This window comes from Solanum dulcamara, chromosome 3, assembly GCF_947179165.1.
Source record: "Solanum dulcamara chromosome 3, daSolDulc1.2, whole genome shotgun sequence".
In the NCBI taxonomy this organism is placed as follows: Eukaryota; Viridiplantae; Streptophyta; class Magnoliopsida; order Solanales; family Solanaceae; genus Solanum; species Solanum dulcamara.
The window spans coordinates 6595489-6662965 of NC_077239.1; the positions used below are offsets into that span (position 1 = coordinate 6595489).

Sequence of the window (67477 nt, forward strand, 5' to 3'; positions counted from 1 at the left end):
TATGTGAACCACTTTTTTAACGAAGATATATCCACTATAAATGACAAAGTTAAAGGGTATATCAGACCATTTTCCCTATATTATGTTACTTATACTTAGGGGTGTTCATGGTTCGGTTTAGATCGGTTATTGATTAAAATCAAAACTAAACTAATTTAATTGGTTCTCAAATTTTTAAAATCAAACTAGACCAAACCAAGAAAATAACCATCGATCTGGTTCAATTTTTTTTTTGATATTTTCGGTTTGAAAATAATAAATTTGTTGAAGGCATCCGCATTTTGATAGACACAAACACCTAGTACATGAACAATCCACAGGGTATATCAGACCACAAACACCTATTACACGAAAAAAGTGATTTAGTTAAGCAATACTAAAGTCATTATACACCAAAGATCAAAAGATCAAATCTTTATAATAAAAAATTAACCACAAGCTCAACCATTGAGGAACTACCCGGGGAGGGGTACAAGAAACTTATATACCAAAATTGAAGTGTTGGGCTTGAGAAAATTATAAAGTTAAAGATTTAAGTTAATTAAAAGTTAATAAAATATTTATATTTATTAATGAATAATATATAAATAACTACGAAATATATATATATATATATATATAATTTCTCGGTTCAGTTTGATTATTTTTGCGGTTCATTTTTAGTAAAATCAAAATCATACCAAATAGTATCGGTTTTCAAAATTAAAAACCAAATCTATCCAAACCAAACCAAATATCAATTTTTTAATCGATTTGATTTGGATTCCAGTTCGATTTGATTTTTTAACCATAACCATGAACAACACCCTACTTATACCTTATGTGATATAGTAGTTTGAATAGGTGTAAAATTTAAGAAAGAGATGAAAGATATTTATGTGGTTTAAATCATGCCATAATATTTGTGCACTTATATAAAAAATTCTCTTAAAATATAAAATGAAAAATGTATTATATCTCGCATATGTTTGTCCATTCAATTGTTCATAAGTTGTGCACAAATGTTATAACTGGACATTATCTTTATTTTTATCTATTTTGTCAAATTCTTTGCCATTTTTGTCAAATAGGCGAATTTTTCTTGTATTGTTCAATTATTTACAAGTTTCGTTGGACGACCACACTTTGATATTATCTTCATTCTACTTAGCTTGTTAAATTATTCACAAATTTTGTCTGATAAAAATTCTTACACGTGTTTGTTCTATTATTCACAAGTTATATCAAATAACGAGCTAAGCTTGACACTATTTAATTTCTTCTACATTTCTTAAGTTATATGAAATAACTAGCTAAACTAAACATTATTTAATTTCATTCCACATTATTTCCGATTAAATCGTTCACAAGTCTTGCTTGATGGAAAAATCTTGCTTATGTTTCACTATTAATCCATGTAAGCTTAACCACTTGTCACAAATCTAATGAAGTATGGGTTAAATATTGTTAAAGTGTTGCATGTCTATGCTTACACAAAAATGAAAATCAGAAACTCAATGGCTTCATTAGCTTTTGTTGATTCTGTTTGACCTTGTGGATCCAATATACGAAACTTTGTACTATAATTCATCTTATAAATAAATTACTGGATAAAAAAATGAATAAATTAATCGAGGAGGAAGAAGTGGGGGAAAATGCAATTAAAGGGCTGCATTAGCAACGTTCAGGGAAGGATCGCACTGCACATTGTGTGATATTGATAATCTACTCTAATAATATAAGTATCAGTGATGGTTCAAACCCATGACCAATCACAAGCAGACAACTCAAGATGATTCTTTGACTAAATCTTTCTTACTGTAGGAATTATTAATTAATAATTACAAAAGAAGATGATGCCACTCCATGAAGTCCTATTTAATTTATAATCAAATTATATTGTGATAAATACTGGTACTAGGTCTAAATAGAATGAAGTGAAAATGACCTGACATGATTTTAAATCAAATTAACAGTAATAATTATGGTCTTAATTAATGAAACTACACAAAAACTTAATGAGTAAGATAATTTTGTGTCAAACCAAATTCCTTTTCTTTATTTTTTTGGACTTTGACCTTTTCATTCCCCACATAAATTGATTTATTCTTGTTTTGCCGCGTAGTTGGGCCATCCCAATAAAAAGTTAAAATAATTTTTATAAAAATATAAAGAGAAAGTCAGCAAGAGTTGATTTAGGCCAATTTCCACTTTAAATTGTCTTCTCCTCATTTTGTTTTCTTTTTATATAGTCAACAGAAGTAGGAAATTAAATGACTAATTGGATATAGCTAGGTAGTTAGGCACATTTAAAGTACTTTTAAAGAAAAATGATTACAGATATGTCTGTTTACTAATATATCCTTATCCCTCTTTAATATAAGTCCTCTATTTAAGGACAAGACTAAGCTAACCTTATTAATATTTAAACAATCATAATATCAACCAATAATTACTTATTTGAATTTTTTAAACTTATAATTTCTAAGCTATATAATCTTTATAGGTTACTTGCAAGAACCTACAGTATTTTTAGGCCTAATTTATTTATTCTTAATGCAGGTCTGAATTTGAATGGTTCAGACCGTAGATTATTAAGTGTATTTATTAATATTAAAATTTAATCACTTATTTAATATAAATTTCGGAGAATGATAGAGTAGTATAGGAAGAGGGAGAGAGATTTACACATAATATTCATTGACCCTAGAAAAAGACATACGACAAAGTGCCAAAGGAGATTCTATGGGAAGCTAGAGGTGTACCAATGACATGCTAAACTGATCAAGGACTTGTATGATGACCAAGATCAAGGTAAGGATAATGGGGGGAGACTCGGAGCATTTTTTCAATTGTGATGGGTTGTACCATGGATCAACTCTTAACCTACCTTTATTTATTTTGGTGATGGATTAATTAACAAGACAACTCAAAGATGAGGTGTCATGATGCATGTTATTTGTTGAGAAGGACAAAGACAAAATACTTGGAGTGTAAGTACAATGATGTAAAATATGAGGTTGGTGCGGAAGTAAGGTTTGATAGCCAATCCATCCACTATCTTGGGTCTACTATCCAAGTGGGAAGATTGGCGATGATGTCACACATCATATTGGTGTAGGTGGATAATTGAAGGTTCACTTTTGGTGTCTTGTGTGATAAGATGGTGACACCAATCAAGGGCGGATCTATTAAGCTCCGTGGGGGTACCATGCCACCCACAAGCTTTGATGAAAACTCTATGTATATGTGTATATATATATATATATGTATATATATATATATATATATAACATATAAATTAAAGACGTGACACCTAGAGAACAAAAGTACTTTGGGGTGCCAGTGGTAAAAGGGCTGGAATTTGAGCTATGTGTCGCTGGCACCTTTTTTTTTTTAAAAAAAATTGCAGCAGCCACTGGATTTATTAGAATACATGAGGTCACCTTCTAAGACTCTTTATGATACCATTAATTAAATTGGCTACAATATTTACAAAATTTGTGGACAAAACCCCACTCAAAATGTAACGACCTATCCCCGTTGTTAGGAATAGGCCAATAGGGAAGGATTTTGGGTAAGAAAATTTCGGGTAGTAAATTCAAAAAAATTTAGCCTAGGCCAAACTTGGACGAATTATGAGTCAGGTAAAGTCTAGGGTGATCATGTGAATGATGGAAGATCAAATCCCTAATTTGATTAGATAAGCAGATAGCCAAGACAACAAGGAGTATTTACAGCTTTGCGAAATCGCATTCGGGCGAGTAAAACTTCCGAAATTGAAGTTGGCGTAAAGGGTATAGTTTAATACGTCTTGGAAAGAGGGTATGTTGTAAAAACGGATACTTGAAGAGTGTTTATGAGCTCTTTGTCTCCGCCTGTCCTGCCAGAGTGGGATTACCGCCACCAGAGTGGGATGGGTTCGGCCAGAGTGGAACAGTCGTGACTTAAGTCAAAAAAAATCCCAGAAACAGTCTTTTTCTACAAAGTCAGTTTCTAAGACTTCAAGAGGCGACCTAGGGCGAATTCCATCAATTTTCCATAGATTTCTATGCTTAAGGTAAGTATTATACTCCCTAAATTCATCATTTGATTCCTAGAACCTAGAAACTATGGTTGGTAATCATTGGGGGAGGGTTTGAACTAAAAACTAATAGTGGAAAATAGCCCTAGGATGGGGTTAGGATCATGGGTTTGGCCTAGGATGAGAATTGTGTTATTTTTAATGATAGTTAGGCCGTTGTGTTGATCCTTTATATGTATTTACTGTTTTCTAGACCAAGAATGAGAGGAACGAACCCGGAAAGGGAAAGCTTTTGAATTGTAAGCTTGTTGAAGCGTGAATTTGAGGTAAGTGATGGTCTTGTTTCTCGTATGTGTTTCATATACTTGTTAAATTACTTCATGATATGCATATGTGTATATGAATAGGGAGACATGCTAGATTATGTTTGGAATGATCACTTGTTGGCCTGTTTTTGTGATGAACCTATTCATGGTGATATAGTGATTGTGGTATGTTTGGATTAGGTTTCATATTTCGACACATAAATTGAATCGGGTGTCACATTCCAACACATATTTGGATTGAGTGTCACATTCCGACACATATTTGGATCGGGTGTCACATTCCGACACAAAGTTGATTGTTGTAGGTCCTTTGCAAGGACCCTTTTGTGATAGCATATTGAAGATATTGAGTTGTGATTTTGCTGAATATGGTTGAACATGTGAAGGTTGACTTATTCTATATGTATGTGCTTATTGTGTTGAGTTTACTTTTCTAAGATCTGCTTACTGGCTAACCGCATGATCCTACCAGTATACCATTATTTTTGTGTACTGATACTACTCTTTCTTTGCCTTTTGTTGAGTAGATTGCATATTCAGCCGGCTGCAGAGAGACCTTGCCTAGAGGAGTAGAAATCTTGTTCGAGTTCAAGGGTGAATTGTTTTTTTCAAGCTCTCGTGGACTCTCTTATTTTCTAGTCCTTTCTCCAGAACTTAGATTCAAACATTGGTTTAGTTCATGACTATTTTTCTTCTTCTTTTGGGGTTGTATCCCCTTGATTTAGACTTTTTTAGTTTAGAGTTTTGGTACGGACGACTTTCAGTTCCTAGAAGGTGTTTACTTTCGCATATTTTGGGTTAATAACTAGTTATTTTTTGAGTTTATGGGAACTCAGCATCTATTCTTGTTTTACACCTATTTTGCATCCTTAAGTTTGGGATTTCTTTGTGATTAGTATCCTTGGGATGTTTAGAATGGTTCTACCACGGGAAAGTTAGTATGGGTTCCTGTCACGACTGATCGGGATCGTGACAAAGTTGATATCACAGCCTAGCTTCGATGATCTCGTTGTATCAAAACGAGTCTAGTAGAGTCTTGTAGAATGGTAGGGAGATATTTGTAATTTTCTTCGAGAGGCTATAAAATTTAAGAAAAGTTTCATTGTCTTCTTTTCTTCGTGCTATAACTTGATTCCAATTGATATCTGGTGATCCAAATCGGTATCTAACCTCTTTCACCCTCTTATCCATACATGGTCAACACTCGCTATAATGGTGTAAGGCCCGTAGCTTCAGTAGAGCTAGAGAAAGAGCCAGTTGTTCGAGGGTGTGGCAGAGGAAGAAGCAGACCAGGGAGATGAGGTAGAGGCAGAGGGAGAGCAACACTTGCAAGAGTATAGGTTCCTATTGAGAAGGTGCTAGTAGATGAGACCCCTCATGCTCCCCAGAATGAGTTAGAGAGAGAGGTAAAAGTTGGAGAGTAAGAAGAGCATGCTGAGCAAGAGGAGGACACCCATACTGGGACTGCTGGTATTCCCCCTCTAGACCCCATACTAGCCCATCAGATCATGTCATTCTTGAATGGGTTACCCGGCATTGGAGCCATTTTTACCATGCCCACAACACCAGCTCCTGTTGCTACTGATGAGATGGTAGGCACTAATGCCTTCTTCAGAACACTCATGGATCTAGTAATGACCGGTACGGAGCATGACATACTCACCAAATTTCTCAAACTCAAACCTCTGGTCTTTTATGGAATTGAAAATGTAGACGCGTATAAGTTTATTCTTTATTGTTATGAGAGGTTGCACAAGCTAGGCATAACATAGAGTAGAGTTTGTGACTTTTCAACTGCAGGGTGAGACCAAGTAGTAGTGGAAGGCTTATGTGGAGTAATGTTCACCTGTGTTGCTCTTACTCACTTGGTTTTAGTTCCATGCTCTATTCCTAGAAAAATATGTGCCTCGTACTTTGAGGAATAGAAAGAAAGATGAGTTTATGGCCGTTGAGTATGAAGGGTTATCAATGGCTATTTATGAGGCTAAGTTTCATATATTATCTAGGTACGCTACTCAGTTGGTCATTATAGAGGAGAAGAGGATCAGGTTATTCGTGAAGGGGTTGAAACCCGAGTTATAGGTACTTTTTGTCCATATGACTTCATTTGGCAGGAGTTTCAACGAAGTCACAGACTTTGTTAAGAAGTTTGAAGGTGTGAGAAAATATGGGGAAGCCAAAGCTTTGGCTAAAAGGCCCAAAAGTACAAATAACTTCTAGGGATCCTATTATCCCTATTCCAGAGGGTCAGACAGGACAATGATTGTATCCCGGCCAATTCAGTCAGTATTGCCTGTTTCTACTAGCAGTTTTTCAGGTACTCCACAACAGCATCCGACCCATGAGGGTCAAAGAGCATCATTCCCAGGTAGTCGCTCATCTTTTGATTGCGGCTGTTTTAATTGTGGAGAGCCCCATATATAGAGAGAATGTCCTAACCCCCATGGGACAGTTTCGGCACCCCAGTAGGCCAGAGTAGTGGTCCTAATGGCTAGAGGGAGTAATGGTAGAGGGCGTCCATAAATTAGGTGAGGAGAAAATTCAAGAGGCCGTGGAGGCCAAGGTAATGGTGGTGCAGGTCGAGGAGCAGCCCAGCCAGGCAAGGAGGTAGCCTATCAGATAACTGGGCTCAGCTTTATGCTTTCCTGGGAAAGATCGAGGCAGAAGCGTCTGGCATAGTTATCACAGGTACTATTCTTATCTGGGATTAGATAACTACTGTTTTATTTGATTCAGGTTCTACTTATTCCTATGTGTTTGTAAAATATGACTTGAATTTTGATGCACTATGTGGTATATTGAATGCCCTTGTTTATGTTTCTACCTCTGTTGGAGAGTCAGTCACATTCATCCATATGTATCGTCCTTATTCTATTGTGTTATGGGATACCAGACTTGGGATGACTTAGTGCTATTAGACATGACAGATTTTGATGTGATCTTAGGCATGACTTGGTTGTCCTCCTTCTTTGCTGTATTTAATTACAATGCAAAAACTGTAGCTCTAGAGATCCTGGGGAGATAAAAGTTAGAGTGGGGTACAAGCCTAAGCCAGCTAGGGTCATATCCTTTCTGCAGGTTAAAAAAATGGTGGGGCAGGAATATTTGTCCTACTTGGCCCATATTCGAAATGTGGAGGTAGAGTCTCCTTTTATTGAGCCTATTCCAATAGTGTGTGAATTTCCATAAGTATTTCTTTCCGATTTGCCTAGTATTCCTCCTGACTGAGATATAGATTTCTGCATTGACTTAGAGTTGGGTACTCGTCCAGTTTTCATTCCTCCCTATCGTATGGCTGCGGCAGAGTTGAGGGAGCTTAAGGATTAAATTTAAGAGCTTCTTGATAAGGGATTTATTCGTTCTAGTGCTTTTTCTTGGGGTGCCCCAGTGTTGTTTGCTAAGAAAAAAGATGGTAGTATAAGAATGTTCATTTACTATTGACAACTGAACAAGGTTTTCATCAGAAATAAATACTCTTTGCCTCGTATTGATGATTTTTTGATCAGTTGCAAGGTGCTTCAGTCTTTTTCAAGATTGATCTCAGGTCTAGTTATCATCAGTTAAAAATTAGGCCTGATAATGTGCCCAACACAGCCTTTAGAATCAGGTACGGGCACTATGAATTTTTGGTGATGTCCTTTGGGTTGACCAATGCACCTGCAATCTCATGAGTTTAATGAATGGGGTGTTCAAGCCATTCCTGGATTCATTTGTAATAGTGTTTATAGACGATATATTGGTATATTCAAAGAGTGAACAAGAACATGTAGATTATCTTCAAATTGTTTTAGATGTTTTGGGAAGACAAAAGTTATATGAAAAATTGTCTAAGTGTGAATTTTGGCTGCCTTAAGTTGCCTTTTTAGGCCATGTTATTTCAAAAGAAGGTGTAATGGTGGACCCACAAAAGATTGAAGCAGTTAAGAACTGGGCTAGGCCTAGTTTCATGACCGTGGTTAGAAGCTTTGTGCGACTGGCGAGTTATTATCGCCGGTTCATGAAAAACTTTGCTTCTATTGCTACTCACTTGACCAGACTGACTAAAAAGGAGGTGCCATTCGAGTGGACTGACAAGTGTAAATAGAGATTCTAAAAGCTCAAGACTCTTCTGACCACAACACCAATTTTGACCTTGCTGATCGAAAGTAAAGACTTCATTGTTTATTGTGATGCTTCACATTCTGGTTTGAGAGTTGTGTTGATGCAGGATAAAAATATTGTAGCATATGCTTCGCGACTCATGACTTAGAGTTGGAAGCGGTAGTGTTTGCACTAAGAATCTAGAGACATTATCTGTATGGCATCAAGTGTGAGATGTTTACTGACCACCGCAGCTTACAATATGTGTTCACCCAAAAGGAATTGAATTTGAGACAAAGAAGGTGGATGGAGTTGCTTAAAGACTATGATATCACCATCTAGTACCATCTAGGTAAGGCTAATATGGTAGCAGACGCATTGAGCCGGAAACCAGTGAGCTTGGACGGTCTAGCCTATTTGGAAGCCCTTAAGCAGCCCCTTGCTAGATAAATTTAGGCCTTGAGGCCAGGTTCATGAGCCTAGGCATCTCACAGAAAGGTGGGATAATGACCCGAGTTGATCTAAGGCACACTTTATAAAAGAGATCAAGACCAAGCAGTTTGAACATGTTAAATGAAATTAGAGAAAAAGTATTGATGGGAAAGGCTCAAGACTCAACATTTGATGCATGTAAGGTGCTTCACTTTAGGAAAAGAATTTGTGTTCCCCGGATAGGTAGACTAATTCAGAAGACTCTGTCTGAATCTCATAGTTTACGATACTCTATTCATCCGAGAGTGACTAAGATGTATCAAAACTTGAAATAGTTATATTAGTGGCCTAGTATGAAGCAAGACATAGTTGAATATGTAGCCAAGTATCAGAACTGCCAGCAGGTGAAATATGAGCATCAATGACCTGCAGGCTTGTTTTAAAGAATGCCCATACCAAAATAGAAGTAGGAGAGAATAACCATGGACTTCGTGGTGGGACTTCCCAAGACTTTGGAAAAGTATGACTCCATTTAGGTGGTGGTTGACAAGTTAAAAAAGTCAGCACACTTTACCCCTTTTAGAGTGGACTACAATGCATAACAGCTGGCTAAGATTTTATATGAAGGTTATACTAAGGCTGCACGGGGTGCCCCTTTCTATCATTTAAGACTGTGGTATGTAGTTCACTTTCAAATTTTGGGGTAAGTTGCATGAAGAGTTGGATACTCAACTCACTTTCGTCACAGCTTTCCATCCACAGATAGATGGGTAGTCAGAAAGGACTATTCAAGTGCTGGAAGATATGTTGAGGGCATACGTGATAGACTTTGAGGGACAATGGGACACGTTTTTGCCTTTGTATGAGTTCTCCTACAACAATAGCTACCAATGCAGTATTGATATGGCACCATTCAAATCCCTGTATAGGAGGGGATGCAGGTCTCCCATAAGGTGGTTTGAAGCTGGGGAAGTAGAGCCATTAGGGGTAGACTTAGTGAGGGATGCTCAGGATAAGGTAAGAAGCATCCAAGCTAAGCTCCTAGTGGCTCAAAAACGTCATAAAGATTATGTTGACCGAAAAGTAAGGGATATGACATTCGAGGCTGGTGAGCAAGTACTTCTAAAAGTGTCAACCATTAAAGGGGTAATGAGGTTTGGCAAGAAGGGCAAATTCAGTCCTCACTATATTGATCCTTTTGAAATTCTTGACTGTGTAGGGCCAGTGACGTATAAATTGGCCTTACCACCTAGATTATCCAGGGTACATTTGGTGTTTCATGTGTTCATGCTGAAAAATTACCATGGGGATAGGGACTACATCATTAAATGGGACTCGGTGATGTTAGACAAGAAACTCTAGTATGAGAAGGAACCAATTGCAATCCTTGATCGTGAGGTTCAGAAGTTGAGGACTAAGGAGATTAATATGGTTAAAGTGTAATGGAAATATCGTTCAGTAGAGGAATCTACTTGGGAGACTAAAAAAAACATTGGTGACAAGTATTCTCAACTGTTCGCCGAAACAGGTACTACTTTATCTCTACTTTAGCCCTGCTTTCCCTAGTAGTCACTCAGAGACGAGTGATGGGTAAATTGATATCTATTGTAAAGACCTATTCCCATCGTTAGAAATAGGCCAATGGGTAAGGAATTTGGGGTAGAAAACTTCGGGTAGTAACTTTGGAAAAATTTAGCCTAGGCCAGACTTTGACGAATTCTGAGTCTGATAAAGTTTAGGGTGATCATGTGAATTATGGAAGATCAAATCCCTAATTTTATTAGATAGGCTGATATCCAAGACAATAAGGAGTATTTACGGCTTTACAGAATCGCATTCGGACGAGTAAAACTCCTGAAATCAAAGTTGGCGTAAAGGGTATAGTTTAATACGTCTTGAGAAGAGGGTATGTTGTAAAGTGTGAGGTGATCATGTGAATAAATAAAAGATCAAATCCTTAATTTGATTGGATAGGCTGATATCTAAGACAATATAAAGTATTTACGACTACGCAGAATCGCATTTGGGTGAGTAAAACTCCCAAAATCGAAGTTGGCATGAATAGTATAATTTAATACGTCTTGTGAAGAGGGTATGTTGTAAAAGGGGAGACTTGGAGACTCTTTACGATCTCTCTGTGTCCACCTATCCCGCCAGAGTGGGATTACAGCCGCCAGAGAAGGATGGGTTCCGCTGGAGCGGGACAGTCGCGACTTAAGTCGGAAAAAACCCCCAAAATGGTCTTTTTCTGCAAAATCAGTTTCTAAGACTTCAGGAGGTGACCTATGATGAATTCCATCAATTTTCCATAGATTTCCACACTTAAGGTAAGGATTATATTCCCTAAATTCATCATTTGATTCTTAGAACCTAGAAACTATGGTTGGTAATCATTGGGGGAGGATTTGAACTGAAAATTAATTGTGAAAAATAGCCCTAGGGTGAGATCAAGATCATGGGTTTGGCTTAGAATGAAAATTGTGTTAGTTTTCATGATATTTAGGCTATTGTGTTGATCTTTTATATGTATTTACTGTTTTCTAGCACAAGAATGAGAGGAACGAACTCGAAAAGGGAAAGCTCTTGCATTGTAAGGTTGTTGAAGAGTGAATTTGAGCAAGGTGGTGGTCTTGTTTCCCGTATGTATTTCATATACTTGTTAAATTGCTTCATGATATGCATATGTGTATATGCATAGGGAGACATGCTAGATTATGTTTGAAATGATAACTTGCTGGCCTATTTTTGTGATGAACCTGTTCTTGATGATATAATGCTGTAAATACTGAATATATTTGTGATTGTGGTATGTTTGGATCAAGTGTCACATTTTGACATATAAACTAGATTGGGTGTCATGTTCCCACACATATTTGAATCGAATGTCACGTTTCGACATATATTTGGATCGGGTGTCACATTCCAACACAAAGTTGATTATTGTAGGTCTCTTGCGGTGATCCTTGTGTGAAGTTATAGCATGTTAAAGATATTGAGTTGTGATCTTGTTGAATATGATTGAACATGAGACTGGTTGACTAATTCTATATGTATGCGTTGTGATGAGTTTACTTGTCTATGATCCGCTTACTGGTTAACCGTGTAATCCTACTAGTACACCATTATTTTTGTGTACTGATACTACTCTTGCTTGCCTTTTGTTGAGTACAGGGCATATTCAGCTGGCCGCACGAAGAGACCTCGCCTAGATGAGTAGAAATCTTATTCGAGTTCAAAGGTGAGTTGTTTCTTTCAAGCTGTCGTGAACTCTTATTTTCTAGTCCTTTCTCCAAGACTTAAATTCAATCCTTAGTTTGCTTCATAACTATGTTTCTTCTTCTTTTGGGGTTGTATCCCCCTATTTTAGACTTTTTTAGTTTAAAGTTTTGGTACAGACGACTTTTAGTTCCTAGGATGTGTTTACTTCTGTATATTTTGGGTTAATAACTAGTTATTTTCTGAGTTTATAGGAACTCAACATCTATTCTTGTTTTACACCTGTTTTGCATCCTTAAGTTTGGGATTTCTTTGAGATTAGTATTGTTGGGCTATTTAGAATGGTTATTCCACCGAAGAGTTAGTGTGGGTGCCAGTAACGGCGGTTCGGGATCGTGACACAAAATTTGTGCAATACGGTATTATTCACCATTTTCTTTGCATTGAATATGATTTGCCTTATGACTTCTTTTGTAAAAATTAGTCAAGCTCCTTTTTTTGGAACTACAGGGATGATTTTTTAATTTTTTTTTAATTTTGAATTGATGTTGACTTATTATTAAATATTAATCAATAATTATTTTCAACTAATTAATTTAACTCTTTCACTTTTCTTTTATTTGACTAAACATAAATAAGAGTTTTGTCTTCTTTTTCTTTCTCTTTCTCTTCAAACCCTAGCTCCTCCTTCAAATTTTTCTCCAAGAAAAAAATTTCATTGCCCACTACTCAATACCTCAATTTGTCCCCGTCGCCCTTCACCCCTCAGGCAATCCGGCAACGGCTCAGCCTCACACCGCTTAGTGTTGATTTTCACCCATAACCTTCTATAGATTGTAAGTTTGTAAGTCTTCGGGTGTTAGTTATTTACACCATTTGCGTGTTAAAGTCTCTTTTGCGGACATTGATGTGCTACTTGAAGAGCTTAATGATCGTTTTGATGTAGTGAGTAGTGATTTGCTTCCTGGGATGGGTAGCTTGAATCCAGTCATTTCTTTCTCTAATTTTGACAAAGGTAGAATCATGAATTTAGCAAAGTGTTATCCAAGTGATTTTGATAATGGACAAATTCGAGATTTGAGTTACCAACTCGATACTTTCATTACTCATATGCGAAGTGGTAATCCCAACTTCTTCAACTTGCAAGAAATTCGAGATTTGGCAAAGGCATTGGTTGAGACAGATCTTGTGGAAACTTACTCACTTGTTTATTTACTTGTGAAGATGACTTTTATTTTACCGTTGCTACAACAATTGTGAAGAGAGCAATCTCATCCATGAAGCACATAAAAAATGAAGTGCGAAATAACGTTGGTGATCAATATTTAAATGGTTGGTTAGTGTGTTATATAAATCGTGATGTATTTGTAAATGTAATTAATGATGTTATTATTGACCGTTTTCAGAATATGAAAACTCGCCGAGGTTAATTGTAAATGAATGATGGATATTTATGATATTAACAATATTATTGAAAGTTTTAACTTTGTTCACTTCATGATCTTAGTCGAATGTGGAGTGTGAATTTGTAGTCTATGAAATACATAAATTTTCATCTTATTACTATTCATATTTTGTTGATTGATTTTTTACATAGATTAAAAAGATGAATAATTCTATCAGAACCTAGAGTTGATTTAATCGATAAGTCTACTTGGCACCCAGAGACTCTAAATTCTGGATCTGCCATTGACACTAATACTTAAAAGTAAGTTTTACAGAGTGGCGACTACACCAACAATATTGTATGAGGTAAAGTGTTGCTCAGTCAAAACTCTCACGTTCAAAAAATAAAAATTATAAAAAAAGTAGATGTTGAGATGTATGTATGGGCATACTAAAAAATATAATATTAAAATTTAAAATATATTAAACAGGATATGAGTCTCTCCAGTGGAGTATAAGATGTGAGAAAAGAGGGTGGGATGATTCAGACTAGTGAAGATAAGAGAAAAGGATGCATTAGTTAGGAGGTGTGAGAGGTTGGCTAAAGATGGCTTTAAGAGAGGTAAAGGTGGACTGAAAAAGTATTGAGGAGAGTTTATTAGACAAGATATGATGCAGTTTCAACTTACCGAGGACACGATCTTAGATAAGAGGATATGAAGGAGACGAATTAAGATATAATGTTAGTTAATAGTTAAGCGTTGTCTTATACTTCTTTACATACTGTTAGTCGTAGTATTACTCTTATATTTTCTTGTCCTTCAATTTTTGTAACTATCTATTGTTTCTTATACTTTGATTAGCGTAGTATTATGTTGTAGTTACTTCTCCTTTTCTAGATTGTTTTGTCATGTTCTTTATAATTTTTTATGGCTTCTCCACTTCGTCATCCCCTTTTCAATCTGCTTTGAACTAAGTTTTCTTGAGCTGAAGGTCTATTGAAAATAACATCTATATCTCTTAAGGTAGGGATAAGGTCTGCGCATACTCTACCATTCGCAGTCCTCACTCAAGTGAGATTATACTAGTATGTTGTTTTTTATTTGGTCTGATTAGATTTTAATCATTAAGATTTTGAAAAAGTGTTAATATCATTAAGAAGCATTTTTGTGTGGATAATTTTCACCATTACTCTGTCACAATCACCAATCATCACCACTAATCATTGTTGTCATCACTATCACCACTAATCATTGTTGTCATCACTATCACTACTAGCAACTACCACAGCTGCTTATGACAATTATTTGTCGCTACCAGCTCCCCCATTATAATTATATCTACTGTTGCCATTACCATCTCTGTCATATTCACCACCACTATCAACCACTACCTCTACTATGATCAATCTTCCCTATTATCAATCATATCCACCATCACAACTTGTATCGCATCAACTATCACCAATACATCATTAACCAACATTCTTTATCCATTATCATCAACAGAATCAACCACTAATATCAACCAACTTCACTGTCACAATCCCACCATCACTATCAACCACTATCATCACACTAATCATTACAATGCTAATGACAACTATCATCATCATTGTTATTAGTCACTAACACTAATTATTATCGTCATAGCCACTACAAATCATTTTCACCATCACTAGTGAACATAAATATTTTATTTTTAATTAAATATTAATATATTTTATTATATATTTTAAATATTTCATTATTTTTTAATTTAAATTATATAATTTTTATGTTTATAAATAAATAAATTATCCGCATTCAAATATTGAAAAACAAATAGTCTTAATTATTCAATATCCAGACCTAGAGACAATATCTTAATTATTCAAACATAAATATAGTTTTGATGGGTATTTGGACGTGTGATTGGATCATGATTCAAATCTCAAATTCTCCGAAAAGCACGACTTGAAATTTCAAATTTTTTAAAATGTCAAACTTGACCCATAAATTTATATTTTGTAAAATAAATAAATTCATCGTTTTAAATTTTGTAAGAATAATAAATGCTCAACGTGAAAAAATATTGTACCATATAAAAGCATTATATTATAAAATAACTAGTTACTAATATTGACTAGTAATTTTTATAAAATTATGTGTATTTGAAGTTTGTAATCGCAAATATTTATTTCTAAAAAAAAAACATAGAGATATGTGATAATCAGTGTGGCACTTAGAATATTTTGATATTTAATTTATGAACTATAATTTGATCATTTGGTAAAATTATATATGAATTGAAGAAATTTTAATAATCTTAATAATTTATAAATTTTATGAACAAGTATAACTAACTTTATATTAATCAATTTCATTTTAAAATTTTATATTGCATATCCAAACAAACCATCTTAATCAAAATAAATGAAATCTTAGTAATGTTGAGAGTACTACTACATAGATCTTCTCTATTTATGTGGAAAAGGAAAGTTGTGGGGTCCCTTGGGCAAGAGAGTGGGGCCCATGGATAGTGGGGGGAAAGATTAGTGAGAGAAAACAGACAGTGGGATTCACAAAAGAGGAATGATGAGTAAATTGAAAAAACTCTTGCAGAAAAAAAAATACACAAACTTTAAAACAAAAAAAATTACAAAAACAAAAAAAAAAAGATAGAGATTTATATTTGTTTTAACTTCAATTTATTTGTCTAATTTTATATTAACACAATATTTTTTAAAATTTTATGATCTTAAATTTAAAATATATTAAATATATCAAAATATCTTTTAATTTAACTCCTTATTTGAATGATTGAAATTAAATATATTGTCATAAAAGAAAAGAACATTACTCCGTCATTCCGTATTAATTATCCACTTCCATCTTTATACCCCATTAAAATTTTGTAAATGAGAAGGGTTATTTTATTAATTTATATATTAATTATTTTTTTTGGAAGTATGCAAACTTATTTACACGTTTTTGGAATTATATGAACTTAATTACACGTTTAAGAAAGAATTAATTGCAAGGGATTTGTTACTCCATTTGTTTTAATTTTTTTTCACATATTTTTACTTAATACGAAAATTAAAAAAGAAAAATAATTTTAAATCTTATAATTCTAAATTAAATATATGTCAAATATATCAAACACCCATTAATTATGTGCGCTTAAACATAAATTAAAGAGTTATAAAAGGGGAAAGAGTCCTTCTTTTTAAATAAACTAAAAAGTAAAATAGGCTAAACTAATTGAAACAACGAGAGTAATTAATTTTTATTTTTTATTTTGTAAATTAATAAGTTATTTGGAAATAATTATTTTTATTATATTTTGAATAATTAACATGGGACAGAGAGAATATTTATTAAACAGGCAAAAAAGGAATGTAGTAAATTGGGGAATTTTCGCATACAACCACTCAAAAATATCTTAATTATGCTTCATATCTATAGTTTGCCAATTACAATTTGTAGCTATATTTATAGCAACGTTTGTATAATTCGCTCAGCCTTTGTATACATTTGTATAATTCTTTATACAATTCGCAGTTTTTGTATAATTTTTGTATATTTCACTATACAATTAATGCACAATGTTTGTATAATTTGCTATACAATTTTTAGTGTTTGTATAATTTACTATACAATTTGTAGTGTTTGTATAATTTACTATACAATTCGATTCATGCATATCGTTTGTATAAATCGCGCGAATTATACAAAACTCAACTGTATAATCACACGAATTTTACAAAATAAATTGTATAATTGCATGAATTATACAAAACTCAAATTGTAATTACAGCTAGATATTTGCCGCGAGCCATAATTAATTCAAACTATAGCTATGTTGGCTAATTAACTAGTATGTATTTGCTTATCCGCGTAATTTTGGCACTTTTCAGATTCGAGATTCAAATTAGTCTATCTTTAATAGTAAATCTTTTATATATCTTTTAAATATTTTGAATTGTCAATTATTATAATTTATAGTATTTTTTTTTACGTAATTTACAAACATATAAATTTTATTTTAGAAAATTTAAAGATTTCAGGTGCAAATTTCCAATCAAACTTAAAACTTAAAAAAAAAAAAAAAAAAAAGCAAAATTGCCATGGAATACTATTTATGAAGGAAAAAAGGCCATCCTCTTTTGCAGCAACAACACATGGCTTCTTCTCAAAAGAGAGACACATGAAAGTGAAAAAAAGCAACACAGTGTGTGTTGGCTTGGCTGTTTGCTCTTCTCTATAATTTTTCTTTTCATCCTTAAAACCCCATACTTCCTAAAATATTTAATAGAGTACTCAAATATATACATACTCTCTTCCTTTTCTTGCTTTCTGCATGCTCTTAAAAAGGCTTCAAATCACAACACTAACAGAATCAGCAAAAGGGTACTGCAAATTTCTGCAAAAAGATCCTTTCTTTTGGATTCCAACAACAATTGGGGCCACTGTTTGTTCCCTCAAGAGAAAAAAATAGTAGCTATAAAAATCCCTCCTTTTTCTTTCTTCCCATTTGCCTTCTTCTCTTCTGTCATGTGTGCTCACCAAAAGAAAGCTGTAAAAGCTTAAAAAGAAACATCTTTTCGTTGGATCTTTATCAATTGGGTCTCTGTTTGTTTCTTGAAAAAAACAGTACTTATAAAGGTTCCTCCTTTTCAAGAAATCTTGTGATTTTTGCCGTCTTCATTTTCACTGTCAAATGGGTGCTCGTTGCTCAAAATTCTCTTTTTGTTGGTGGCATTCTCACCTCAAACCATCTCTTCTTGATTCATCTGATCTCGGTATTTATTTTCTTGCTTGTCATATTTCTATTGACTTTGTGTTTTATTGTGTAATTCTTTGAATGATTTGATGAGATTTTTTTACTTTGTTTTGTGCTGGCAGAGAATGGAGGTAAAAATGAGAAAAATGCCTTTCCAGTTTTTACTGAGCTCAGTCTTGATGAGCTAAAGATGGCTACCAATGGATTTTCTTCTGAAAACATTGTATCAGAGCATGGAGAGAAAGCTCCAAATGTAGTTTATAAAGGGTTACTTGAGAATGGTCGTTGGGTTGCTGTTAAACGCTTCAATAGGTCTGCTTGGCCTGATTCTCGTCAATTCTTGGTTAGTTTGATTTAACTCTGTTGCCCCATTGTCCCAATTTGCAACTTTTTCTTGTGTATCAAGTGGTTTTGTTTATATTATGGACAATTTTTGTTTGTGTGTTGTAAAGGATGAGGCTAGAGCTGTGGGGAATCTGAGGAGCGAGCGATTGGCAAATCTAATAGGATGTTGCTGTGAAGGGGAGGAAAAATTGCTGGTGGCTGAGTTCATGCCTAATGAGACCCTTGCAAAGCATTTGTTTCACTGTGAGTCCCCTCCAATTGCCAGAATTTTGTATTTCAGAAATGTAGATTTGTTGGAACTTTATGTTGCAACTGATGGGATTTATTGTGATCTAGATCATAGTTAAGTCCATGATTTAGAAGTCTGAGAGAAGTGATATAGGCATAACTTATTTGTTGTTGGAAGGCAGATTGACTGTTGTTTTGTGTCAATTGTGTTTGCTTTTACCAACTCCAAATGGAATTTATTTATGAGAATGTTGTCGATGCTGATATTTGAAACACTTTGAAATGGAATAGGGGAGAATCAACCTATGAAATGGGCGATGAGGTTGAGAGTCGCATTTTACCTAGCACAAGCTTTGGATTACTGCAGTAGCAAAGGTCGGGCATTATATCATGATCTTAATGCTTATAGAATCTTATTTGATCAGGTAAATATTGATTCTACTCCAGTTTTTGTTATTCCTAGGTTGCATTAGGTGTAGTGCTTCTTACATTGGTTAGTGTTTTCACAGGATGGTAATCCTAGACTCTCTTGCTTTGGCCTGATGAAGAACAGTAGAGATGGGAAGAGTTATAGTACAAACTTGGCTTTCACTCCCCCAGAGTACTTGAAAACAGGTCAAATATGATTATTTCTCAATCCAAAGTGTTGTGAGATGGAATTTTGTTGTTTACCGCAAAGCTTTAGTATCAAGAAAGATCTGCTTATATAAATTAACAAATTAGTTCAGGCATTAAGTATTATGCTATGGTCTTTTCCTTAATTCAGCTAAAGTGAAAGTTGAAACATGTTTATGATTGGCAGGAAGAGTGACCCCTGAAAGTGTAGTTTACAGCTTTGGAACAATGTTGCTAGATCTTTTAAGTGGAAAACATATTCCTCCAAGCCATGTAAGTTGTAAAAGATTCTTGGACCTAAGGATGTGCACTATATGAAATCATGTATAAATTGAACTTTGTTTATCGACTCTATAATTTGAGTTCCTAAACTTGAAGAGCCTTTGTTTGTTTTACCTTCTTGTAGGCACTTGATCTAATTAGGGGGAAGAATTTTTTGATGCTTATGGATTCTTGTTTGGAGGGTCATTTTTCTAATGATGATGGAACGGAGCTTGTTCGGCTTGCCACTCGCTGTTTACAGTACGAGGCACGTGAGAGGCCAAATGCAAAATCTCTCGTCACTTCACTTACGTCTCTTCAGAAAGAAACAGAGGTATGTCTGTGCCCCTTGACTTGCTTACAGATCATGGAAACATTTAAAGAACTGCTACTTACCTTCTTTCACTAATGAGATAAAAAATGGATTAGTAACCTCACCGATGATTGCCTCCTTTTTGCATTTTGTTATTTGGTTGTCTAGGATCACACTTTAGTAAGGTTTTATGTTACAATAGTGTGGATATATCTCCCATGGCTTTTGCCGTCTTGTATTTTCTATGTAGTTAACAATTGAAACGGAAACCTTGGTGGAATTATTTGACTTATAAGAAGGAAAATATTGTATTTTAATTGTTATATATTCCTCAGATGAACGACCTAAGTTTCTCCTTAATTTTGTTTTATATAATGCTTGGAGCCCATGTTTGCCGTTGATATAATCCAGGTGCCGTCACATGTTTTGTTGGGCATTCCACACGGAACTGCAACCCCACCTCAGCCATTATTATTGACACCAATGGGTGAAGCATGCTTGAGAAAAGATCTTACTGCCCTTCATGAAATATTGGAAAAGAGTGGGTACAAGGATGATGAAGGAATCGCCAATGAGGTTTTCCTTTTCTTTACATAATTTCACTATTCATTAGCAGTATCGATAATAGTTGTTGCTCAAAAATATATTAAAGAAGATGTCTTCTTGCTTGGATATTCTTCTCACAACCTAATACAATTAACCCCTCTTTAGCACCTTGGATGAATGACATGTTTCTACTCCCCTTCCTTTTTAGTATCTTTAAAAAAAGAATGTCTTTTTTTCTTTTTCGGAAATTCTTTAATTTCAACTTTTCATTTGACATGTTTAAGACTACAAGATTAAAGTACATTTTGGTACATTCTACACATCTTTAGTTTAAGACCGCAAGATTCAAAAGTCTTCTTTATTTTCTTAAACTCTGTGCCAAGTCAAAATCAGTCAAACAAATTGAAACAGAGGAATATTTCCGTAACTAGTTTCTTATCATGGTAATCTTGATGAGGAACCACTTTTAATAGGTTAATTTTAGATACAGAAAATTTACCTTCTCCCTCTTCCTGCCCAAAAGATCTAAGACAATAATGCCTCATTGAGGGAGGTAAGTAGGAGGTTAATGATCTAACTTTAATATCATGCTTCCCCCTCTAATTATTACCAAAAGAGAGTCCACTATGTTTTGCCTTTTAAATTTACTCATTCTGTTTCTTTTCCATCAATTAGCAATGGGGCCTACTGAGTGTCATTATTAAATCCATGTATTATTCTTTCAGATATGATAGTAAAAGTTTTAGATCTTCTGTCTGTTGATCGTCAAACAAAAGGATTACAATAAGCCAATATAAGATTTCTTAACGTTTTGTGATAATTTTACAAGTTCAGTATTTTACTGTGTGTTTGTTATATGTGTTTCCATCTCCATATCTCAAATAGCCCCACAAATAAATCATGTCTCATTTTTATTGGTACAACTTGATCTTGATTTTGTGATTTTGTGATTCCATTGCAGCTTTCATTCCAAATGTGGACAAATCAGATGCAGGAAACCTTGAATTCTAAGAAGCACGGTGATGCTGCTTTCCGAGCCAAGGATTTCATTACTGCCATTGACTGCTATACGCAGGTTTGACCATTTAAAATATGTTTGTTTACCTAAATGGATAAAATACGGATGCTTTTATCATAGTCGTAAAACAATTACAGGAAGACCTCATCAAATTCCTCTTGATGTTCTATAAAAGCTCAAAATTAAATGTCTCTTTTAAGTATTCAGCTATTTAAACAAGACAGGGAAGGCTTACATGCTATTCTGTTTAATATAGTTCATTGATGGAGGGACCATGGTATCACCAACCGTATATGCCAGGCGTTGCTTGTGTTATCTGATGAGCGACTTGCCACAAGAAGCTCTAGGGGATGCAATGCAAGCTCAGGTGGTTTTCCCCGATTGGCCAACTGCCTTTTACCTCCAGGCCACTGGCCTCTTTATCCTTGGGATTGAGAATGATGCCCAAGAAGCTCTTAAAGAAGCTACAAAGTTGGAAGCAAAAAGGAGCAAAAACTGAAACTGTATAGATTTGCATTTCTTTGATTTTTATTGTCTTGAGTTTCTTGTATTTATCTACAAAAGCAACACCTAAAGGGTTTATGAACACAATTGGTTGTTGAATGTTAATATTCAAGTTTTGTTCTTTCCATTTTGGAAGTAGTTTTTCACATTTAGTGAAAGATTATCTCTTATCCTCAGTTGCATACTTTCTATTATTTATTGTTTATTTAGAAAGTAATGGGATTCAGCTTTCATCATTATATATCAATGTGACTTTGGCAAAAATTCAGATCAAAGGCAGAGAACCAGAAGAACAAATTATCACTGAGTAGGAGTTTCTGTTTGATTCCTGTTTTCTGTTAACTACTATTCTTCTGATGTTGTACAGTATAAAGAAATTTTTGGGCATAACCATTAGTGGCGTGCCTTCACAATGAAGGTCATCGTGAAATATGAAAATCTAAATTGGATACACCCTTTTTTTTTTTAACTGAGGAGCTTTGAATCCAAATACAAATAATCTTTGACGACACAAATAACCATATAATACATGCTTCAAGATATGTAAAAAGATACAAAAATACAGAAAACTCAACATGGTGAATCAATAATACCTTTTCTAGAAGGAATGCTAAGGAATGAGGTAGACAGTGAAATGAGTAATTGTTTCTACACCATCAGTTGTATGTTGATCCACATGGGGAAGAGTCTCAATAGTAATATATTCTTTAGCATTCTCATACTTGCCAGTCCCTCCAATGATGGCAGTGTGAGAAACTGGTGTGGCTGTCCTGTGAATCCAAAAGAAACTAATGGAATGGTCCACTTTATGATCATGTTCTCCATGAAAAAGTGCTGTCAGGGCTAAAGTATGGCTGGTGTCATCCGAAGAGCTTGTCAAGTAAAATCCCTGCCAAGAACAGCCGACCCCAGTTCATGCCCCTCGGTTATTTCATTGTTAACTACAGTAATGGAGCCAAACATGAGCTGCTGAAGGGATAGGCCAGAAGGAAGCTGCCCTGCTGTTACAAAAGGTTGGTTGTTCCCACCATTTACAATGTTGTTATTGCCACTGTTTTGGAGGACTGTGTTAGCTTGTTATTGACCATTAAGGCCTACAAGGTATGGATAGTTGTTGTTGACGAGTTGTTAATAGTGTTCACAGGGACTCCACCATTGATTGGAAAGATTTGATTATTGAGCTTGGAGAAAGGCAAATTGTTGACATCAGAATTGGCTATAATCCCCGTAACCACTCTACCTGAAGAAGGAGAACGTGGGGTGGTCTGGGACAGGATTCGTCTTTGTGGCACCAGAGTTAGCTGCTGCTGCAATTCCACCTGATGTTGCAATGTCCCCTCCTGGTGTAGCTACTGGCACTGCATCAATGACAGGGCTGCCCCAGTATTTGTTATGTCAGCAGGAGGAGCTACTAAGGCAGCAGGGGCGACAACAGGGGCCGAATCTGGTTCAGGTTCAGTTGCTAAATCTGCAGGAGGAGCTACTGCTGCAGCAGGAATGGAAGGATCAGCAACAGGCACCACGTCCGAATCAGGAGCAGCGACAGTAGCTGGTAATTGGCCACTTGGCAATGTGGCCATCGGGGTCACCACTGGAGCCACATCAGGCTCATCCGTTTCTAATGTGTCGGGCAATGAGATCACCTCATCAAGGATTCTTGCTGAGCAGGCAGAGCTAAATTTGAGAGCTAGCAGCAAAATGCAGAAGGTGGCTTGCACTGCCTTAAAGGTGTGTTGGGGAAGTTGTCATTTTTTTTGCCTTGTGAGAAGAAACAAATCAAGAATTGAGGTAGATGTGAGGAAAGCGTGGAGGCTTGAATACTATATATTAGTTTTGTTGCTTCTTAATAAGAAGTAGAGTTGATGAGATGGCTTTGGTAAGGTGTAGTAGATAGTAGGCTCATTTTTGGGTAAACACCAAATCTAGTACATTATACATAGTATCATCCCTAGTCCCCATCTATCTTTCTATTCTGCCCTAGTATTTTCTACCATATATTATACATGGAAAATTGACCATTTCCCATTGATCACACAAACCACCAAGATTTCTCAACTTCCAAAATGTTAGAATGTCCACAAACCAGTTTTGACTATGAATCTTTTGTTTTTGGTTTTGTTTAATCGAAAACTTCCAAAGTGCAGATGGTTGCATGCTTCTAGATTCGGTGAATAATGAACCGAACCCTCTACCCTTCACATATCCACAGCAAATGGAGTATAGAAATCACATGAGATATAGTGCAAAAAAATAATTAAAAGGTGGACGTATCCATACAAGAAACTCAGACAGAACATCATCGACCTAGTAGTTTGGCTCAGAACATTGAAATTCCACAATGAAAGTGGGAGATGATGATCAATATGGGACTTTGATGTGGATTTACCTTGAACAAAGATCAAGTATGATTCGATTTGGGTATATATAGCTTATTATAGACATACAACTCACACACCAAGTCCTTACCAATTTTGAAAATTCCCACCACAAACACGTGTATACTACAATATCGAAAACAATAATATAGAACAAGAACAAAAACATAGCAACATACTTAACCATGGATATCTGCATCAAGTGAGATGCAGATGCTCCAACATTCTGGCGGAAAACTGTGAAATTGATTCATTGCAACACCAAAATCTGACATTCTGGCCAAAAGCTGAAATTTTACCTATTGTATCACAAAAAATCATCAATAGCCATTACACATTGGTTCAGATCATCTTTACTGTCAAGGAGTAAAATTTAAATATACTTCTAAATATAGTAAAATTGTTCAAAGAGGCAACATCTTTGAGCAATAAGAAAAGGAGTATCAATTTCTTCCTTGCTGGTCTCCCTGATAGATTATTCGAACACCACGAAGTGGACAAAGGGAAAATGTTACATGGGTCGAGTGTTCCCAAGAAGCGTCCCCACTAGGTTAGTCACCTGCAGAAAATATTTAAATGGTGTGCTTAGTTATTGTTGGATCTTGAAGAAAAAAGAAGTACAACAACCTCAACTAAATAGCTTGAAGTTTCAGGAGCATAGATACCGACCAGTATTAAGTTTTAATTCAACTACCACACTTTGGTAACTACCTAATTTTGTCTGGCAGTAATGAGATGGGAAGAAATATAATGAATATCAAGATTATCACCACCTCAACATTACCCCTACCTTTGTGGGGTAGAGAGGTTGTTTCCGATAGACCCTCGGCTCAAGAAGATCATCACTACCCAATTTTCACTAAAATCTTGAGCGAACATTTTGGTAGGACAGGGAGGGGACACTGAAAACAGCAGATATATACAAGGGACTAAGTTCACTTTCAAGTAGGCCAACAACAAAGTTATAAGCTTGAAATTTCCCATTTGGACATAAATATTATTTCAGTATTCACAAATACTAGTTTGTGAGTATTTGCAAATACCAAAAATTCAGCATTAGAACTTCAATGAAATATTGGAACACTGATTTGAACATACATTCCAAGTGAAATTATGGTTTCCATTCCCAAATCTTCAACTTCCACATATTCTATTTTTCAAGTGTTCATGTTCAAAACAAAATCAATTTCAACAAACTTTTTTAAAATTTTAACTCAAATATTGTCCAAACGCCGTATCTTAGTATAATAAACCTGATATGTGATTTGAATGTTGTTTGTATTAGAGCACATCGGAAACCGCCTCTCTATCTCCATGATGTAGTGGTAAGGTCTGCGTACATCCTACCCTCCCCATACCACACTTGTGGGATTTCACTGCGTATGTTGTTGTTGTTGTTGTATTAGAGCACATGTTAGTTTGATCTTTTTCTTAGCAATTTGTTAGGTTTGATTCCTGTCCAGTGGAGTTGTTCATTCATGGTTCAGCTCTGAGTAGGTCTCCTCTGTCACAGGAGTTGGATCAGAAAAAACTCTTCTCATATTTAATGCTGCCCACTGGTTCGATAAAGATCATCAAATTTATTCACATTTACTTCGGTGTTTATATGGGTATAAAGAGCCCAAAAGTTCTAAACTCATAAGATCCTTCCCTTCCTTATTCCCTCTCACCATCCACAAAATGACACACAATGCTAGAGTTATATTCCTAATAACATTACCAGCGAAACGGTGGCCCAATTTCACCCACTTCGCAACTTCTAATCAAGCCAAATGGAAGACATAACTTTAACACATGAAAGGCACCATTTCCCACGCACATCTTACATGGTCATTCAGATGGATCTTCTCCACCTTGCACGATCGCATCCGGCACCAACTCTGCATACACTCTTGTAGCTTCACAAGGACTTTCTTGTATCTGGTTGCATCAGTTGCTTGCTTGCACACCCAAATTAACTTGGAGCACAAGGCGTGGTACTGATGACGAATGAAATCAAAGTATCAAACTCAGATTTCACATATAGCAAATGATGTTTGAGTTCATCGTACCACGCACGGGAAGCTTATTTTACACCATAGATCATCTTTTAAAGATGGGACATGAGTGGAGAAATTCTTGTCATGGCATTTTGGGAGTTGTTTCATTATGGACTTTAGAGGAAGGCGCTATTGATGTCGAACGTTCTTAAGAGGCTAATTAAGTTATATTGCAAAAGAAGTATCCCAGGAACAGTAGCTGGTGACAATTAGGCTCGACTATGGAGCGGAAATCAATATGCTACGACGTTCAGTTAAACCCCTCTTGACGAGACGAGTATTCCTTGCAACGATCTATTGAAGTATCGGTTTTCCTCTTGATTTTATACTACCACACTTAAAGAAAACAATTTTTTTGGACCACATGATACCAACTCCCACCTTTGGTCGTTCATCACTTGATGCATCGTTGAAATGGGAATTTGTACTTGTAAGTGGTTGTACAAGATCAAGCAAAAAGCTGATGGTTCATTAAATCATTATAAGGTCAAGACTCATTTCAAAGGGATTCACTCAATGTCTTGATATTGATTTTAACTCCACGTTCAATCTAGTAATCAAATTAATTACTATTCATGTGATACTCTAAATTGCAACAAAATTAGATTGGCTTCTACGACAACCAAACGTCAATAATGCCTCCATGGTCATCTTGATGAAGAGGTATATATGGAACAATCTCTGAGAATTTCCGCCCATTTGTGTCGCCTAAAAAGACAATCTATGATCTCAAGCAAGCTTTCCTTGCGTGATACAACGAACGCAAACATCACTTGCTATCTTTGGAATTTTTAAAATCCGAAACTGAAACTTCCCTCCTCATCCTTCATCAGTACAATGCCACTACATACTTGTTCGTCTATGTGGATAATATCATCATCATTAGAAAAGAGAGGTCAGGTGTTAACCAAGTCATTTCCTCCTTCGTTGCTTGCTTCTCGACAAAAGATCTTGACGAAAGTCATTTCCTCATTTCCCATTGAGCTTCCTGGCTTAGGGGCATCTCAATTAGCTGGGTTTACCATTGCTTGACTAGTAGTTGTCGATGGGATCTTAGTTACTATTGCATTGGTCACTATTTTTTGTTCCTTCAGGGTAGAATGGATCTTGTTCGAGTCCAGGCTAGCATGTTTGTAATAGTATTAGCTCTAGTGCTAGCACCTGTTAGGGAAACCTTTGTTGTCGTCTTTGCATTCTCAATCCTTAATTGAGGCCAATTCTCAGCTCCTTGAGGAAGATGTTCCATTGGAGTACATGGCTCATATCTGACTTGGGAAGCGGTGTTGGTTTCTTCCCAATGATCTTAACAAGATGCGGAACTTCCTTACCCATTATCATGGAACTGGCTTCTTTTGTTTGCCTCCCAGCCATTCCGACAAAGGGCGCGCATTAGCACTAAATGCATCGAGAGAGAGGCTAGAGAGAGAACGGGAAAAAAAACTAAGTTATTTATTCACCTTTAATTGGTATCTATAATTTGTAACCAACAACTAGTGACCCCGGACCTCCAAGGGGTTACCAGAGGTATGTGAACAGGTGTACATGCCCTGATGTATATGAACAATGCATACCTTTCTAAGTTGCTCGGACTCTGGTGCAGGTGTCTGAGACGGATGCGAATCCGAGAGCCGGATTCGGCAAAATCTAAATTTAAAATTCGGGGATACGAATCTGAGTATGGATGCGGGTGCGGTGATTCGGCTAAAAATATTCAATATTATAAAATTATAGTTATAAAGATAGAGATATTCTTCCCCTCAAAAAAGAAAAAGAAATTCATTCAAGACCTTCCACCAACTCTCCTCATAAATCATTGTTACTGTCTACCATAAGTTGAATTACAACCGCTTGAATATTTAGCATCTCTGTTTGACTTAACACATGAAGCTTTGGCTTGAAACATGAAGCGACAAATATTGACCAAGAGGAAAAGTATCTTGGTCAAAGTATCTGATGTGGGTTGACCGAATTCCACAAGTATCCTGCACCCTCACCCTCACCCGCATCCGTCTCATGTGGGTTGTCCATGGACTCTTGGTCAAAGTATCCGATGTGGGTTGACCAAATCCCACACGTATCCTGCATACGCACCCGTCTCGTGTCGACACGAGTGCGGCAGCAAGAATGAAGAGTCCGCGCAACTTAGATATCTTTCTCCCGTCTAACATATTCATTCCATTCAGTAATTATAAAGATGTTAAAATCCATATTTATAGCTTATTTGGGCAAACTTCTATAATCGGCTTATTTTGAAATGTTTTTTTTTGATGAGAAGCAAAGTGTGTTTGACTAATCAATTTAGAAAACACATTTGAGAAGCAATTAGTGTTTGGCAAGCTTTGAGAAAGTGTTTCTAAATATATTTTCTCAAAAGTGCTTTGCAAAAAAGTACTTTTGGAGGAAAGCTACTTGTTCAGCTTCAACATCTTTTGCTACTCCCCAAAAGCACTTATTTTCTCCTAAAAGTTTGGCCGCATACTTCACTTTCTAAAAATAAGCACTTCTAGTCTCCCAAATACTTGGCCAACCAAGCTATTAATCCACTTTAAGTAGTGGGTCGTCTATTCTATTAGAGTAATTTGGTTAAACTATATCTTTTTCACAACAACCTAAAGTGTGAAATGAAGAATAAGAAAAAAAAACTATCATGATTAAACCAAAGAATTACCAAAAGCCATAGGCATTGTCAATAGAAAAGATTACTCATCTCTTAAAAGTTAAATATAACTACTCAATTTGTTCAGGAAAGGTTTACCCATTTCCATTAGACAGACAAAGTAAGATGATATAGCTAATGCAACCAACATAATTTTACCACGTAAAAGTAAATCTATGTGTTCTTATTACGTGTGACAGGCTAATTGCAAGATTTTGTGAAGTGAGAATGCACAGCCATGGTTTACCTGCCAGTACTTCGAAACGCATCGGTCAATACAACTATTTTCACCCATGTTCAACTCTGAGTCCTTGTACCTGTAAGGCCATTTACAAATGTATTGTCAACCAAGAAACTAAATCCTGAGAAAATGATGCACAACACACATATTAGGCCAGAAGCATAAGAAGAATGAGTAACATACTTGTTGTCGACGCACTTTTTGAAGCATGTATGTGTAAGCCTGAATTATATTTTTAAAAGGAAAAAAGAGCAGGTAAGAAAATAGAGAAGTAGGCAGGATGAGCAAGTCAAGACAAAAACTAGAAAACAGATAAACACTACCTTTATGCAGAGACAAATATTACTTCCAAACATCATACTAAGAGTCTTGTAGTATATCTTATAAACTAGAATTTTTATTCCCATGGCACCTTTGAAGGACTTGATTACAATGTCAAATTACGTAAACGCCTCATGAATGCACTTCTCTTCGTTTTATTTAGGCCTTTAGATGTGTAAACATTCCCCAATCAAGTCCCTCAAAGGGTGTTGTGGAAACAGCAGAGCTTGCACCATCCATCCACAAAATATTTTTGCGTGCTTGCCTCAAGAAAAATTAGGTTACATGTGAAAAGTGTATATTAAAGTTAAAAATAAATAAGCAAAAGTGTCCACACTCCTCACTCTAACTAGTTTAAGACGGTTTACACCATTCACGACAGGTCTTCATTACCAACGTCCAACTGTATATATGGAACATTTGATGTTCAAAAGGATAGACACCATCAATCCTAGTTCCCAACACAAATGTTAGTAGTAAAAGATTATGTACAACAAAGAATCAGCATACAATTGTGTGGTACTTACGTATTTAGGTATTGAGGTGAGGTGATTAGACAACATGGCACACCTGCAACTTACCGAGTACTCGACCCTAAATAGAAAAAATTGAAGGTCGAGAATTATGATAGAAGGTTAGTAGGCAGTGGAGCGTTGTCTAGTTTCCAATTATGATAGAAGGTTAGTAGGTGGTCAAGCGTTGTCTAGTTTCCAAATTCCATATTAGTAGTTTTTTAATTACTCTCCTACTATCTCGATTTTATTTGGTTATCATATTATGTGCCGTTGCTATTGTTGTCTTCTCCATTGCTTTAAGCATGGATTCTTCCTACTGTATTTTTTTACATACTTGATTTTTGATATGTTTTACTTCAGCCAAGGTCTATCGAAAACAACTTCACTACATACCATCCTTCTCAGACCGAACTTGTGGGACTACACCAAGTATGTTGTTGTTATTACTTATTTCATGTATAAACAGCAAGTGTATTAGCTCAATGTACTAACACCACACATAGACTAATCATCCTTACACAATTTTCTAGTTTCAGCAAAAATCAAGCAAATGGGTATATTTTCAAACATTCAAGAAAGCTAAAAGGTACCTACTTGTTAAACATCTCCACTCTATACTCCATCTCTTTCTCTGCCATAGAGAATATCTGCTCTCACCCAACAAAAAAAAAACATTTTTAATTTGAACAATAATAGATCAAAAACAAACACCCATTAAGACAGAAGCAAAAAATAGTATATAGTGAAAAGGAAAAACCTGTTCTCTTTCAAGGTCAGAAGGAACAGCAGCCATTGGAACTGTAAGAGTAAAGAAAAGACTAGACACCTTAAGTAGAAATTGAAAACCCAAAAAGATTTGAAAACCCACAAAACAAAACAACAAAAAATAAAGGAACAATTCTCCCTTTTCCCTATTCTGATACAATGTACCTCATTCCTTATCGAATTACCGAAATCAAAATAGATCAAGCATTCAAATGCACTAAATAACGATAAATCACAAAACAATTGAACCCCAAAAGATAAATCGCCTATCAAAATCAGCTCAATAAAAAAGTACTATTTTTTTTCTGAAAAAAAAAACAGATTCAAACTTACAGTGATACGTAAAAGGGGGAAATTTGTGTAGAATTCGAAGAACCCAAAAGCTACGATCTTCTATTTTTCTTCCTTTGAGAGTAGAAAGTGAAGATTTTGGAGATCGGACTTTTGGAGCTATTTAACCTAGTGTGCTGGTGTGGGTGGGTGGTCGTTAAACGATATCGTTTTTTGAGTATGGGTGTATACAACATACGGCGTCGTTTTAAGAGTTGGAGTAAAATTAAAAGGGGTTTGTGGCTGCTGGGATTCGAGCCCAGGTCTCCACGGCCACAACGTGGAATTCTTACCACTAAACTACAGCCACACGTTGTCCCTAGTGTAGAACCTTTTTGTATTAACGGAAATCGTTCTCATGGATCTATACTGCATACAAATCAAACGAAGGTCGAAAGACCCGTTGCCCTTGTTTGGTGCCATTTTCGAACCTAGAAGCAGATGGATTGATCGTGCTTGAATTTAGACTAGACTAATTTTTTTATTATTTGACCAACTTTCAGGCACACAGATCAAAACTCTTCACTTATTTTGAATAAGTATGTAAAGTTCTTCGTTGGATTATGAAGAAAATGTTAATTAGAGAATCGTTTTCAAAAATCATTGTGATATAATTTAGAAATCTAATGAATAATTATTCTTAGTAGTAGTATATTTTATGATAGATTACTAGATAGCCTAATGGAATTTAGATGATGCAACTCAGTATTAATAGGTAGTTGTAAATAATAAAGATATATATTTGTTGATTTATACAAGTTTATAAAATATCACTCTCCTCTAAATTAATACGTAGTATTTCTAGACTTTTGAATAAATCGATGTAATTCTGAAGAATAAGTTTTATTACAATATTTAATGCAATATATAGTTTCTTGAGAACTCTTTTTATGTATAAATGTTGAGTGTTCAGATATAAATTGTTACAAAATTAATGATTACTATCATGATAATTATTTGTCTTATTTTTTTGGGTGCAAAACGATACTTATATATATATATATATATATAAACTTGATTTTAGCTGATATTTATGTTCTCTCATTTTGAATATGAACAAATAGTAGACACTTAAATTTGTATAAAATTAAACAAAGAATTATATATGCCCTAAATGACAATTTACATTCTACGTGACATTCTATATGTATTATGTCACGTAGAACATATATGTCAACTTGTTTAATTTTATACAAATTTAAATATTTATTTATCCATACCCAAAATTAAATAGCATCGATATCAGCTGAAACTAATTTAAAAAACATATTTATGTATTATATCATACTTATATTATTATAGATTCGGCAATAATAGTTATGTTACCATACTATAAAATATCAAAACTCAAAACTTTAAAATACTAAATCATACTAAATTTTGATACAATAATAATATAATATTTTTAAAAATTAAAAATTAAAATTATCAATCTAAAGATTTCTATCCGACTTATCCCACGTAGCAAACGACATTGGAATTTGTAGTATGCATTTTCCTCATCATCACGAATTATATAATTTATTAATTTATATGACGGTCGATTTTCTGCGAAGTTTCATACAGTAATCAACAGCAAATGATCGAATCATTGTTGGAGTTGTAGGTCGAAGAACTAAGCAGCTTTTCGTTGAATTTGAGGTACCCTTTTACTTTTCAGTGATAATTATCTCATTACACATCTGGGATTTGATTGAAATTTGAGAAAATCTTGATGGGTCGTAGCTATCTTGAAATTAACAGCCGTTAATTTTTGTTTGTTCATCTCCAGTGCTTGAATTGATGCAAACCCATATGTTGATTTTGTTCGTTTCTTCTCTTGTTTTGGGTTTTGCTTGCTTCATTGATTCTTAGATTCAAAATTATTAAAACTTAAGCACTTGACTGTGTATATCTCCCCTAACCTTTTGTGTTTTTGGGTTGCTTGCTGTTTTTGATTCTTGGAACTATATCAATGCTGAATCACTTGAGTTTCATATATCTTCTCCCTTAGTTATAGCGTTTGATGCTCTTCATAAAATAAAGTCATAATTTTTTTATGTTGAAGAATAAAAAAGTTTCACGTTGATTAGTTAATGAGTTGAGTGGTCTACTTATATGGTCTCGAGCAATTCTGACTCGTGAGCTAGCTTTTGGGCTGAGGTAGACCCAAAATCCATTTTTGTTTTTGGGTTGCTTGCTTTATTGATTCTCAGATGCTAAAAATCAAAACTCAAGCACTTGAATGTGTAGTGTTTTTTTTTTTGTTGGGGGAGGGGAGGAATGTTCTTGTTTTTGGTTGCTTGCTGTTTTCATAGTACTTGAGTTCATATATCTTCTCCCTTAGGTATAGTGTTTGATGCTCTTCAATAAAAAGTCGTAACTTTTATGCTCTTCTTTTTCCTCTCAGTTTCTTGTTTTTGGGTTGCTTGCTTTGTTGATTCTCAAATGCTAGAATATCGAAACTGAAGCACTTAAGTACATCATCTTATCTTTCAGTTATAGTGTTTGATGCTCTTTTCCTTTTCTTTTTATGCTAAAAACCATCATGGTCCTTTTGAGTATGAACATAGAAATATTTTGATCCTTTGTATATAGAGCTGAACATAAAGATCCTGAATGTTTGTCAAAGTTGATAGCTTTTGTTCAAACATATAACAGACAAGTCCCAGTTAAACTAACACCGATATGTAGACACTAACTCCTTAATCTTCCAAAATCCTAGAGAATTAAAGGTCTGGTCGACACTCTTTCTCCCAAAGCCAATCTACCCAAAGTCTCTAGAGACCAAACTGCTAGTCTAGAAGCAAGGATCCTTAATCAACGATAGATGTATAAATTCCATTAATGGATCATGGAAGGATCTAATAAAAATTAATTGAAGTTCAATCGAAGGAAAATTGTGCTTCTAGCCTTAATCTGTGCAATTTTAAGGTTAAGTATATTAGTTTGGAGATTATCTTTCAATTAAATCGTGTTTGGCGTCCATACAATTACGAAAGTGGGTCTGTAGCAACTAAATAGAGATTTGTTCATACAGTGAAGACTGAGATGCATTATACTTCTTTGTTTCTGGTGCAAGAAGGAAAGTTTGGGAAGAAGTTGAAGTTCTCCCGCTGTAAATGGGCTTTCTTTCCTTAATGTGCCTTTAAACTAGATTATTACAATTTTAGTTTTTCTTTCTGCTATTTTTTTTTTTGGCTTTGCTGTATCCCTGCACTTTGGCGTCAAAAGCTAAGAAAAGAAATTAGGGATTTTCCTCTTTACAACAAGAAGATTTAGGAAAAGGTTTCTCTAAGTCTTCTTTACATTAGTTTAACAGACGGTAACATTAGTTTGCGTCCTTTTTTTCTGTTAGTTTTAAGAAATCTGCTATAGCTTGAACCAAAGCTGTTCGCTTTTGCAAACATAAGTAATGTTTTATGTTCAGCTGTATTTATGAGGGACCAAAACATTCCTATGCCCATACTTAAGGGACTGTCCTGGTTATTTCCTCTTATGGTTACTGGATTTGTTTATTCTTGTATTCAAGAACGTGGACATTCAAGCACTTGAAAACATATATTGATTCCCTTATGAACAGTGTTTGATGCTTCTCTTTTTGCAATTTCTTGTGGTGCATAGTCTGCAGCGGTGCTGTGTTTATTTTGCTACTACTCTTTGGCTAATTGAGTTTGTCATGCTTGTGACCAAAGCCCTTTTTTAACTCTCTCTTACTGGCAATATACCAGGGTGGTGCATAGTCTGCAGCGGTGCTGTGTTTATTTTGCTACTACTCTTTGGCTAATTGAGTTTGTCATGCTTGTGACCAAAGCCCTTTTTTAACTCTCTCTTACTGGCAATATACCAGGTTATTGCAATATCTTCTGTATAATCAAGTCATTTCTTGGCTTGCACTACCTGTAGTTTAGGATGGGGAGTCAAAGTGAAGCAAAACTCAAATTTTGTATCGACAGAGGAGGCACTTTTACTGATGTGTATGCAGAAATTCCTGGAAAACCAGAAGGCCGAGTCATGAAGTTGTTGTCAGTTGATCCTTCTAATTATGATGATGCTCCAGTTGAAGGAATAAGGAGGATTTTGGAGGAATTTACGGGAAAGAAAATTCCCCTTAGTTCGAAGCTTCCTACCGATAAGATAGAATGGGTGAGGATGGGTACAACTGTGGCAACAAATGCATTGTTGGAGAGGAAAGGGGAGAGAATTGCACTGTGTGTCACTCGAGGCTTCAGGGATTTGCTCCAGATTGGTAACCAGGCTCGTCCACATATATTTGACCTCACTGTATCAAAACCATCGAATCTGTATGAAGAGGTTGTAGAGGTTGATGAGAGAGTTGAGCTGGTTCTTGATAAGGAGGGAGTAGATTTGGACTCTTCTCTGTCACTTGTTCAAGGTATTTCGGGCAAGCTTGTCAAGGTAATAAAGCCACTTGATGAGGAAGCTCTGAAACCATTACTGAATGCTTTGCTGCAAAAGGGTATTAGTTGCTTAGCTGTGGTTTTGCTTCACTCTTATACTTACCCCGAGCATGAAATACTTCTGGAAAAGTTAGCTCTTAGTTTGGGTTTCCGGCATGTATCTATATCATCTGCTTTAACTCCTATGGTTCGAGCTGTTCCTCGAGGTTTTACAGCAAGTGTAGATGCATATTTGACTCCCGTTATTAAAGAATACTTGTCAGGTTTTATGTCCAAATTTGATGAAGGACAAGGGAAATTGAATGTTTTATTTATGCAGTCGGATGGAGGGCTTGCACCAGAAAATAGATTTTCAGGCCACAAAGCAATTTTGTCAGGTCCTGCTGGTGGTGTAGTTGGTTACTCTCAGACACTCTTCGGGATTGAAACAGACAAGGCCCTAATCGGTTTTGACATGTACCTCTACTGATGTCAGCCGATATGCTGGTAGCTATGAACAAGTTATAGAAACCCAGGTTGCTGGTGCAATAATTCAAGCACCTCAGCTCGATGTAAACACGGTTGCTGCTGGCGGTGGATCAAAGTTAAAATTTCAGTTTGGTTCTTTCCGGGTGGGACCAGATTCAGTGGGTGCACATCCAGGACCAGTTTGTTACCGGAAAGGAGGGCAACTAGCAGTTACAGATGCAAATCTTATTTTAGGTTATGTCATTCCTGAATTTTTCCCTTCCATTTTTGGTCCCAATGAAGACCAGCCATTAGATATTGATGCTACCAGGGAAGAGTTTGAAAAACTTGCAAGGCAAATCAATTCCTACAGAAAGAGCCAGGATTCATCTGCGAGGGACATGACGGTTGAGGAGATTGCACAAGGCTTTGTGAATGTTGCCAATGAGACCATGTGTCGTCCAATACGACAATTGACAGAAATGAAGGGCCATGAAACAAGCAACCATGCTCTTGCTTGCTTTGGAGGTGCAGGTCCTCAACATTCCTGTGCCATTGCTAGATCACTTGGAATGAAGGAGGTTCTTATTCACAGGTTATGTGGGATCTTAAGTGCATATGGTATGGGGTTAGCTGATGTGGTAGAAGAGGCACAAGAGCCATATTCAGCTGTTTATGGTCCTGAATCTGTGATTGAAGCCTCTCGCAGAGAAACTATCTTGCTGAAGCAGGTGAAGTCAAAGCTGCAGGAGCAAGGATTCGGAGAAGCAAGTATCACCAGTGAAACATACTTAAACTTAAGGTACGAGGGAACAGACACCGCAATCATGGTAAAGAGACCAATCAATGATGATGGATCAGTAGGTGATTATGCTGCTGAATTTGTCAAGTTGTTCCAAAGGGAATATGGATTTAAACTTCAAAACAGGAGTATAGTTATATGTGATGTTAGGGTTCACGGTGTTGGAGTCACTAACATACTGAAGCCTCGAGCGCTAGCTTCTGCCCCTGGTGCCCCTAAAATTGAAAGTCACTACAAGGTATACTTTGAGAGTGGATGGAATGACACTCCTTTGTTCAAGCTTGAAAATTTGGCATATGGGCATGTTATTCCTGGCCCAGCAGTTATCATGAATGGCAATAGTACTGTCATTGTTGAACCTAACTGCAAGGCCATTGTTACTAAATATGGCAACATTAAAATAGCGATAGAGTCGACATCCAATACGGCAAAGGTAGATGAAAAAGTTGCAGATGTTGTACAACTATCAATTTTCAACAACCGGTTTATGGGAATAGCTGAACAGATGGGGCGCACCTTGCAGAGGACTTCTATATCAACAAATATTAAAGAGCGGCTAGACTTTTCTTGTGCACTTTTTGGCCCTGATGGTGGGCTTGTGGCAAATGCACCCCATGTTCCTGTGCACTTGGGGGCTATGTCGAGCACTGTTCGATGGCAGCTGAAGTACTGGGGTGATAATCTAAATGAGGGAGATGTTTTAGTCACCAATCATCCTTCTGCAGGCGGTAGCCACCTGCCTGATATAACTGTTATTACACCTGTTTTTAACAAAGGTAGATTGATATTCTTTGTCGCAAGTAGAGGGCATCACGCAGAGATTGGAGGTATTACTCCTGGAAGTATGCCACCTTTCTCAAAGTTCATATGGGAGGAAGGAGCAGCAATAAAAACATTCAAGCTTGTTGAGAAGGGCATTTTTCAGGAAGAAGGAATCACCAAACTTCTTTGTTACCCCTGTTCTGAAGAATCAACTCATAAGATTCCAGGAACGCGCAGGCTTCAGGATAATTTATCTGACCTTCACGCACAAGTTGCTGCAAATCAGAGAGGTATTACCCTTATTAATGAGCTTATCGAGCAGTACGGTCTGGAAACTGTCCAGGCATACATGAACCATGTGCAGGCTAATGCCGAAGAAGCAGTGAGAGAAATGCTTAAATCTGTTGCTGCGAGAGTTTCCTCCGAATCAAAAAGGTCTGGAGAGGGAGACTTAGTGACTATCGAAGAGGAAGATTACATGGATGACGGGTCTTCCATACACTTAAAGCTTACGATAGATTCTCGGAAGGGAGAAGCATTTTTTGATTTCTCCGGGACCAGCCCAGAAGTTTATGGTAATTGGAATGCCCCAGAAGCAGTGACAGCTGCTGCAGTCATTTATTGTGTACGCTGTTTGGTGAACGTTGATATTCCTCTCAATCAAGGTTGCTTGGCTCCTGTAAAGATTTATATACCTCCTGGTTCATTTCTCTCTCCAAGTGACAAGGCTGCCGTGGTTGGTGGTAATGTCCTTACATCACAGAGGGTCACCGATGTCGTTCTCACTGCATTCCAAGCTTGTGCTTGTTCACAGGGTTGCCTGAATAATCTCACCTTTGGGGATGACACTTTTGGTTACTATGAAACAATTGGAGGTGGAAGTGGGGCTGGACCTACTTGGGATGGTACGAGTGCGGTCCAGTGCCATATGACCAACACTCGCATGACAGATCCAGAGATCTTTGAGCAAAGATACCCAGTTATATTGCATAAGTTTGGAATAAGAGAGAATAGTGGTGGTGCTGGACAACATAAAGGAGGTGATGGCATTATCAGGGAGATAGAATTCAAGCGGTCAGTCATTGTGAGTATCCTATCAGAAAGGCGTGTGCATGCGCCAAGGGGTTTGATGGGTGGAAAAGATGGGGCTCGAGGCGCTAATTTCCTCATCACAAAAGATAAAAGGAAGGTATATGTTGGTGGAAAAAACACAATTGAGGTGCAGGCCGGTGAAATACTTCAGATTCTGACCCCAGGAGGTGGTGGCTGGGGTTCAATATGAATAATCCCAGGCAAAATCTTCTATTGCAAATCTCAAGGAAACCATTTCAGATGTTGCAGTTCCATACTCTTCATGCCACAGAAAACATCCACAAAGGAGAAAAAAGATAACACCAATAAGGGAAATGAGGACATGAACTTCCTATCGATTATAATCGCTCCGTTTTAAAGATGTGATTTCAATATTTTTCATGTTTTCATATGGATTGTAATTGCTCTTATAATAGCTCTTTGGTGTATTCATGCCTCAGGTTGTGACCTTGGGGATAAAGTGCCCTTCTTGTTTTGTCTTTCGGAAACAACCTTTCTACCTGTACACTCTAACCTCTTCAGACCCCACATATGGAGTTACACGTGTTATTCAATTTTTGTTTTCAGATTTTATTTGGATTACTAATAATATGAATAAAATCTAACTTAACAAGTAGAACTTAAAAGAAAAATAAAAGTAAAAAGTAAAATTTAAAAAAGAAATTAAAAGCTAAAAGGAAAACGAGAAATAATTTCGATTTCAAATAATTAACTAAAAAATTGATACATTTAAAAGATAGGGATAAATAACCCGGTTAAGTAGCAATGACATTCCCGCGCAAGAAGAAGGAAGGCGCAATGGCTTCTGATTCAACTGCTCAAACTCAAAGGGTCGACGAGGAGAAGGAAACTTGTGAACCCAAAAGCAGCAATTCATCAAAATCTTGTTTTCAGTCAACAGTGAGTATATCTTTCGCAGCAATCCCTAAAAAAATCGATTCTTGTTTTTGATTTTTCTTTTATTGACAAACAAACAAACAGGTCTGTTTGAAAGATTGGTGGCTTATTAGGGCTGAAACAGATTCTCAAGGAAGGACCCTCGCCGTTGCTGGCCTCACTTCTCGAGAGTAAATTTTATCTTCCTTTTCAAGATTCAACTTTTTTTTTCTTGCTGTCAAAGTTGTGTTGCCCTTTTGGTGGCAGTAGATTTTGAAGTTGAAACTTGAAAGTTTATTTCTTAAAGTTGTGATTTTGGAATTTGAGTTTCTTTGGACATGCATTTTACTTGGAAATTTTTTAAAATTTTGTGAGCGAAAGTCTCAAAAACTGGTCTAAGCCCTTTTTTTGGAACTTGAAAATATTTGAAAAATCTGATCAAATTTTATGGACAAACAGATACTTGAAAATAAAATTTCAAAATCTACTCCCAAAATCTATGGCCAAATGCTAGCTTATTGTTGTTTTAGGTATTTGGGTTTTCGAGATTTAGGATTTACTATGTGGTCTTGCAATTTTCTTGTTTTTTTTTTGGGTGGGGGTGAGGGGGTGTATTTAATGAGCTATTAATATTTTTCACCACATTGACTAGTGTGAAGACCAGAAAATGAAAGTTTGAGAAGATGTTGTTGGGTTTAATTGATAGTTTAAATGGGAAATTGAGGGAAAAAGAAGTGGAGAGGAAAATGATATGTTCTCTCTTGCTTTATTAAATAAGCTTTGGTCCCACATAGGTGGTGGAAATGAAAAGTCTCCTACTTAAAAGTAGAAGCACTCCTTCATGTTGCTAAAGGGTCAAGAAGAGGGTCTCCCCTCGCGCCGTCGTCGTCGTCGTCGCTCGCTCGGCTCGGCTTCGGCTACGGCTTCGGTCAATTGATTTGATTGATAATTTTTTTGGACCAAATTTTCTTTAAATTTTTTAATTAATTAATATTATTTATTTATTTAATTAATTAAGTGGAAAATTCCTGACCCGCGACCCGTTTCTTTCCCGGATTAATTTAAAATTTCCCTCCGTTTTTTCCAACGGATTTTTGAAAGGTTGCAACCTTGTCCGAAAAGTTGCAAACCTTTTCTCAACAGGCAAACCTTTTCCCAACAGGTGCCTTTTCTTAAAAGGTGTAAACAATCTATATATATCTGTTAATCCTCAGAATGTTCGATACGAAATTCTGAATATACAATCTTCTTCTTCTTTCTGCACTTCCTAAAACTCGTGTGAAAAACAGCCATCAAGTGGTTCGCAGTCACCAAAAATTAGCAGTACCTCTACTTTGGTGAGTAAATCGTTCTATCCTGGGAGGAAACATTCCAAAACCTCGGGTACTTTGAGGGGAATAATTTCCTTAAGGACACACTGTGTATTCAGTGGGCTCGATTTTGTTCTTATAAAAAATTGTTCATATACTGTTATTATTTTTTTTGATTAATTCTAGATTCTGTCTTTATTATTTTCAGAAGTTTCTGTTACTGTTTAATATTTTCCAATACAGTTTACTAACAATCTTAAGGAAATTAACGTTATTTTTTTTTTTTAATTAAACTGTATTATGCTTTTGGAGACTAAAACCTGTGTGGTTTTCTACTCCGTATGAAATAAATATTTTGACTTGAAGAGTATAAAAACTTCATTGGAATATTAAAGTTCATACTTGTACAACGATTGGAAGAGTATAAAAACTTCATTGTTGTTTTTTGTAAAAGGTCTGATATTCTGAAATATTAAGACAGTTTGTCTATTTTGACAGTGAAAAGAAATGACAAGTGATACTCCTACTACTTCTGCGACTGTTGTTGCAACAAGCCGCACTTCTGTACCACCGGCAGAAAAACCAGGAAAATTTTCTGGAGCCAACTTCAAAGGATGGCAGCAAAGGGTGTTCTTTTGGCTTACCACTCTTGGTATGCAGAAGTTCACAAATGAAGACCCTCCTGTGCCCGCTGCTGATATGCCGGCCAATGAAAAATTTATAATTACTGAGGCATGGACATAGGCAGATTTTCTATGCAAGGGCTATATCCTAAGTGCTTTGGATGATGATTTGTACAATGTCTACAGTGCTGTGAAAACTTCTAACGAATTGTGGGATGCACTTGAGAAAAAGTACAAGACTGAAGACGCATGCTTGAAAAAATTTGTGGTTGCTAAGTTCTTAGACTATAAAATGATAGATAGCAGAACTGTTGGAACCCAAGTTCAAGAACTACAACTTATTTTTTATGACCTTATTGCTGAAGGTATGATAGTTAATGAAGCATTTCAAGTGGCTGCGATGATAGAAAAGTTGCCTCCTTCGTGGAGAGATTTCAAAAATTATCTAAAGCACAAGCGTAAGGAAATGAAGTTGGAAGATCTTGTTATTCGTCTCAAGATTGAGGAAGATAACAAAACAGCAAAAAAGAAGTCACGTGGAAATTCAACAATTATGGGAGCGAACATCGTTGAAGATGCTGCCCCAAAGAATAAGAAAGGAAAGCAACCTTTTGGAAAGAATCAGGAGCAGAACAAGAAAAAGTTCTAGGGCAATTGTTATAATTGTGGGAAAGTTGGCCACAAAGCTCCAGATTGTCGTCTTCCAAAAAAGTATAAGAGAAAGGGACAAGCCAATATGGTGGAAAATAAAGAAGGTATCGATGATCTGTGTGCAATGCTATCAGAATGCAACCTAGTAGGTAATCCCAAAGAATGATGGCTTGATTCGGGAGCTACTTCGCATGTGTGTGCAGTCCGAGAAGCCTTCTCTACTTATTCCCCTGCAGCACCTGATGCGACGATTTATATGGGAAATTCTGCAACTGCTAAGATTGAAGGATATGGGAGAGTATTTCTGAAAATGACATTCGGCAAGGTGGTGACGCTGAACAAAGTGTATCATGTTCCAGAAATGCGAAAGAATTTGGTGTCTGCCGGCCTTCTTATCAAGAATGGATTCAAGTGTGTTCTAGTTTCAGACAAAGTAGTTGTCAGTAAGAATGAAATGTATCTAGGAAAAGGCTACCTCACTGAGGGTCTTTTCAAACTAAATGTAATGGTTGTTGATGATAATAAAGTTCAAGCTTCTTCTTACTTACCTGAGTCAAATAATTTATGGCATTCACGTTTAGAACATGTCAATCATAAAACCTTGCGAAAACTGATTAATTTAAATATATTGCCTAACTTTGATTGCAATAAATCAAAATGTCAAGTATGTGTTGAATCTAAGTATGCTAAGCATCCTTATAAATCTATTGAAAGGAATTTTAGTCCCTTAGAATTGATTCACACAGGCATTTGTGATATGAAGTCTACACCAACTCGTGGTGGAAAGAAGTATTTTATAACTTTTATTGACGATTGCACTCGATATTGTTATGTGTATTTGCTTAATAGTAAGGATAAAGCAATTGATGCATTTAAACAATACAAGAACGAAGTGGAAAATCAATTGAATAAAAAGATAAAAATGATTAGAAGTGATAGGGGTGGAGAATATGAATCTCCTTTTGAAAAGATATGTTTAGAATATGGAATTATTCATCAAACTACTGCCCCCTACACACCTCAATCAAATGGAATTGCGGAAAGGAAAAATCGAACATTAAAAGAAATGATGAATGCTTTATTAATAAGTTTCGGTTTACCGCAAAACTTGTGGGGGGAAGCTATCCTTACAGCTAATCGAATACTCAACAGAGTACCCCACAGCAAAACACAAACTATTCCATATGAGCTATGGAAAGGAAGAAAACCTAACTTGAAATATTTTAAAGTGTGGGGTGTTTAGCAAAGGTCCAAGTTCCTTTGCCCAAAAGGGTAAAAATTGGACCAAAGACCGTGGATTGTGTTTTTATTGGCTATGCTACAAACAACAAAGCTTGTCGATTTTTGGTTCACAAATCGGACAATCCTGAAATTAATGTTAATACGGTAATTGAATCAGATAATGCTGAATTTTTTGAAAATATTTATCCGTATAAAACTAAAAGTGAATCCTCAAGTGAAAGATCTAAACGACCAAGAGAAGTTCAAAAGGAAAGTAAACCAACCGAAGAGGATCCAAGGCGTAGCAAACGCCAAAAGATATCTACTTCCTTTGGACCAGATTTTGTGACATTCTTGCTTGAAAATGAGCCTCAAACATTTAAAGCTGCAATGGCTTCTTCTGATTCAGCATTTTGGAAAGAGGCAATCAATAGTGAGATTCAATCAATTTTGAATAACCATACATGGGAATTGGTTGATCTTCCTCCTGGAAATAAACCTTTAGGATCAAAATGGATATTTAAAAGGAAAATGAAAGCTGATGGCACTATTGATAAATATAAGACAAGACTTGTGGTCAAAGATTATATACAAAAAGAAGGTCTTGATTACTTTGACACATACTCGCCGGTAACAAGAATAACATCTATTCGGGTGTTAGTGGCACTTGCAGCTATATATGGTCTTAAAATTCATCAAATGGATGTTAAGACGGCTTTCTTAAATGGAGAATTGGAGGAAGAAATTTACATGGAACAACCTGAGGGTTTCGTAGTTCCAGGTAAAGAAAGGAAAGTGTGCAAACTTGTTAAGTCACTTTATGGACTTAAACAAACACCTAAACAATGGCATGCAAAATTTGACCAAACAATGTTGGCAAATGGATTTAAGATTAATGAGTGTGACAAATGTGTTTACATTAAAAATACTCCAAATCATGAAGTTATTGTTTGTTTATATGTTGATGACATGTTGATAATGAGTAAAGACATTGCCGATGTAAATGCTACGAAGCGTATGCTTGCTAGCAAATTTGACATGAAAGACTTAGGGGTTGCTGACTTAATCTTAGGAATTAGGATCCATAAAACTCCACAAGGTCTAGCATTATCACAGTCACATTATATTGAAACTATTCTTGATAAGTTCAAGTATTTAAATTTTAATGTTGCAAAAACTACAATTGATGTAAGTTTTGCACTTCAAAAGAATGAAGGTAAAAGTGACTCACAATTGGACTATGCACGAGTTTTGGGAAGTTTGATGTATATTATGAATTGTACACGACCAGATATAGCATGTGCTATTAGCAAGTTGAGTCGATTCACGAATAACCCTAATCAAACTCATTGGATGGCAATGAAACGAGTCTTGGGGTATTTGAAACACACCCAAAACTATGCTTTGCATTATAATAAATATCCCGCAGTAATTGAGGGATATAGTGATGCAAACTGGATCACCGGATCATCTGAAGTTAAATCCACAAGTGGATATGTTTTCACCGTTGGTGGAGGAGCAGTGTCTTGGAAATCATCAAAACAGACATGCATCGCCCGCTCTACAATGGAGTCTGAATTTATAGCTTTAGACAAGGCTGGTGAAGAAGTTGAATGGCTTCGAAATTTTTTGGAAGATATTCCATTTTGGCCCAAACCTTTGGCACCCATATGTATACATTGTGATATCCAAGCGGCAATGGGGAGGGCAGGAAGCGTTATGTATAATGGAAAATCGCGTCACATTCGACGGCGACACAATATTGTTAGACAACTACTCTCTAGTGGTGTTATCACTATTGACTACGTAAAGTCAAGAGATAATGTATCGGATCCACTAACAAAAGGCTTATCTAGAGAGACTGTTGAAAGATCATCGAGGGGAATGGGGTTAAGGCCTAGGACAAGTCAACATGGCGGTAACTCTACCTAGTAGACTGGAGATCCCAAGAACTAGGTTCAAAGAGATCAAACAAAGTTATGATTGACGGTTCAACATTGTCAAATAACTCAACCCATTCTCGTGATGATGACAATGTTCAGAAACAAAGGATAAAACCTTAAGGCTTTTTAATGAGTTAATAAAACTTTAAAGGTTTTTTTATGATTATCTAAATCTGACAGAAAATGACTAGATAGTGTGTCTATAGGACTACACGTTTAGAAATCACCTATGTGAATGTGAAGTATAAGCCGCTTCAAGGGGAATGACGGTAAAGGCCCATTCTCTATGCATTCACGAAACCAGGCGGTGTTCATGGCTGAAACGAACACAACCGTGAGAACCATAGATGGTTGATGATTAATTGTGTGACTTATGTTGTCTAGTTATACAACAAAGTTCGACGGTTCAAAGATATCGCATCTACCGATTGATCGAGTATATCCTATATAAGTTCACTATGGAAAGTTCAAAGGAAAACCTACTTATCCAGATGCAATTAATCTTCGCTTGTATATCACACATTTATCCGTGCATTCCTTTATCTTGTAGACATTCCCCATTCATGTGGGGGATTGTTGGGTTTAATTGATAGTTTGAATGGGAAATTGAGGGAAAAAGAAGTGGAGAGGAAAATGATATGTTCTCTCTTGCTTTATTAAATAAGCTTTGGTCCCACATAGGTGGTGGAAATGAAAAGTCTCCTACTTAAAAGTAGAAGCACTCCTTCATGTTGCTAAAGGGTCAAGAAGAGGGTCTCCCCTCGCGCCGTCGTCGTCGTCGCTCGCTCGGCTTCGGCTACGGCTACGGCTTCGGATTCGGATTCGGATACCCGTTTCTTTCCCGAATTAATTTAAAATTTTCCTCCGTTTTTTCCCACGGATTTTTGAAAGGTTGCAACCTTGTCCGAAAAGTTGCAAACCTTTTCTCAACAGGCAAACCTTTTCCCAACAGGTGCCTTTTCTTAAAAGGTGTAAACAGTCTATATATATCTGTTAATCCTCAGAATGTTCGATACGAAATTCTGAATATACAATCTTCTTCTTCTTTCTGCACTTCCTAAAACTCGTGTGAAAAACAGCCATCAAGTGGTTCGCAGTCACCAAAAATTAGCAGTACCTCTACTTTGGTGAGTAAATCGTTCTATCCTGGGAGGAAACATTTCAAAACCTCGGGTACTTTGAGGGGAATAATTTCCTTAAGGACACACTGTGTATTCAGTGGGCTCGATTTTGTTCTTATAAAAAATTGTTCATATACTGTTATTATTTTTTTTGATTAATTCTAGATTCTGTCTTTATTATTTTCAGAAGTTTCTGTTACTGTTTAATATTTTCCAATACAGTTTACTAACAGATGTATCATTTTGAAACTGGTCATCAATGTGGGTAAAGTACTGGCAGATTGGATTATTTGCTGAAAAATGTCACATCAAAACCAGAAATGATGTTCAACCTGGTTAATTTGTAATGTGAGTTTGTCAAAATAGGCAAATTGGCAATCGTATTAAAGAATTAGAATACATCCGGAGTAAAAGGATGATGAGGCCAAGTAAGTTATAGAATGCAGGACATGGTTTTCTTTGGTTGTTAAAGCCAGAATTTCTCAAACTTAAGACCTCATTATAATAGAAGGACTCAACAAAGACATAATTTTTCTGTAGTTTTCTGTTATAACTGACTCAAGTGTCATTTTGCATTCAGATCCTTTTGTTTTAATCATTCTACTATGTTTCTGTAGGGGTCAAGCACTGCGAGGATTCACTTCTGCACCAATTCTCAAGATATATGATGTTTTTAATCTTGAGACCATTGATGGGGTATGCGTTGTCCTCAAAGGCTTCATAAACAAAAGTCGTTCAGAGGAAAATGATTTTCCATCTGAGGTATGCTACGAGGGTCATGCCGTATTTGTTTGCCCGTGAAAACTTTTTGTTGATTGCAAAATGAGAATTTGACATAATCCTCCTCTTTTTTTGCTACAAATAGTAGATTATTTTGTTTCGTGTTATACAATTAGTCGTATTGTTTGATTGGACTACCATCACAAAGATGATGCTCTCTCTAATTGCAGTAAGGATCTGTGCTTTCTCTCTACTTTAAAAAGGAAAAGGAATAAAATAATAGCAGAAATAACATACTTGTTTAGGGCCTTATGCTAGTACTGCACAATGATAATAGAATATAGAAATAATTACAGATAGGTTAGAAAGCATAAAAGAAGATAGAGAGAAAGACAAGCTATTGCCTAGAGCAACTTCAGTTTACTTGAAAACTGTTTTAATCTAACTCTAGTCCTGAAGGGTCGTGTCAAACCCAACCCCCTTTAAGAAATTTTCTCGAAAACGTAAAAGCAAATCTTTTGGATATCTCAATATTGAGAAGGATACAATAAGCAACTCACTTTTCAATGAGAAAGATCTCCGCGATTGTCTTGTTCATACGTTGAAGAAGCCAAAGAGACACCCTTCTATTCTGCATTTGAGCTTTTGTATTTGTCTCAACCCCTTAACTGAAGCCTTACTTAGACGAGGTCAAGTTTAAGGGGAAACTTCATCGTCAGCTGAAATATTGGTTCCTGGAAGATAAGGCTAGAGCATGTCCCCAGGAAAATCTGACGCTGGTATGATATAGAAACAGTCACGCCCATTTGTAAATTATAACTGAACTAAAAATATGTGAACACAAAAGGAAAATTGTGGTTTGGATATCTTACAAGTGAGAAGTGAGACGGCCTTCATGACTAAAGGACCGCTAATATCTTCAACGGCAGTTTTCGATGCAATATCTTCTCATTGGGAGAGAGTCCAGGCTGTTAGGCCTTTGTGCCTATCTTTTAGCTCAAGACTGTGAGACCGTGGAGACTCAGATGGATTACAAAAATAAGAAGTGCCAACTGTATTGTATGCATAGCATATGTAGTTATGAAGCAGATTTCTCATGACTTAATGTAGAGATTCATTTGATACGTTGCTGAAATTAACTTCTTAAATAATGTAGAACAATTTGTTTGATTGCGAATAACCATTGCAGCAAGAACTAGGCTCTAGCAAAATCTAAGCCTTTTGCATAGCTAATTCAGTATACGTACTCTACTGTTCTAGCATATCTATAAGGTTTCTCGATGCTATCCTCCTCTACTATACAACATTTTATTGAACAATTATTCATCAGAAGGCCTTTTATCGATTTGTAGTAAATAAAAAAATTGGAAGGGAGAGGGTGCGTCCTACTGAAAATATTTTTTTCCCGTAAATTGGTGCGACTTTTTTTTTTTTTTTTGAAGTTGACAAGAGAACACTTCCATCAGACTTAGTTAGAGAAGTAGCAAAGCTTAAATAGGCAGTATGTTATACTAGAATATGTTTAGTTTGTTGTAAAGGTTAGATCAACTATTTTAGGGTGTCTATAAGGTTGATTTATCAGGAATCAAATAATATTATCTGGACAAAAAATTGTTTACTGTACAGAAATTTCTAAAAATTGTGAATGATGGATGAATTATCATCATCATACATAAATGTGTCTCAAATGATTCTAGGAGCCCCAATTATTTGTATTTAATTAGTATCAAATACTATATCTTGTTTTTTTGGTATAACATGGCTATTGCAAATGACGTTGGTGCTACGGTTGACTGTCTGAGCTCATTACACAATACGTAATGTAGCCTCCTGTTGTAAATACATCCCAGCATTTCCTTATTGCTGAAATCAATATACTACCTTCAGCAATATTTTAGAAAAAAAAAGAGATTCCAGGAGTCCCAACATACACAATGTCTCAATATAAGAAAGTGATACTAGTTTATTTTTCCTTATTATCTCTCCTTCTGGAAAAAAGCAATACTTTTAGGACTTGGTGCAGTTTTTTACACTTAGGGATAGAATTCAGGGATTTCTCTGTTTGATGAAGTTTTAGCAATCATTATATGCTGACCAAAGACATTCAGACAATTATGTTATCCGTCACAAAAAAAGAAAAAGAAAAAGTGATTTAAGATAATTATAATTGGCGCTTGGCGATCCTTTAATTCTTGTCAGTGGTTCTTTCTTTACAGGTGATCGAACAGTTTCTTTTTGGTTTTCCTCCTCAATGGGAGACGTTTAATGAGAAATGCTTAGGAAGAGAATCTAAAGGTAAGGGTTCTGCAAGTGATGCCCTTGGTTCTGAAAAACCATCTGTGTGTTCAGAAAGTAGTTCACTCTATGAACCTATTTGTATGTCTGAAAGTTGCCAAGTTTTTGTTGTATTTTGCTTATACTTTTTCTACAACCTGCAGAGGTTAAATATCTAAAGAAGTTAGATCAAAAGGATCATGTAGAGACTACTGGTGAAACAATACAGGATCATAATGGGAGAAAAGACTATGAAGTAGAAGACAATTTAATGAGGGACAATCAGAATGATGGAGAAGTTGCAAGTGAAGTTATTATACAAAAGGCGACGAAAAGAGCAACGAGGTCATCGGTTAAGCTTAATTCTACAAACACTTCTACAAGCATTGCAAAGAAGCAAACAATACAGGATCATAATGGAAGACAAGACTATGAAGTAGAAGACAATTTGATGAGGGACAATCAGAATGATGGAGAAGTTGCAAGTGAAGTTATTGTACAAAAGAAGACAAAAAGAGCAACGAGGTCATTGGACAAGCTTAATTCTACAAACACTTCTACAAGCATTGCAAAGGAGCAAACAATACAGGATCATAATGGGAGAAAAGACTACGAAGTAGAAGACAATTTGATGAGGGACAATGAGAATGATGGAGAAGTTGCAAGTGAAGTTATTGTACAAAAGAAGACAAAAAGAGCAATGAGGTCCTCGGACAAGCTTAATTCTTCAAACACTTCTACAAGCATTGCAAAGGAGCAAACTGCAGATGATAATCGAACAACTCACTTTAAAAGTTCAAGCGCATCCACGAAAAATGCAAAAAGAAAATTGTCATATGTCAGTAGGCGCTCATAGAAAAGCTATCTTAATTTTACATTATGTGTTCTTGTGACAGGAAAGTGCACTTCCAATTTACATGTTTAACAGCAGAGCAGATATATACAAGGGACTAAGTTCACTTTCAAGTAGGCCAACAACAAAGTTATAAGCTTGAAATTTCCCATTTGGACATAAATATTATTTCAGTATTCACAAATACTAGTTTGTGAGTATTTGCAAATACCAAAAATTCAGCATTAGAACTTCAATGAAATATTGGAACACTGATTTGAACATACATTCCAAGTGAAATTATGGTTTCCATTCCCAAATCTTCAACTTCCACATATTCTATTTTTCAAGTGTTCATGTTCAAAACAAAATCAATTTCAACAAACTTTTTAAAAATTTTAACTCAAATATTGTCCAAACGCCGTATCTTAGTATAATAAACCTGATATGTGATTTGAATGTTGTTTGTATTAGAGCACATCGGAAACCGCCTCTCTATCTCCATGATGTAGTGGTAAGGTCTGCGTACATCCTACCCTCCCCATACCACACTTGTGGGATTTCACTGCGTATGTTGTTGTATTAGAGCACATGTTAGTTTGATCTTTTTCTTAGCAATTTGTTAGGTTTGATTCCTGTCCAGTGGAGTTGTTCATTCATGGTTCAGCTCTGAGTAGGTCTCCTCTGTCACAGGAGTTGGATCAGAAAAAACTCTTCTCATATTTAATGCTGCCCACTGGTTCGATAAAGATCATCAAATTTATTCACATTTACTTCGGTGTTTATATGGGTATAAAGAGCCCAAAAGTTCTAAACTCATAAGATCCTTCCCTTCCTTATTCCCTCTCACCATCCACAAAATGACACACAATGCTAGAGTTATATTCCTAATAACATTACCAGCGAAACGGTGGCCCAATTTCACCCACTTCGCAACTTCTAATCAAGCCAAATGGAAGACATAACTTTAACACATGAAAGGCACCATTTCCCACGCACATCTTACATGGTCATTCAGATGGATCTTCTCCACCTTGCACGATCGCATCCGGCACCAACTCTGCATACACTCTTGTAGCTTCACAAGGACTTTCTTGTATCTGGTTGCATCAGTTGCTTGCTTGCACACCCAAATTAACTTGGAGCACAAGGCGTGGTACTGATGACGAATGAAATCAAAGTATCAAACTCAGATTTCACATATAGCAAATGATGTTTGAGTTCATCGTACCACGCACGGGAAGCTTATTTTACACCATAGATCATCTTTTAAAGATGGGACATGAGTGGAGAAATTCTTGTCATGGCATTTTGGGAGTTGTTTCATTATGGACTTTAGAGGAAGGCGCTATTGATGTCGAACGTTCTTAAGAGGCTAATTAAGTTATATTGCAAAAGAAGTATCCCAGGAACAGTAGCTGGTGACAATTAGGCTCGACTATGGAGCGGAAATCAATATGCTACGACGTTCAGTTAAACCCCTCTTGACGAGACGAGTATTCCTTGCAACGATCTATTGAAGTATCAGTTTTCCTCTTGATTTTATACTACCACACTTAAAGAAAACAATTTTTTTGGACCACATGATACCAACTCCCACCTTTGGTCGTTCATCACTTGATGCATCGTTGAAATGGGAATTTGTACTTGTAAGTGGTTGTACAAGATCAAGCAAAAAACTGATGGTTCATTAAATCATTATAAGGTCAAGACTCATTTCAAAGGGATTCACTCAATGTCTTGATATTGATTTTAACTCCACGTTCAATCTAGTAATCAAATTAATTACTATTCACGTGATACTCTAAATTGCAACAAAATTAGATTGGCTTCTACGACAACCAAACGTCAATAATGCCTCCATGGTCATCTTGATGAAGAGGTGTATATGGAACAATCTCTGAGAATTTCCGCCCATTTGTGTCGCCTAAAAAGACAATCTATGATCTCAAGCAAGCTTTCCTTGCGTGATACAACGAACGCAAACATCACTTGCTATCTTTGGAATTTTTAAAATCCGAAACTGAAACTTCCCTCCTCATCCTTCATCAGTACAATGCCACTACATACTTGTTCGTCTATGTGGATAATATCATCATCATTAGAAAAGAGAGGTCAGGTGTTAACCAAGTCATTTCCTCCATCGTTGCTTGCTTCTCGACAAAAGATCTTGGCGAAAGTCATTTCCTCATTTCCCATTGAGCTTCCTGGCTTAGGGGCATCTCAATTAGCTGGGTTTACCATTGCTTGACTAGTAGTTGTCGATGGGATCTTAGTTACTATTGCATTGGTCACTATTTTTTGTTCATTCAGGGTAGAATGGATCTTGTTCGAGTCAAGGCTAGCATGTTTGTAATAGTATTAGCTCTAGTGCTAGCACCTGTTAGGGAAACCTTTGTTGTCGTCTTTGCATTCTCAATCCTTAATTGAGGCCAATTCTCAGCTCCTTGAGGAAGATGTTCCATTGGAGTACATGGCTCATATCTGACTTGGGAAGCGGTGTTGGTTTCTTCCCAATGATCTTAACAAGATGCGGAACTTCCTTACCCATTATCATGGAACTAGCTTCTTTTGTTTGCCTCCCAGCCATTCCGACAAAGGGCGCGCATTAGCACTAAGTGCATCGAGAGAGAGGCTAGAGAGAGAACGGGAAAAAACTAAGTTATTTATTCACCTTTAATTGGTATCTATAGTTTGTAACCAACAAATAGTGACCCCGAACCTCCAAGGGGTTACCAGAGGTATGTGAACAAGTGTACATGCCCTGATGTATATGAACAATGCATACCTTTCTAAGAGTTGCTCGGACTCTGGTGCAGGTGTCTGAGACGGATGCGAATCCGAGAGCCGGATTCGGCAAAATCTAAATTTAAAATTCGGGGATACGAATCCGAGTATGGATGCGGGTGCGGGGATTCGGCTAAAAATATTCAATATTATAAAATTATAGTTATAAAGATAGAGATATTCTTCCCCTCAAAAAAGAAAAAGAAATTCATTCAAGACCTTCCACCAACTCTCCTCATAAATCATTGTTACTGTCTACCATAAGTTGAATTACAACCGCTTGAATATTTAGCATCTCTGTTTGACTTAACACATGAAGCTTTGGCTTGAAACATGAAGCGACAAATATTGACCAAGAGGAAAAGTATCTTGGTCAAAGTATCTGATGTGGGTTGACCGAATTCCACAAGTATCCTGCACCCTCACCCTCACCCGCATCCGTCTGATGTGGGTTGTCCATGGACTCTTGGTCAAAGTATCCGATGTGGGTTGATCGAATCCCACACGTATCCTGCATACGCACCCGTCTCGTGTCGACACGAGTGCGGCAGCAAGAATGAAGAGTCCGCGCAACTTAGATATCTTTCTCCCGTCTAACATATTCATTCCATTCAGTAATTATAAAGATGTTAAAATCCATATTTATAGCTTATTTGGGCAAACTTCTATAATCGGCTTATTTTGAAATGTGTTTTTTTGATGAGAAGCAAAGTGTGTTTGACTAATCAATTTAGAAAACGCATTTGAGAAGCAATTAGTGTTTGGCAAGCTTTGAGAAAGTGTTTCTAAGTATATTTTCTCAAAAGTGCTTTGCAAAAAAGTACTTTTGGAGGAAAGCTACTTGTTCAGCTTCAACATCTTTTGCTACTCCCCAAAAGCACTTATTTTCTCCTAAAAGTTTGGCCGAATACTTCACTTTCTAAAAATAAGCACTTCTAGTCTCCCAAATACTTGGTCAACCAAGCTATTAATCCACTTTAAGTAGTGGGTCGTCTATTCTATTAGAGTAATTTGGTTAAACTATATCTTTTTCACAACAACCTAAAGTGTGAAATGAAGAATAAGAAAAAAAAACTATCATGATTAAACCAAAGAATTACCAAAAGCCATAGGCATTGTCAATAGAAAAGATTACTCATCTCTTAAAAGTTAAATATAACTACTCAATTTGTTCAGGAAAGGTTTACCCGTTTCCATTAGACAGACAAAGTAAGATGATATAGCTAATGCAACCAACATAATTTTACCACGTAAAAGTAAATCTATGTGTTCTTATTACGTGTGACAGGCTAATTGCAAGATTTTGTGAAGTGAGAATGCACAGCCATGGTTTACCTGCCAGTACTTCGAAACGCATCGGTCAATACAACTATTTTCACCCATGTTCAACTCTGAGTCCTTGTACCTGTAAGGCCATTTACAAATGTATTGTCAACCAAGAAACTAAATCCTGAGAAAATGATGCACAACACACATATTAGGCCAGAAGCATAAGAAGAATGAGTAACATACTTGTTGTCGACGCACTTTTTGAAGCATGTATGTGTAAGCCTGAATTATATTTTTAAAAGGAAAAAAGAGCAGGTAAGAAAATAGAGAAGTAGGCAGGATGAGCAAGTCAAGACAAAAACTAGAAAACAGATAAACACTACCTTTATGCAGAGACAAATATTACTTCCAAACATCATACTAAGAGTCTTGTAGTATATCTTATAAACTAGAATTTTTATTCCCATGGCACCTTTGAAGGACTTGATTACAATGTCAAATTATGTAAACGCCTCATGAATGCACTTCTCTTCGTTTTATTTAGGCCTTTAGATGTGTAAACATTCCCCAATCAAGTCCCTCAAACGGTGTTGTGGAAACAGCAGAGCTTGCACCATCCATCAACAAAATATTTTTGCGTGCTTGCCTCAAGAAAAATTAGGTTACATGTGAAAAGTGTATATTAAAGTTAAAAATAAATAAGCAAAAGTGTCCACACTCCTCACTCTAACTAGTTTAAGACGGTTTACACCATTCACGACAGGTCTTCATCACCAACGTCCAACTGTATATATGGAACATTTGATGTTCAAAAGGATAGACACCATCAATCCTAGTTCCCAACACAAATGTTAGTAGTAAAAGATTATGTACAACAAAGAATCAGCATACAATTGTGTGGTACTTACGTATTTAGGTATTGAGGTGAGGTGAGGTGATTAGACAACATGGCACACCTGCAACTTACCGAGTACTCGACCCTAAATAGAAAAAATTGAAGGTCGAGAATTATGATAGAAGGTTAGTAGGCAGTGGAGCGTTGTCTAGTTTCCAATTATGATAGAAGGTTAGTAGGTGGTCAAGCGTTGTCTAGTTTCCAAATTCCATATTAGTAGTTTTTTAATTACTCTCCTACTATCTCGATTTTATTTGGTTATCATATTATGTGCCGTTGCTATTGTTGTCTTCTCCATTGCTTTAAGCATGGATTCTTCCTACTGTATTTTTTTACATACTTGATTTTTGATATGTTTTACTTCAGCCAAGGTCTATCGAAAACAACTTCACTACATACCATCCTTCTCAGACCGAACTTGTGGGACTACACCAAGTATGTTGTTGTTATTACTTATTTCATGTATAAACAGCAAGTGTATTAGCTCAATGTACTAACACCACACATAGACTAATCATCCTTACACAATTTTCTAGTTTCAGCAAAAATCAAGCAAATAGGTATATTTTCAAACATTCAAGAAAGCTAAAAGGTACCTACTTGTTAAACATCTCCACTCTATACTCCATCTCTTTCTCTGCCATAGAGAATATCTGCTCTCACCCAACAAAAAAAACATTTTTAGTTTCAAGAGAACAATAATAGATCAAAAACAAACACCCATTAAGATAGAAGCAAAAAATAGTATATAGTGAAAAGGAAAAACCTGTTCTCTTTTAAGGTCAGAAGGAACAGCAGCCATTGGAACTGTAAGAGTAAAGAAAAGACTAGACACCTTAAGTAGAAATTGAAAACCCAAAAAGATTTGAACTTTATAAGATGAAATTTACATACCGTTTCTAGGATGGAAGATTTAAGAAAATCTTGGAATTAGGTAAAACCCCAGAAGGTGAATTGAAGAATGAGAGGTGCAAAGCAGACAAAGAGGAGTGTGAGGGTTTTTTGAGTTTTGAGGTTAAACTAATGTGTACTTCTCTCCCAAATATACCTACGATGTTGTCAAAAAAAAATACTTAAAATTCTTTTTATCCCAAAAGAACAACAACAATAATAATATTTGCTCAGTTTTAATTTATTTGTTTAGTTTTAACTGAACACAAAATTTTTAAGAAAATAAATAAGAGTTTTAAATCTTATAAGTCTTATTTCTTTGCACTTAATAAATGTATTAATCTTAATTATTCAAATTCACTCATTAAGAGTGTGTTTGGTATGTCTAATTCTCTCATATTTGGTTGGCTTAAATGTTTTTGAAAATATTTTTTCAAATCAACTTTTTTCCTCAAAATTTAAAGAAAATGACTTCTTTCCAAAAACTAAAGAAAATATTTTCAAAATTCTCATTCAACCTCAAATTACAATGTTTTCTTCTATCCCAACCCTACCACGACCCCTTCCCCACCCCCCAAAAAAAAAATATCTTTTAAGAAAAAATTAAAAAATTATTTTTGAAAAATATTTCACATTTTGAAATTTTTATTTTTTTATCTAACCTCTACCCCGACCACCCTACCCTTCTTCCCAAAAAAAATAAAAACTTTTCTTTTTGAAAAAATATTTCAAAATTTCATTTTTTTAACGTCATCCCCTGCCTCTCCCCCCTACCAGCCCCCCACCCTTAACGCTCCCCATACACACACAAAAAAATTTAAAATTTATTTTTTGAAAAATATTTCAGATTTTAAAAATTTTATTTTTTACCCCACCACCTACTCCGACCCCCATCCCCACCCACCAGCCCTGCCCCCTCCCCCTACACACAAAAATTAAAAATTTGTTCTTGAAAAATATTTCAAGTTTTAAAATTTTTATTTTTTTCACCACACCCCTAACCCCCACCCCCCCCCACCCCCCCCCCCCCAAAACCACAAAAAATTTAAAAATTATTTTTTTAAAAAAATAAATTATTTAAAAGTTAGGTCTGGAGTTGGGTGTGGTCGGATTTCGATTCGAAAATCGGGATCGAGTCTAAATTTGAAAGTCGAATCTTAGGTTGAAGGTCGAGTTGGGTCTCACATCAGGTGTCGGGGTCAGATCCCGAATCAATTAGTAGGGTTGATTTTCATGTCAAAAATTATTTTCAAAATTCTACTCTCTAGCCAAAAATAAAAGATATTTTCTAAAAAATATTTTCATTCACTAACCAAATAATAGAAAATATTTTTCGAAAAATATTTGTCACTCACCAATCAAACATGAGAAATTAAGTTACAAAACCAACTTTCTTTCCAAGAAAACATTTTCTAGGAAAATATTTTCTTTCATACCAAACACACCCTAAGTGTATTTGCTTTCAAGGTTTGAATCTTAGCTATCCATATCTTAATGTGTTTGTTTTTCTTACTTTACAATCATGTAATTGGTCTGAATAAGTCTAAATGATTAGGATCTATAACAAAGTCGTATATCATTAAGATGTCTATTTAAGATTTTTTACAAATATGATTGTTCACCGCTATTCTATCTATTTTCACTCATCACCCACAACCATCATTTCAGCCACAACTACAACCACCATCGTCAACCCAACCAAAATCATTATTACCGTCAATCACCAAAATCACTCATCATCGCCATTCGCCATCATTTGCAATCATCACTACCAATCATTATTATATCCACTAATCATTACCGACAATCATTATGTACCACTAACTATCGTTATCAATTCACCACCCATTTTCTATCAATCTCATTTCACTATTAGTTATCAACTGCCACCAACACAAATAGGGCTAATTACTACTATCAACTATTATACTATAAGATACTATTCACAATCATCATTATCAGTCATAACCACTCCAAATCGACACACACAATCACCATTGTTAGTCATTACCACCATCAATTGCCAAGTAAAAATTTTAAAATATTTTATTAATATAATATTAAATTATTTTAATATTTTATTTAAAATTTATATCTATTATTTTTCAAACAAAGACAAATTTTATACATTTAAATATTGAGAAAATAAATAGCTTAACTATTTAGTATTCAGATTCAGACCTCTAAATTTGAACGCACATCTTAATATTCAAGTGTGCATTCAGATTTAGATGTCTTAATCTTCATGAAAATAAATGAAGCCTAAATTTGACTAATATTGCTTTATTTAGTACTAAGTGTCACGGGCTTAGACTTCTACTAAGACCTCCGTGCGGCACTTGACAACTTACTCACGAATCTTTCACTATCTTGCAAGCTCAAGTAAGCCTTTAAGACTAGATCGCTAAGGGAACGCTAGATTGTAAGAAAGACAAGAGAGCTTTTACGAAGAAGGCTTTTGTATTGCTTGAAAGAATACTTGATTGCTTGACGGTTAGATACAAATGAATGCCCCCTCTATTTATACTACTCCTAAGGGGCTCAAGTGTAAATAAAAATTGCTATACAAGTCCCTCTATATTTACAAAGAAGTCCCTCTCTAGAATTCTCTACACACTCTAGAGAAATCCAAGTCTTTCAAGACTTCTCTACAAGCTTCTATAAAGATCTAGAGTCTTCCACTAACCTCTCCAAGACTCTAGATTCTTCTACCTTCTTCAAGATCAAGTGGCGGGTCATAACACTCTCCCACACCTGATGTGGCGACGACTGCGGCGCACTGCTGCTGCATAAACTCCCAAATTTTGTCTTTGAACTGCTACAGGTCTTCATATCTCTCCCAATTGGCCTCCTCCGGAGATTGTCCCTTCCAATGGACTAAGAACATAGCAGTGGCCTGTTGTCCCTATTTTCGCTTAGCTTGGTAGTCCACAATGGCCTCGATGTCTTGATTATAGGAGGCGGTGATTGTGAGTGGCGCCCAACTTGATTCTCCTCGGCTAGTATCATCCTTGTCCTCATGGTACGGCTTGTGGACACTAGCATGAAAGACAAGATGAACCTTAAGATGTGGTGGTAGCTCCAACCTGTAAGAGATCTTGCCAACCTTGGCAACGATTCTGAATGGGCCCTCGTACTTTCGCACCAAGTTTTGATGCATGCCTCGCAATGCCTTGAATTGCCTGGGGTTGAACTTGACCAAGACTATGTCTCCAACTTGGTAATCCGTGGGACGATGCTTGTGGTCGGCAAACTTCTTCATCTTCTTTGCTACCTTGTCAAAATAAGACTTGGCAATGTCGAGCTGCTCCTCAAAGCCCTTGGCCATGTGATAGGCCCCCAAACTTTTGCCCTCAAACGCGGCTAGTAGTGAATGTGGAGTTTGTGGCTGTTGACCTGTGGCTAGCTCAAATGGTGTCCGCCCTGTGGCCTCACTCCGCTGTAGGTTGTATGAGAATTGGGCTACGTCCAGTAGTCTCGCCCAATCCTTCTGATGGGAGCTCACAAAGTACCTCAAGTAGCACTCCAACAAGGTATTGACTCGTTCTGTCTGGTCGTCTATCTGTGGGTGGAAACTAGTGGAGAAATGTAATTTCATGCTAAGAATTTTGAACAATTCTCTCAAATAGTTCCCGATGAAGCGTGAGTCTCTGTCGCTAATGATGTGTCTTGACAATCCCCAATACTTCACCACGTTCTTGAAGAATAGCTTGGCAGCCTCCTTAGTAGTGCAATCTGCTGTGGCGAGTATGAAGCTGGCATACTTGGAGAATCTGTCTACCACAACCATAATTGTCCCATATCCGTCAGACTTCGGTAAGTATGTGATAAATTCCATGGTCACGCTCTCCCATGGATGCTCCGCTATGGGCAGGGGCTCCAAGAGTTCTCCTGATTAACGTTGCTCTACTTTGTCTTGCTGGCACACAAGACAAGTCTGCACATAGCATTCAATATCGTCCCGCATGCGTGGCCAGTAGTAAATTACCTCAATCAATGCCCTTGTGCGACGCTGCCCTGGATGTCCGGCCCATAATATATCGTGACTTTCCTTCATGATTCGTCGCTTGATAGCTCCGAATTTCGGCACATAGATCTTTCGCCCGATGGTAAGCAAGAGTCCATCTTCTACCTAGAAGCGCCTTGTCTTACCTTGAGTGGCTAACTCCATAAGCCTCTTTGCCTCTGGATCATGCTGTAGACCATCCTTGATTACATCCTGGATGTCACAATGTGTTGTGGTGATGGTAGCCAGTTCAAACTTCCTGCTAAGGGCATCAGCCACAACATTGCCTTTGCCCGGCTTGTACTCCAGCTCGTAGTCAAACTCGGCCAAGAAGTCTTGCCACCTAGCTTGCTTCGGGGTGAGTTTCTTTTGTGACTGGAAGTAGCTAGTGGCCACATTGTCGGTCTTGACTAAGAACTTGGAGCCAAGTAAGTAGTGTCTCCACGTGTGTAAGAAACGGACGATGGCTGTCATCTCCTTCTCCTGCACGGTGTACCGCCATTCTGTCTCGTTTAGCTTGCGGCTCTCGAAGGTGATAGGGTGCCTCTCTTGCATCAATACTCCCCCAATGGCATAGTCGGAGGCATCCGTATGCACCTCAAATGTCTTGGAGAAGTCAGGCAATGCTAGGACCGGCTCCTCTGTTACGGCAGCCTTGAGGTCTTCAAAGGCCTCTTTGCACTCCTCGCTCCAAACCCATGGCTTATTCTTCTTCAATAGCTCAGTAAGTGGAGCGGCTTTAGCAGAGTAAGCTCTTATGAACCTGCGGTAATAGTTAGCAAGTCCAAGAAAAGATCTAAGTTCAGTTACCTTTGTGGGTGCTTTCCACTCTTTAATGGCCCGAAATTTTTCCTCGTCCATCCGTAGTTCTCCCTAGATGATAACATGTCCCAAGAAGTGCACTTTATATTGGGCAAACTCACACTTCTCCCGCTTGATAAAGAGCTCATTCTCACGCAAGACTTGGAACACTTTCTTTAGATGTTCCACGTGCTCCTCTAAGGTGTTGCTATAGATGACTATGTCATCCAAGTAGACTACCACGAACTGGTCTAAGTAGGGGTAAAAGATCTTGTTCATTAGTGTGCAAAAGGTGGCGGGTGCATTGGTTAAGCCGAAGGTCATCACCAACCACTCGTAAGCTCCGTACCTCATCACACATGTCATCTTCGGTTCGTCTCCCTCCGCTATGCATACCTGGTAGTAGCCCTTCCTTAGATCTACCTTGGTGAAGTACTTGGCCTATCCAAGTCTATCAAACAAGTCGGCAATGAGCGGGGTGGGGTACTTATTCTTCACGGTCACCTTATTAAGCGCCCGGTAGTCTATACATAGACGCAACGAGCCATCCTTTTACTTCTGAAATAACACCGACGCGCCATAAGGTGCCTTGGAGGGACGGATATGACCAGCGTCGAAGAGATTCTTCAATTGCATCCTCAGCTCCTCTAATTCGAGTGGAGCCATGCGGTATGGTGGGTATGCGGGCGGCCTCGCTCCTGACTCTAGTTTGATCCTGTGGTCTACCTTGCGCCTCAGAGGTAGGTGTCTTAGCAACTCGTCGGGCATCACATCTTTGTTTTCTTCAAGCACCTTCTCTATGCAAGGTGGCAAAGTCTCTTTAGCACCATTGTCTTCATCCAAGCTCGCAATGGTGGCTACGAACATTGGCTCCCCTTTCTTTAGGCCCTTCACAAGTTGCACGACCGACAGGTGGGCTTGTCCTTCCTTTTTCAGCATCTTGACTAGAGGTACTATGCAGGGTCCCTCTCACTCTATTACCACGAGTTGTTGGAGGTAGGGATCGATCATCGTGTGGTACCGTTGGAAGAATTCCTGCCCAAGTATGATATCAAAGATATCTAAGGGGGCGACAGTGAAGCTTGTCTTACCTTCCCACTTTCCCAACGTGATGTCCACTCCATGAGCGACTCCGCACACGGGAGTCAATGGTGCATTGACCATCTTCAGGCGGGTGTTGCTTGGCCCATAACTTAGCCCCAACCTTGCTGCCGCCGTCTTGGTCATGATATTGGCTTCTGCTCCGGAATCTACCATATCACGAGCTGGTCGTCCGTTGATGGATATGTCAACATATTGGGCGGAGTAATCCCCCGCCTTCTCATCTTGCTTCGCGATGGCTCCACATAGCCCAATCATGCCTAGTTGAGTCATGTACGAACCTTGCCCTTGGTCCACTTCTTGGTCCTTTCGCTCCCGCAGTATGGCACCAAGGTTCTTCATCTCCGGACACCTAGCATAGCCGTGAGGACCTCCATATATGTAGCAACCGCTACCCTTCGTGGTCTGCTCTTTTCTTTCGGTGTAGCCCTGTCGCCCGAACCTCCTACCATCAGACTTATTGGTGTTGACACCCAATTTTGACCGACCTATAATTATTTTTTGAATCACTATCTTAATAGATAGACATTTTTAAAAATTATGTTCTTGTATTATATATATATGTATAAAGTTAAATTTTTTAGTTTTTTCCAAAATAATAATAATAATAATAAAAAAAAATCATATATTTTGGATTTTCATAGCTTATAATATTTTTTTTTATTTGTTAATATTATCAACATCATTTCTTATCGTTTGTGAAAATAACAAGCTTTGTACATTCAAATATTTTTTCACATTATTTAGTATATATTATACGTGTGTGTGTGTTTTCTTTGTAATATATTACTTAACTAAGTATATTTTACCAATTTACTTATTCATATTAATTTGTGCATATTGCATACCTATTTTAATATGACTTATATGCACATTCATATAAAGTTGTTACTTAATTAAGTTTATATTGTATGTACATGCATATTTATTTTATATATATAATATTAATACTTGATAAATTTAAAATTTTTCTTATTCAACATGTATTTGATAATTAATTAGATGACATTTTTTACAACTATTTATAATTATGTCCTAATCAATTTTAATATAGTCTATTTTTATACTCAATTCTAATCTCAACCGTACATTGTATTTTGATCAAACGGCACCTATTATTCTTATCTCTCTCCATCCCTAACACCCTAAACCTAACTAAGAAGATCAGCTGCCTCCCATCACCACCATACCAACCTCTCTCTCCGTCGATCTCTTCCTCTCGCCGGCGAACAACATCACCAAACGACCCCTTACTTCGTTGCTGCTCCATCGCAGCAACACCTGCAACCAGCAGCCCCTCATGCTGTTTCTCCTCCGGCGAACAACCACGTACAGCAGCGACACACAATAGCGTCGACATCGTCGGCGAGAAACGCAGCAATCAGCTGCTGCTTCTCCTCCACAGCGTCTCCTCCGAGCTGCTGGCCGTCGAGCAGCAACGCAGCAACCTCCGCAACGACAAAGGTGGACAGCAGCTCCTCAGCGGCGACCTCACGCACAGACGCCGACGAGATGAACAGCAGCAACGAGCTCCAATTCGAAGCAACAGTGGCGACGATTTCCTTTGAAATGGACAGATCGATCCAAAACTAGAGGTCAAGCTCATCTTTTGTCAAAGACGGATCTTTACAGATCCGTCCGGGTACATTTTAACTCAATTTCTAAGCCTAGCATTTCAAATCTTTGCTCACTGTTAAATGATTGTGAGAATGGATTTTGGGTTTGGTTTGATTTTCTTTTATTTGTCAGTATCTACTGTTTTTAGATTGTATATTATGTGCTTATCTCATTAGATGTTTTTGTAGGTTATTATTGTGAACTGCTCCACAAATTCTAGGTTGTTACATGTTTGTTTCTATAGATGATGATTTGAAAGATGGAGATTTTGATTGAAAAGATTTACTATCCTTGGGAATTATTTTGTGAACAAGGTGTTGTCCTTGATTGATTTCTTCTTCCTTGCGAAATTTGGGATAGCTTCGTTAATCTCCTATTCTTGGTATACTATACACTATTTTTTGTAAACTACAGCATGATTGACTGATTTTGGTGATAAATAGTACCTATCCCCATGCTCGATTTGATCTTCTTCCCTTGACTGTCTAGACATCCTTTACTCTTCTAACTTATGAAAATTTAGCATGATTGATCTTGCTCCCTTATTTGATTGAAATATATTAGCATAGATTTTAGTAAGCTAATTGTTTATTGTTACCTTATTTAGTTTGGACAAACTGGTTACTTGCTTTATTATGGTGGATTTATTCTGATTGTGAAAAATCTCCTTGATTGATGCACCCTCTCTTTGGCACTATTAAACTAATTTAGGTGATCTAAGTATTAGCCTACTTGTTGGTTAATTTGAAACTTAATCGATTCACTTGTGTTAATTAGGAAAGTTCTCTTCTTTGATTGATTTTTAAAATATTGCCCTCATTAATTCTTCGATTTGTTGATATATAATCTGCATTGCTCTTTCATCATTGATCACCGGCAAGACACACTGTACACTTGGACAACTTTGACATTTTTAAGCTCTATACACTAAATTGACATCATAGTGAACAAACACTTCATATCTGTGAATCACTAAAGTTGTAATATATATATATATATTTGGTTTACATGTTGAAATCTGAAATGTTTCTATACTGATGAAAGTTTGAATTTGTTTGAATAATTGATTGAATAATTTTTACAATTATTGACAATGGGCCTTTTGGGGGGACTTTATTTGCTATTTTTCTGATTTGTTTTTGCCAACCTTTGAAATAAGGCTTGTCTTAATTTGACCAAATCATAATAATTGATTGATTTGTTTGAAAATTTTAACAGATCTTGCTTTTTGAAATATTGTTGGATTTTGTTTGTTGAAATTTGAGAAGCTCTTTTGAAATATTGGTCCCTTTCATGGACTTATGGGACAAAAAGTTTGAAAAAAAAAAAAAAGAGAAAGTCTTTTATTAACTTGTTTTCTTGAAATTATTGGAGGGATTATAAAAGAGGACCCTTCCTATTGATTTAGGAGGGGGAAGAACAAACAAGGAAGACAAAAAGGGACACAAACAGAGAGAAAGGGAACAACACAAAACAAAAAACACAAAGAGTAGAGAAAGGAAAAGAACAAAAAATATATTCTACTTTATATTTCTTACACACCAAAAACGAAAACAAAAGATAATAAGAAAAATTTCTTACATACTTTATTATTGTTTTGCTTGTTCTCAACATCACAAGTTAGATTCTATTTGCCTATTCTTCCTAACTAAAGTATCCAGGTTAGTTTCAATCTTTCTTTATATGTTAGTTTATTATTTTAAAAATGATCTTGCTTTGTTTGTTTACTTTATCGGAGTAAAATCATATGTTCATGTTATACCTCTATATATATTTGTATATTGGTTGTGTTTTCTTTATGATTTTGCAGGGCTTGAACTTCAAAGTTCAAGACACGAGGAGTGCGAAGGTTTAAAATGTCATTATTTCGTTTACATTTTTTGTATTATTTATCCACTTACCTTTTATTTTAGTTTGTAATAATCTTGTAAATTCTACACTGTATAATAATATACATTTTGGGGACTGTCTAAAGGGAGAGGGGAAATCTACGTGATGCATGTTAATTAAATCATATGTCACGGTTTAAGCTTAATATTTTCAGCATATTAATTGAAACTATACTTACATGACTTTAGCATGTTGATTTTTATAGAAATCATGTTTAAGATTTAATAAGTTTAATAGGCTACTTTAATAGATACAATACCTATATATTTGCTAATAAATATTTATATAATATTATGTCATATAGAACTATGTTTATAGAAATGAATAATATTGCAAGCATATAAGACCAAGATTTTCACCGTAAGAAATATACATAAATCACGTCTTTAGTACTTAATGAATATTTTTAGTATTTTATAAGAGTTAATTTACGCTTACAAGATTACAAATATTTTTATCATATTGACTCATATAGAAACTACATCTATAGAATTTAATTAATGTTCCTATACATACTTTATTTGGAAACCTTGGCCAATGAAAAAAATCTCTCCGTCGATTTTTGAGGCCTCCCCATTAAAAGACAGAAATTTTAATTTAAGTTTATATTATATATTATATGTTACAAATTGAAATGGTCGATGAAGAAATTATCGTCGATTTCCAAGGCTTTTCATGTTCATAAGACGGCTTTTAATTGTAATTATTATTATTATTTATTATCATTATTATTATTATCATCATCATCATTATTCATATTTATCCCTTACTAACACTTTTATCGAGTCTTTTACAGGTACTCAGAACTGTTTCTCGAGGAAGCTATTCAAATTAAGTTTGAATAATATTTTTAATTTATTATTGTATATATTATTGACGTTAGGCAAACATTAGGCCGTTTCTTATATTATTATTTTAATTTACTCTTATGTATATTTCATTATATATTTGTGCAATATTTTCATCTCCTCAATTTAAAAAATGAGTTCAGTTGGGATCCACAGTTGTGGATTTTTGAAGGATGCTAATACCTTCCCTTCGGAATAAATCCATTGGTTTAGCATGCATTTTAAAATAATTAATTGGTTTTCTTTTATCCTAAAATTATGGTGACTCATTAAATTAAACTATTTTTGAACAATCGAATTAATTTTTTTTTACGGATCACCATGATGTTGCTCTTTATTTGCAAAAAAAAAAAAATAGGGATGTAACACTTATTATAGTTACGCATCTGAGCCCACCATATAATAGAATTCTATTTTTTATAGTGTATATAGAGACACATATATTTAAAAATTATTTTAATTATTCTCTACTAATATTTTGTCAAGCGTTTGTATTTAGAGATATCTTACAAAGAATATTCAATAGTATTTTTTCATATGATAAAAGAGTTCTTTTTTTCTATATATTTATATTATTTTCTCATATTCTTATACATATAGTTGACAATAACATACATTATTTACTTGATTCATATTCTTTTTATACATATGTTTTATATAATTTTAATACATATTTTTACATATATATGTGTTATACTTGTAAATAATAATTTTATCCCTCCCTCATTGATAAATTAAGTCTAGCCGGGTACCACATTTTGTGGATTTCAAAGGATGCCTAACACCTTCCCTTTGGAATAATGTAAATCCTTACCTAGAATCTAAACTGGTTTTTCGTAGATCGAAACGTGAATCATACAGGTCATGCATCAAATAGGTTTTCCTTATTTTCCTTAATAAATTAGGTGGCGACTCTATACAATAATCAATCCTTTTAGAGTCCATATGTTGTGCTTTATCTATCCTTCGGTTAAAAATAGGGCATAACAATTGGAAACATGTCTCTTGGGTGGAGG

General features: G+C 36.1%; 4 protein-coding genes, 2 long non-coding RNA genes, 1 other non-coding gene and 1 pseudogene across 10 annotated transcripts; 4 read left to right on the forward strand and 4 right to left on the reverse strand.

Annotated features, from left to right (window-relative positions):
- The first annotated feature begins 17590 nt into the window (after positions 1-17590).
- Positions 17591-22167, forward strand: LOC129882324 (serine/threonine-protein kinase BSK5-like). The gene is made up of 10 exons (XM_055956572.1): positions 17591-18229; positions 18333-18553; positions 18663-18798; positions 19075-19208; positions 19293-19398; positions 19586-19671; positions 19805-19993; positions 20384-20548; positions 21480-21593; positions 21793-22167. Exons 1-10 carry the CDS (start codon positions 18148-18150, stop codon positions 22033-22035), a joined length of 1476 nt encoding a protein of 491 aa, XP_055812547.1. The 5' UTR covers positions 17591-18147; the 3' UTR covers positions 22036-22167.
- Positions 22168-22519: 352 nt separating this feature from the next.
- LOC129882002 (dirigent protein 24-like) lies at positions 22520-23785 on the reverse strand (annotated as a pseudogene).
- Positions 23786-24639: 854 nt separating this feature from the next.
- LOC129882325 (mitochondrial import inner membrane translocase subunit TIM10-like) lies at positions 24640-31419 on the reverse strand. The gene is made up of 6 exons (XM_055956573.1): positions 31286-31419; positions 30945-30985; positions 30782-30834; positions 29535-29573; positions 29358-29427; positions 24640-24974 (listed from the first exon to the last, which is right to left on the reverse strand). The coding sequence occupies exons 2-6, from the start codon at positions 30978-30980 to the stop codon at positions 24927-24929; spliced, it is 246 nt and encodes an 81-aa protein (XP_055812548.1). The 5' UTR covers positions 30981-30985; positions 31286-31419; the 3' UTR covers positions 24640-24926.
- Positions 31420-31520: 101 nt separating this feature from the next.
- TRNAH-GUG (transfer RNA histidin (anticodon GUG)) lies at positions 31521-31592 on the reverse strand. Its single transcript has one exon. It is a non-coding gene; the product is annotated as a tRNA-His (tRNA).
- A 1183-nt stretch (positions 31593-32775) lies between these two features.
- Positions 32776-39290, forward strand: LOC129882326 (5-oxoprolinase 1-like). The gene is given in 3 exon segments (XM_055956574.1): positions 32776-32923; positions 35112-36138; positions 36140-39290. Coding segments are annotated over 2 exon segments (3801 nt in total). The 5' UTR covers positions 32776-32923; positions 35112-35173; the 3' UTR covers positions 38976-39290.
- A 129-nt stretch (positions 39291-39419) lies between these two features.
- LOC129882327 (kinetochore-associated protein KNL-2 homolog) lies at positions 39420-50635 on the forward strand. Of its 2 annotated transcripts, none has more exons than XM_055956576.1 (5): positions 39420-39685; positions 39767-39852; positions 47148-47292; positions 49467-49545; positions 49689-50635. In XM_055956576.1, exons 1-5 carry the CDS (start codon positions 39551-39553, stop codon positions 50378-50380), a joined length of 1137 nt encoding a protein of 378 aa, XP_055812551.1. In that variant the 5' UTR covers positions 39420-39550; the 3' UTR covers positions 50381-50635. The 2 variants fall into 2 exon arrangements, with proteins under 2 accessions (XP_055812551.1, XP_055812550.1); XM_055956575.1 differs by having other exon boundaries at positions 49467-49602; positions 49689-50634.
- Positions 49606-56312, reverse strand: LOC129882329 (uncharacterized). 2 transcript variants are annotated; one of them, XR_008765750.1, is made up of 5 exons: positions 56202-56312; positions 55908-56114; positions 54656-54694; positions 54479-54548; positions 49606-49682 (listed from the first exon to the last, which is right to left on the reverse strand). It is a non-coding gene; the product is annotated as an uncharacterized LOC129882329 (long non-coding RNA). The 2 variants fall into 2 exon arrangements; XR_008765749.1 differs by lacking the exon at positions 49606-49682 and adding an exon at positions 50288-50310.
- Positions 56313-63270: 6958 nt separating this feature from the next.
- Positions 63271-65795, forward strand: LOC129881507 (uncharacterized). 2 transcript variants are annotated; one of them, XR_008765598.1, is made up of 2 exons: positions 63271-63701; positions 65534-65795. It is a non-coding gene; the product is annotated as an uncharacterized LOC129881507 (long non-coding RNA). The 2 variants fall into 2 exon arrangements; XR_008765599.1 differs by lacking the exon at positions 63271-63701 and adding an exon at positions 64934-65384.
- Positions 65796-67477: the final 1682 nt, after the last annotated feature.

Bases quoted from the DNA above. Each gene is read 5' to 3' on its own strand.
- LOC129882324 (XM_055956572.1), top strand. From the start codon at position 18,148: ATGGGTGCTCGTTGCTCAAAATTCTCTTTTTGTTGGTGGCATTCTCAC. The intron at 19,672-19,804 runs GTAAGTTGTAAA...ACCTTCTTGTAG, and splicing joins AACATATTCCTCCAAGCCAT to GCACTTGATCTAATTAGGGG. The intron at 20,549-21,479 runs GTTTTCCTTTTC...ATTCCATTGCAG, and splicing joins ATGAAGGAATCGCCAATGAG to CTTTCATTCCAAATGTGGAC.
- LOC129882325 (XM_055956573.1), bottom strand. From the start codon at position 30,980: ATGGCTGCTGTTCCTTCTGACCTTGAAAGAGAACAG. The intron at 29,428-29,534 runs GTATGTTACTCA...ATGGCCTTACAG, and splicing joins AAAAAGTGCGTCGACAACAA to GTACAAGGACTCAGAGTTGA. The intron at 24,975-29,357 runs GTAAACCATGGC...TATTTTCTGCAG, and splicing joins GCGTTTCGAAGTACTGGCAG to GTGACTAACCTAGTGGGGAC.
- LOC129882327 (XM_055956575.1), top strand. From the start codon at position 39,551: ATGACATTCCCGCGCAAGAAGAAGGAAGGCGCAATGGCTTCTGATTCA. The intron at 39,686-39,766 runs GTGAGTATATCT...ACAAACAAACAG, and splicing joins AATCTTGTTTTCAGTCAACA to GTCTGTTTGAAAGATTGGTG. The intron at 47,293-49,466 runs GTATGCTACGAG...CTTTCTTTACAG, and splicing joins AAAATGATTTTCCATCTGAG to GTGATCGAACAGTTTCTTTT.